This window comes from Lathyrus oleraceus, chromosome 4 (assembly GCF_024323335.1).
Source record: "Lathyrus oleraceus cultivar Zhongwan6 chromosome 4, CAAS_Psat_ZW6_1.0, whole genome shotgun sequence".
In the NCBI taxonomy this organism is placed as follows: Eukaryota; Viridiplantae; Streptophyta; class Magnoliopsida; order Fabales; family Fabaceae; genus Lathyrus; species Lathyrus oleraceus.
In genome coordinates this window covers 134,863,627-134,935,715 of record NC_066582.1, presented here as the reverse complement: position 1 = coordinate 134,935,715, position 72,089 = coordinate 134,863,627, and the positions used below count along the sequence as shown (strand labels likewise).

Sequence of the window (72,089 nt, the reverse complement as noted above, 5' to 3'; positions counted from 1 at the left end):
TACCCTCGACGCAATAACCGCCGACTTCGACAAAATCGAACAACTTTTCTCTGACCCCAAGGTGTTCGACTATTTCTCCAGCCCAATAGTCGAAGATTCCACCAAACGCCAACTTATAGGAGAGTTCGCCACTACCTCAGGCTTCCAACCACACACACACAACTTCCTTAACGTCTTGATCGACTCGAAGAGGATCGATATGATCATCGACATTATTAAGGAGTTTGAATTTGTTTACAATACTTTAACTGATACAGAGCTTGTGGTTGTGACTTCGGTTGTGAAGTTGGAGTCACATCATTTGGCTCAGATTGCAAAACAGGTTCAGAAGCTTACTGGGGCTAAGAAAGTGAGGACTAAAACTCTTCTTGATCCAAGTTTGGTGGCTGGTTTTACTGTCAGGTATGGGAACACTGGCTCTAAGTTTATTGATATGAGTGTTAAGAGGAAACTCGAGGAAATTGCTGCTCAAATTGATTTGGGTGATATCCAACTTGCTGTATAAGCATTCTTCGTGCTTCCTTTCAATTTGGTTTACTCAAATTGTAATTTTTTTTTGGATTATAAGTATATTTATGTATCTATGTATGAATCCTCAAGTGTGTACAACCTTCTTACAATAATCATATTAATATTGAGTCCCTGCTTCTTATATTTTAGTTTACTTAGTAATCTACCTTCATTTTGGAGAGTTAAGGATTCAAATCCTAGCTCAAAGATATCATATGTCTCAAAATTCTTTTAGCTAGAGTTCTAAACAGAAAACTATCTAGGGGAATGGACATTTTTTCTTTTGAGATGGTAGGAGGAGCCATTCTAAAATTTGAACAATATTTTAGCATTTTAGTCACTTAAGTTAAAGAATTGTGTTAATTTAGTAGCTTTTCAGAATTTAACACTAAGGTTTTAGAAATTATGGTATGACCATGGTTGGATAAACATTTTATTTCTATTGCAATAGAAATAAGCTGATCCAAACGGTTCTCATTTGATATATGCATTAAGATTATATTCAATGTGCTATGTATGCAGTAGGTCTTTATTTAGTTTTAATAGATGTAATAAAATTAAATTTAATGTTTGGTTTACTTAAAATCGAACAGAGCATTGCAAAATGGTGTGAGATCATTTTCCTTCAATTTCATCACTTACCACCATACCCAAATGATGAAATTAAATCTGAGATTTTGAAGAAGAGAGAAAAAGTAATTGAAAGATTTAAGGAAGTGAGAGAAGAAAGTAATTGAAAGGATTTATGGAAGTGAGAAGAATGTAATTGCATTGAACTATAGGAGTTGCTTGTATACAAGGTAGTTGTTACTTGTTATGTAATCAACTAAAAGTAAAATAAACCATCTCTAACTAACTACTATTATCATAATAACTTTTACTAGGATAATTTGAATTAAACTCAACATCCCTTCTTAATTGAAATTATCAAAAGTTATGACTCCAAATTTCCTTTTCAACTTTATAAATTACAATTTTTTGATGGCTTTAATTGAGTACACTAGCCACTTGTTCTTCTTGTAACAACTTGCTGAATTTTTCTTATTTTTATGCAAAAATTTCTTATGTTTTAATTTTACCAGACACAAATGATTGATTACTACGTAAATATGAATGTAAAGTGCAAAAGATTAAATGCATAAAGATAAATGACACTAATTTCCCTTATCAACCACAAGTATATTTAGTCTTTCTACTCCTTAAAGGATTTTTCATTATGTTTAGATCCTTGCATAAGTTTTCACCAAGACCTCTTTACAACATTTTATAACATAAACAAACACTAAATCCTATAGTGAATTATGAATTTCCCTGACTCAAAGAACATTTTTCACAATCACTAAACACTACGAAGATTCTCACAAAAAATAGAAAAATTAGAAGGTACATAACTTTCTATTTACAAAACCTTTCACTAACACATTAACTTTTGTTGAGAAATGAAGAATGTAGAAGGCTTATTGAATGTCAAATCCAACATTGAAATTATAGACTTTATCACCCTTCAAAGTATATCATTTAATGTTAGAATGTATTTTGGTTTAAGATTTTTTTTTTCTGGTTTATGAAAGTTCACATAGTTTCAAACCATTTGAAAAATGAAGAACACTTTGAAAGTGATATTTGATTCTTATTGATTTGATTTTGAAAGTTGGTAATTTGTTTTCTAGTGTATGATGCTTTATATACACTTCTAAAAACCTCTGTGAATATATGCATAAGTTTGAAATAGTTCCATAAAGCTTTGCCATTCAAAACAATGATTCTATTTGATCAAAAAACACCTTGGTTCAAGTGATATTCGAATACCTCTTTACAACGTTCCAATTTTTCAAAAAATTGACATTGGTATTCGAATACCACTTTCTGGTAGCCGAATACCACTTTCTTGGCAGCAATAAAATCGACTTTTTACATTTGAAAACAACTTTTTAAGGTAAGACTTATATGGGTTTTTACGCGTTAACTTTGAAAATATTTTAGGTTAAGTTTGAGTGATATTTTTTGAGCTTTTAAGGGATATATAAGATGAATGGTGATATATCAAAAATAAAGACAATTTAAACTTTGTTCAATGATGATCTTTGCCACTTTGTCAGATTGATTGTTATCTTCATCTTTATCGACCATTGTCTTCATCTTTTTCTTCTTTGTTGATCATTGTTGTCTTTCTTTTTTTCTTCTTCTTTTGTTGATGTAATTGTCTTCCTCAAACTCTAGCCAAGGTCAACAATAGGCTATTCTTCACACTTGTGTTGGAAATTACATCACTTCAAGCTTTTCCTTGGTGCTTTGGTCCCTAAGAAAGTGGAACCTAGTTTTTATATACCTGCTCTTCCCATGTGCAATGAAAGTTTTGGCTAGGTTGATTGTTGAGTTGTTGTCTATTAGCAACTTGATTGAATTTTCTAACTTGATCATTAAGTCATTCAACAAGGGTTGGATACAATTGGCTTGATATGGTGCAACAACACCTCCAATATATTCAACTTCGCAACTAGAATATTTTAATTCATCAAATAATTAATTCATGTCAATAGATTGATCAAATGAATCAATCGATTGAATGAGAATTTCTGATTTTTGAAAAATTCCAACTTCTTCAAAGGACCAATCGATTGGTTCCTGAAAAATTTCACTTCTTCTCCACAGAAACTTCATCCAATCGATTGTACCCAAGGACCAATCGATTGGTTCTTCAAGCTTCTTCAAAAATTCATCTTTTAACCACTCCTTTTTCCAATTTCAACCACGCCAAGGACCATGGCATATGTGCTCCTAGGAATTTGAAGATGTAGACTGTTGTACTTCTTCTGTCAACCTTGTCATCACACTAATCAACATCAGAGAAACCAATTATTCTTTCTAAAAAAATAATTTGGTTAATCCCCTTGAAGTCGGTCAAGTGGAATCACAATAGTTAAGGGGCTTTGGTGTTTTTAGGGGATGTAAGGAAGGGCATCCATTGTTGGATTGTCAAGGTCTTTTCATGCCCCTCATGTTTTTGTTATTCATCGTCCTCTTTTTGTTTGGTCTTAAAGACCTATTTATATTGCAAGCCTTGCCCCCATGGGTACTGAAGATGCATGGTTTTAATAGGTTTTAGTAACCATTAATAATTTGTAACAAATTCAATTATTAACCATTCTGTAATAGATTCAGCCATTGATTGTTCTAGGGATATCATAACGGCTCCGACTTAGACGGTTCTTTTAGAGCCCGATAAATTGAGTCTGGAATATGCACGAAACTCGTTGCCCGATGTTATAAAAATCCTGGGGTGTACATAAGCCTCCAAAGCACGAGGTCTGTAAGGGTAAAGTGTTTTGAGTTTATCCCATATTACGTAAACTTGTCATAATCATATCTTAATAGAGTAAAATTACATTTAAGTTTGTGGTCTTAAGGATGGATCAATTCCTGACTTATATTGGGAATATTTACGATTTTGATGAAGGAGTCAGGTAAGCTTGGTGGATTCGCGATGTAGAACAATCAGAGAGCCCAGGTGGGATCTCAACCCGTTTGAAGTCATAAAACCTGGTAAATTCTAGACATATAGAAGTTGGAGAGCCTGTCACACCCAAAAATGTACCATCCCTTTTCCTACATTTTGCTTTGTTGCATTTGCATACATGGAATCATATCAAGCATCATCATAACATTAACATGACCATTGCATTTGGTCATTGATTTTCAAGCATGACCACATTCTTTGATTTGATCTTAACATTAGGATTTTCGTTTTGTTTTGCTTATCAACTAAACAAAGCATCATAAGATATGACACTTGTTTGTTCCTTTGTTCATGTAGGTTATCATGTCTCAATTCAAGGCAAAACAATGGTCATTTTGGTCATGAAAGATGCAAGTATTTGTCCATTGATTCAAGGGTGGTTTATGTGTTTATTTCCATGCCATTTCATCCAATCATCAAGCCAGCCTCAAGATCATTCAAGCCCTAATCAGTTTCTCTTGAAGAGATTCTTATTCCATCTTCATTTGGTTTGTGATGCAAGAAAACTTCAAGTTTGCACAAGTTGGCACAAGTTTGGTTGACCTAATTTGCAATTATGGCTCACGTTTGGTCCAAACCCTATAACTTCTTCAATGTTCAACCAATTAACAAGCTTCTTTGAGCCAAATGTTCCTAAGGAGTTCCTCTACAAATATGTTTCAAGGCTCAAGCATGAATTCAACCTCTAATTTTGAAAGGGGATAAGTTTCTAAATTAGGCCAAAACCTTGTCATGACCCCCACTTGGCCGCCATGCCATTTTCAGCTCAAGTATCTTTTTGATCTTATTCCTTTTGCATTTTGTTAAGCTTATGTCAAATATCACTTGGCCCAAGTTTGGCTCAAAATTCACGAGGGAATCAAAAGTTATGGTGTCATGAACTTGGGACCCCAAGATGCCCAAAATGTGCCAAGACTGCTTGACCAAATGGCTGACCTAAAAAGCATGTCACAACCTTAACTTTCAACACTTGTCATTTTCACCTTAGGACTCCTTTTGAGTTGGTTATTTTTGCATTGAATTCATGGCATTGAAGTGAACAAAAGGCATAAAGAAAATCACAAAACACATTAGTGGATTCCATTTGGCCTAGCTTCAAACATGACATGTTGAACTCTGTTTTACCCGATGCCCAAATTTTGCAATTACAGGCCATTTGTCATTTTGGGACCACTTTCACATGTAAAACTTATTCGTGACATCAAAACACATACAAAAAAGTTAAAAATGACCAGGTTTCATCATTAATTCACACTTTGCTCACCTATTTTCACACGAGCACCATTTGGCAATTTTCAACCCTCGCTCACACGATTTGAGATTTGTTTGGCATGTGTGAGTTTCACATTTCATTTACTATAAATAGAGGGTCATTTTTCCTTGATTGACAAGCTTGAATAGCCAAAAAAACCTTGCCTCACTTGAACCCAAAATTGCTCCCAAACTAGTTTGTGGTTCCTTCGATTCAAGCTCTTTCAACCTCAAATCTTTGCCCAAAAAGCTTCATCGACATCCTCTGAAGCTAACTGCATCATCACTTTTCCTTAAAACCTCTTGCATCGTGCTCCCCATTTATGCCATTGTTGACCTTCAAAACTTCAACTGGAAAGGTAGCTACGAGTTAAATCTTTGAGCAAACAAGTTACCACTTTCTTCGTGTTATTCCACTGATCAAAAGCCCTGTTCTACCTTTAATTTATCTTTCGTATTAGTCATTTAATTTTACTTTAAACACTTAGGATACTGCGTGTTCTTGAGCAAAATTCTCCCTACTTAGAGCCAATCAATTGCTATGATACATGTAGACATAATGAGGATATGTTACGAAGCTAACTCCATGCTTGGATGTTGTTAAAAACATGAGTTCATGTGATCTACAAAATTTAACCAAGGTTGAAGACGAAGTCTGGTTCGCGAGCCTTGGCGCCAAACATTTGAATCTAGCCAATCAGAACCCGACACACGTTTTTTTTTGAATTTAGTAGCCATTGGCGCCTTAATTTTATTTTATTTTATTTATTTTCTTTCCCATTTAATTTCTCTCTCATTTTTAAATATTTTTTATCCAAATATTTTTACATAAAGTCTCTAAAAATATTTTGCATCACATACATTTTTTCCATACTTTTTAAAATCATTTTTGCATATATTAATATTTTTATTTCATTTTCTTTTTAATTTCCTTTTACAATTTATTTTTCAATCATTTTAAAACCGTGTTGCATCCAACTTTAGAGATATATTCATCTGTAATATTTATGACTTTGTATAATTTTCTTGGCCATTTATCCATTGTTTTGCTTATGGTTTGGGATTTTTCTCTTAATTTTCCTTTTTACTCAAGTTTAAATCATTTTATTTCATTTTAATTGATTTTTAATTCAAATTTGTCATGTCTTTGACTTTGCTTGAGCTTTTGACTTGGTTGATCAATGCTTATACATTTTAAGTCATCCATAGACGGTCTCTTAGGTTGATTCAATCTTCTCTAATTCAATATATTGATAGATGATCATCTGATCACATTCTTGACACTTTGAGTTATGATAGGTTATCCCTAAGCTGTGCCATATGTTTGAGTCCCTTGACTTGCTTGATAGTGGATCCTAAGTCAAACACTTGAGCTTATTTTCGTTTTGCCTTGTGGTATATTCTTTCTTCTTTGAGTTTTAAACATTGTGCTTCATGCCTTGAGAGTTTGATTTTGTATCAACACTCTAACATGACTGCCATATAGATTACTTGCCTTATGATCACTAACTTACTACACCTAACCTCTTAACATTTACTTTATGCAATTTACTATTTTGCCTTTACTTTATGCACTTTACATCCTTGCAACTTACCTTATGTCATTTACTCTTGTGCCTTTACTTTATGCAATTTACCTTTATATCTCATTCATCATTTCACTTCATACCTTATTCATCTTGTCTTATTCATCTTATGCTTCTTATCTTGTGTTTGGTTTGCTTGACAATCTCAATGAATCAAAACATGATAAAATGGATAGACTTGATCCTTAAGACCTATGCTTGACTTTAGACTTTTGGACTTTGGACTTTTGGACTTTGGACTTAGAACTCAAACCTATTCTTGATCTGGAATGACCTTGGCCTTTTGACATTGTCCTACTGTTAAAATGTTGAACTTATGATCTTGTCATCTTGTTTATGGTTCATTGCCTTGTGCCTCTGCTTATCACATTCATCTATCTAGGATAGCACACACTTGCACCCACATGGCTTTCTCTTGGGCCACCTCACAATGAGACCTAAGGCTTAGTACACTCTTGCACCCACATGACTTTCTCTTCGGATGCCTAACAATGAGACTCTATACTAGTCTTTGTATGATCATGCATTGTGTATGTTTATCCATATCTTTCCCATTGATTTAGATTGATCAAATTTCATTTGATCAACTAGATCCTTTGACTCTATACACATTCCCCATTATCTTTGTCAAGTGACCATAAGTCCCTCGGTCACTTGATAGGACTTGTCTCTACTACTTTGGAGCTTCAATGACTCAACGAGTAGAAGACCTCAAACACCATTCAAGGCATCAACCATCTGCCTCATCCCCACATAGCATCCCTGAGAACCTGTTTCAATAACTTGTTAGACATTGACAAGGATTGCATGCCATGAGCCTTGAGAAATAGATAATGGGGTGAGAGGGAGCATTCATATCCTCATTCTGAATATTTTGGGTACAGGACAAATGACCTAGTTGCTCAGAGTATCCACCTCTATTCATAGACTTTAGTGCAATTCAAGTCAATTCACTATCGAGTCTGCAATTAGCCACATGACCCTTCTTTCCAACTCCTTTTGGTTTGAACACCATTGCAACTTTCCTCTTTGTCCAAGGAACCGCCATCTGATTCTGTAGCGGTAAATTCATGACCATTAAGCCATGGATAAACTTAACGTCAATAAAACCAGAGTCGCCACCGCGCTTTTATTGTTTCCAAAGGAAAAGGGAAAAGTACGAACAAAACCCAAAGATAAGAAGTTTTCAAATCAAAACTAATAAAATGTCAGAGATTACAGGTAAGGGGGTTGGTTACACAGAGGGAAGGTGTTAGAGCCCAAAGTGTCCTAGGTACTCCTAGGGAGCCCTTTTTTATGTGTGTATGTGTTTTTGGTATAAAAGATGTTTGAGAAAAATAGAGTGTGGAGATGAGAAAAGAATTCATTGATTATATTTTTGTGTTTGACAAGACCTTCGGACTTGTGCCTACGTACCAATATAAAAATGAGGGATCAAAACCTCGTAGTTCGTGGTATCAATTTCAAAGTGAGTGAATTTCTTGTAACAAAAATTTAAGTTTAAAAGAGGTACAAAAGGCCTAACAGAGTTTGAATGAGTGTTAGTTCTTTTTGTCTTTTGAAATTTTAAGTAAAGTATGGTTAAGTTCATTTACAAGTTTGAATTAAGAAAAGAAGTTTAAAAATGCAATGACATAAGGCCAAAGTTTCTAATTTGCAAAAAAAGTCTAAGTTTAGAAATCACAAGCAAAGAAGATTTTAAAAGAGGAGAGAGATTTGAAATTTAAGAAATGAGAGGAGATGAAAAGACTAGTCCTAAGCAAAAATTTAAAAATTAATAGTTGAAAAGATCTGACCAGTGGGATGCAATCCAATAGACAAGAGTGTCATATAGAAACCCACTTTTCCTTTGGACTTTGGAATCGAGCAATATCATTACACAAATAGCAAGATGAAGAGCAAAACATCAAATAAAGATAGCCACATCCAAGCTACCAACTTCATAGTCTTCTTCATAATCTTCCATGTATCAGATGACATACTCCTTGAATGGCTCAGAATAAGGCATTAGACACAGGTTCAAAGTAACATTTGCATCAAGACCATGTAGCAGATGAACTCAAGTGGATCCCAATACTTACATCAGATGAAAGCTCAAACTTGGTTTCAGAAAAGTTGGCATTGGCCAAGTCCTTTTGCATAGGGAATGTTGCCTAATTCTAAGTCCAAGTCTCAGATAAAATTCAACAGTCCACACAAACATTTTTTAGGATTTTTGTTGTTATCAGGTATTTTAGGGTCCTAAGACCACAAACACAAACAAGATACACAAACAAATATATACATTCACAATATATGGCTCAAATGAGCAAAGGGAAAATGACATAAACATAAACATAAACAAGTTAAATGATATGTAAATGGCAAAATGATAAATGACTTGAATTCTAAATGACATAAAGTAAATGACTTAAAATTAAAAGCAAATAGAATAAAGGTTAGTCAAATGTTAGTTGATTAGATGTTAGTATTGTTTTTGCTTTTCAATTGATTAAGTCATTCTTTGGAGAACACTCAACCCTCTATTCACAAGCATGGATCCTTGAACCAAGACATCTTCCAAAGGAAGGAAAAAAGGCCAAGTTTCCACACAATACCATGAAATGGGGGAGACTTACAATCCCACTTACTAGAATGCTTTTCCTTTTGGGTCAAAATTTAACGCTATGTTAAACAATCGTAATTGGACTTATGTAGAAGTCACAACTATCTGAGGCCAGGAAATAGAAATTTTAGTGTTAATGTATGTTAGAGATATGGTATAATGAACCACACTCCTAAAATATACAACACTTAAAAAGAAAATGACAAAAGGATGGACCTAATCTCATCCATACTTGTATTGATTTATGAACCAACTAGCCTTAGGATATAGAGATATCATTGGTCAATGTAATGTATGAGATAAAATGGGATTGAAGATGAAGAGGGAGGGTGTCATACCCCAAAATTTGCCCATTAATATTTCAAGACATTTTGCAAGGCATTCCGACTCATATATAACACTGATCTTGAAGAAACAAAGGCCCAGCTCACGGATGGTCCAATCCAGAAAATGGCCCAAACTGGCCTGTTCGCTACGCGCTCGCCTAGCGAAGCTGACAGACAACAAAAATTTCGGGCTTCATTCTGAGCCCAAAAAAAAAAAAAAAAAAAAAAAAAAAACGAGAAACGAAAAAAAAAAAAAAAAAGAGAATTTTTTTTTAATTAATTAATTAATTAATTAATTAATTAATTAATTAATTAAAATAAATAAATAAATAAAATATAACAAATTATTTTGGACTTGGGTCTCCCTCATTCCAAGCCCATTACCCACGAAATTAGTCTATAAATACTGAAGTTTCAGTAGGGGAGTTACACTTGGAGTTACACTGGGAGATTCACTGAAAAAAAAGAGGAGGAGAACAGAGAAGAACGAATAGAAGTTTTGGCATAGGAACCCTGCCTACCCGGAGAATTCAGAGTAAAGAAACCCTGAAGGCAGCCCATCTGCACCGAAGCCATCGCCGTCCAATTCCCGCTGCCTAACTTATTCCGATACTACAAGTGGTCAATCCCTTCAACCTTGAATTGGCAAACAGGTTTGCGTATCTCTATTGTTTATACTTTCAATTGGCCATATCTACATATATAATGCATCATGATTAAATGTTGATATATAATTTGCTTTCGTATGGGAATTTAAATATGCCTGAATACCCTGAATGTTTGATCATGTTATTCCTGTGATAAAATGCCATAAAATTCAAAGTTCCTAACGTGGGGCTGTTTTCAAATTCAAAATCCGTGGCCGCTCGCTAGCACCTCGCTAGGCGAGCCTGGGGCGAGTATTCGCCTGGCCTTCGCTAGACGAGGCAGAGGCGAACGAGACAGTAGCTGACTTTTCTATTCTGTTTTTTTTATGTTTTATCATAGCCATGCATTATTCATCCTATCCTATTTATTGTTGTGATATTTCTCCGGTGTAATCTTCGATTGCACCCTGATTTGGTGTTCTGACATGTTTCTTTTTTTTGAGTTTTGTAAAGGTTCACATATCCCAGGAAAAGGTTATTGGCTAGGTATTCCACTTTATTTGTGGGATACCCTTGTGGAGTTTCACCCTAAATTAATTTTTAATGTATTAATTTCTAATGTATTAATTTTTTTTAATATATTATTTTTAATAATTTTAATGTGGAGTTTCATCCTAATTATATAATTAATTGTAAAACTTTGCCTTTGAATAAGTGATCTTGGACCTTTCTTTGTTGCCTTACGATTACGATATTACGGTCATGTCCCGCGAACGTGGGGATACCCTTAGCAAAGACCCTTCGGTTAAATCATCATAAAATAAATTATAGTCCCTCGGATGTTGCCTTCGAATATACAACTTTGTCCCTCGATGACCCTCCGATGTTGCCTACGGTTAAAAGATGATAGTCCCTTCGAATGCTAAGGTATCCTCGTAACTGTTGCCTCCAATGACCAATCGATGACCCTACGATGACCCTTTTACATCCAAAGGATAAAACTACTTATTTCTCAATAATAAGGACAGTTTTACCCTCATAAGGATAGGAAATACTCATAAAGACCTTGGGTCGGTATAACTCTTAATTGCTGGCTCACAACCTAAAACATTTTTTCACACCTCACACCTTTCAAAATACCTTCAGAAAATCACCACTTGGTATACATTCATACTAGAATCATTACCGAGTTATATTTTTCTAAACAATTTTCAAAACTAAACGAGATAATCACTTTGTATACATTCATACAAGAATCATTACAAAGTTAAATTCTCTTTCAAAACAATTTTTCTAAACAATTCACAAACACTTTTTTTAGACAAAAATAATATAAGTGATCGAGCAATTAAGAGCCCATGGATAACCATGGATACAAAGGGTGCTAACACCTTCCCTTTGTATAATGTACCTCCCGAACCCAAAATCTAAATTAAGGTTTTTCCTGTTCTTTTCCACCTTTCCTTATTGGATAAAAGAAAAGTCGGTGGCGACTCTTGCTAACCGCGACATTGCGATTAAAACCACAAAAAAGTCCAGTTCACCGTATGACAGAACTGGCGACTCTGCTGGGGACCTTAAAAAGAGAGGTTACCTTAAAAACAAGATCACTTATTCAATTTGTCTGATTTATTTTTAAGGGATTGCTTGGGTATGTTATGCTTGAGTGAAAGATCCTACACCCGGATCTAGTGTACCTTAGGTAAGTAGCAAGAGATCATCGCGACTGTCCGGCGTATACTGGAATGGTCAAAATGATGGCTACGGTTAATGTGGCACTTTGGATGTCCTGATGTTCCTCATGTTAGTTGAGGAAATATTTGGCATTCGCGTGGTGTCATAAAAGCATTAACCAGACCTTTAGAACCTTAATTGACTCATCCTGGCCATTAGAAAGTAGTGAGATAACTGGCTTCGGTTCCGACTGGAGTTGGTTGAGACTCGATACTACACTCTTTGAGATTGGACTTTAGGGAAGCTTCAGTCAACCACTTGGTGTTGCACTGAAGTGGACTTAAGGAAAGGTCAATGATTTGAGATCCTTCTAGAACCCGGTTACTATTCTAAGACAGGTTGAACCAACCAAACTTCAGTGGGGAGGGTATTTACCTATGGAACTCACGCAAGCCTTAAAACCTAGGAATGATTGTTGTGTGACTTGCTTGTGCTTGTTATTTATCTAACAACATAACATCATAACATCATAACATCATGGCATTGTACTAACCATTTCAAGGATTTAGGGATTTAACTCTGCTAAAAAAAACAAAAACAAAAGCAAAAACAAAAGAGAAAAGAAAAAAAAAGCTCTTTTTGTTAGTTTATGCAAAGTTAAATCCCGAAAGTCCTTGAAAACATTTCATACATTGCATTGCATCGCATAACAGGTATTCTAAAGGATCAGTGTTCTCACGATTTTCCTATCAAACAGATTCCAGCAGATTCAAACAGATTGAACAATGGCTCTCGAACAAACTGTCAAAGATCTCCAGGCCCAGAATGCTCAATTCCAGGAAATGATGCTGAGCTTATCTAAGGGGCAGGAAGAACTGAAAGCTCTTTTGATGGAGAAGAAGAAGGACCAGAAACCTGTGGGTTACATCAACCCGGGGAGAAGGCTTAAGGGACAGGTTACAGGAGTCAAGATTAGAATTCCGAAGGATTCAGAAGAAGAGACCGAGAATGATTCGGAAGATGAGAATCCTAATCTCGTCAATTCTGAGGACGACGATGAAGATTATGAACATGAACAGTACTCTCCGAAGGATGATAAGTACAAGTTGCTGGAAGAACGTATGCTAGCTATGGAGGGGCAGAAAGTGCCCGGTCTGGATTTCGAAAACTTGGGTCTGGTCTCTGATGTGGTCATTCCCCGCAAATTCAAGGTTCCCATTTTCACTAAGTATGATGGTGCCTCTTGTCCTCAGATGCATCTAAGGGCTTATGTGAGAAAGATTCAGCCGCACACTACTGATAAGAAACTGTGGATCCATTTCTTCCAAGAGAGTCTGTCTGGCACACAGTTAGAGTGGTATTATCAGCTTGAGAGCTCTAACATCCGCACATGGACTGATTTAGCAACAGCTTTCTACAAGCACTACCAGTACAATTCTGAGTTAGCGCCTACTCGGCTACAGCTACAAAATATGACTATGGGCTCTAAAGAAAGTTTCAAAGAATATGCTCAAAAGTGGAGAGATTTGGCTGGCAGAGTCAAACCCCCTATGACTGATCGAGAGTCAGTGGACATGTTCATGGGTACACTGACTGGCCCATTCTACAGCCATCTACTGGGAAGTTCCTCGTCAGGTTTCACTGAACTTATCTTGACAGGTGAACGGGTTGAAAGCGGCATTCGAAGTGGAAAGATACAGGCAGCTACTTCTGCAAGCACCAAAAAGTCCTATCAGGGAAAGAATGAATCAAATGCTGTGTACAGTGAGAGGAAGCATAACAAGAAGAATCGTGACCATACTGTTGGGGCAGTTACAATTGCCGCACCGCCATCTCAGAACTTCCAACACAGACAAGACAGGTCGAGAAGACAGTTTACCAAGATCAATATGACTTTAACCCAAGCACTGCAGAGTATGTTAAAGGCCAATTTGATTACCCTCAGAGGCCCTCCTGCAAATCCCAACACTACTTCTCCTCGTTATAATCCCAACGCCAGGTGTGCCTATCACTCCGATAGCCCCGGGCATGATACGAATGATTGCTGGTTGTTGAAGAACAAGATTCAGGATATGATCGACGCTGGAGAAATTGAATTTGATCCTCCGGCGACCCCCAATGTCATCACAGCACCTATGCCTAATCATGACCAGAATGTTAATGTTGTGGACGACAATTCTCACGTTACTGACGTTGCTGATTTAGCATCTCCTCTCCTGATCGTTAAGAAGAATTTATTGCAAGCTGGTTTATTTCCAGGTTGTGCTGAAGATTGCGATCTCTGTGTACTCCGACCCAATGATTGTTTGAAGTTGAAGAACGGCATTCAACGGCTGATGGATGATCGTACAATTCTATTTGAAAGGGTTCCTAAGGTGGACAACTCTATTGAAGAGGTATCTGTGATTGCTAGGTCCAAAGCTCCAGTGAAGATTACCGCTACTAGAGTGCCTGTGAAGATTACCGCTGAGCCCAAAGGGCTCCCCTGATTATTACCGCACCTGGCCCCGTGCCATATTCCTCCAGCAAAGCTATTCCGTGGAACTATGGAGGCGACGTTTACATCCATGGCATAAAGCAAGTTGGTAGTTCTGCTAATCCTAATGATATTGTGGGGACTAGTAAAGTTACTCGAAGTGGAAGGATCTACTCCCCAGAAATCTCACCTCCCGCTCCCGAAATTCGAGGAAAAAGACCAGTCAATCCTCCTCAGTCAGAGACATCGGTCGAAGTTACTTCTGAAGATGTTGCTAAACAGGAAATGGAAGAGATGCTGAAAATCATCCGTAAGAGCGATTTTGATGTAGTGGAACAATTGGGGCATACTCCGTCTAAAATCTCAATGTTGTCCTTGTTATTATCCTCTGAATCCCATGCCAATGCATTGATGAAATTCTTGAAGACCGCTCATGTGCCTCAAGAAACATCCGTCGATCAATTCGAACATTATGTTGCTAATTTGACTGTTGACAATGGCCTAGGCTTTTCCGATGCTGACCTGACGCCAGCAGGAAAGAATCACAATAAAGCTCTGCATATCTCCATCGAGTGTGAGGGGATCACCCTGGCTCACGTGTTGATCGACAACGGCTCTTCCTTGAATGTGCTCCCGAAAGCTGTACTCGATAAATTTGACTACAAAGGCATTGAACTGAAACCTAGTGATGTTGTGGTGCGTGCTTACGATGGTGCGAAGAGTGTTGTCTATGGTGAAGTGGTTCTCCCTATCAAGATAGGACCTCAAGTCTTCAACACTACCTTTCACGTGATGGACATTCGTCCCGCCTACTCCTGCTTGTTGGGGCGCCCTTGGATCCATGGGGCAGGTGCGGTAGCTTCGTCGCTTCATCAAAAGCTGAAGTATCCAATAGCAGGCATGGTTGTCACTGTATGTGGAGAAGAAGAGTATATTGTCAGTAGTGTGCAAGCCTTCAAATACGTCGAGATGGATGGTGAATTCTTTGAGACTCCTTCTCAGTCATTTGAAGTGGTTCCTCCACCCAGTCCTGTCCTTAAGCCAACTCCCCTTGTGCCCAAGGTTGTTCGTGCTCCCCCTGTCATGATCTCTCTGAAAGATGCTCAAGCCGCGATTGAAAATGGTGATCGTGCTGGTTGGGGTCAACTGATCAATGTACCGTACAAGTCTGATAAAGCTGGCCTGGGGTTTAACTCTGGAAAGATAGTCAAAAATCAGATTAATGCTATGGAAGATGCTGATAGTGATTGCGACTTGGATAGCTGGATTTTCCCAACAATTGGTGACGGACTCAACAATTGGAAGACTGAAGACATTATCCCGATTTCCTTTAGTCAGGAGTAATTGTTATTGTTTATTCTAGAATTGCAAATTTTAATTTTCTTTTACAATCAAACTTCTTAAAGCATTGTGTCTATGCCCGAGGCACAATAGCTAATTTGTTAAGGGTTTTGTCATTTTCATAAGCATATTTATATTCAATAAATCAATGGACGTTTTGCATTCAAATATTGCGCTCTTTGTCTTTCCTATTATCTTTCAAACGAGCTATGTTTTCTTACACACACGCACGTAACGAATTGCAGATCCCTATCCACTCTGGATCCTGTTGATAATAGTTCTACTACTGTTCATTATGACTTTGAAAATCCGATCTACCGAGCCGAAGATGGAAGTGAGGAAGATTGTGAAGTACCTGAAGAACTTGCCAGAATGTTACTACAAGAAGAAAGGACTATACAGCCGCATGAGGAGTCAGTTGAGACTGTAAATCTGGGTACCGAGGTGGACAAGAGAGAAGTCAAAATAGGAGCAGGCTTGGAAATCAGTGTCAAAAGAAGATTGATTCAAATGCTACATGACTATGTGGAGATTTTTGCTTGGTCTTACGAAGACATGCCAGGGCTGGATACCGATATAGTAGTGCATCGTTTGCCGACGAAGGAAGATTGTCGTCCTGTTAAGCAAAAGGTTCGTCGCATGCGTCCTGAAATGTCCGAGAAAATCAAGGCCGAAGTCATGAAACAATTCGATGCTGGTTTTCTGGCGGTTACTTCTTATCCTCAATGGGTTGCTAATGTGGTACCAGTGCCAAAGAAGGATGGTAAGGTGCGAATGTGTGTGGATTACAGAGATTTGAATAGAGCGAGTCCCAAGGATGATTTCCCACTGCCACACATTGATGTTCTGGTAGACAACACCGCTCAACACAAGGTATTCTCCTTCATGGATGGATTCTCGGGTTATAACCAGATCAAAATGGCACCTGAGGACATGGAGAAGACTACGTTTGTGACGCAATGGGGCACCTTCTGTTATAAAGTAATGCCGTTTGGTTTAAAGAACGCAGGAGCAACGTACCAGCGTGCTATGGTGGTTTTGTTCCATGACATGATCCATCATGAAATAGAAGTATATGTGGACGATATGATAGCCAGGTCTCATACTGAAGAAGAACATCTCGATCATTTATACAAACTGTTTGAGAGGCTGAAGAAATATAAGTTGAGATTGAACCCGAACAAATGCACCTTTGGAGTAAGATCTGGTAAACTCTTGGGCTTTATTGTCAGTGGTAAAGGTATTGAGGTCGACCCAGCCAAGGTGAGAGCTATTCAAGAGATGCCAGTTCCCCGTACGGATAAAGAAGTCAGAGGTTTCTTGGGACGTTTGAATTACATTGCCCGATTTATTTCCCATTTGACCGCTACTTGCAAACCCATCTTCAAGTTACTGAGAAAAAATCAAGAGATGATATGGAATGATGAATGTCAAGAAGCTTTCGACAAAATCAAGAAGTACCTCCAAGAACCTCCAATTCTGGTGCCACCAGTTGAGGGAAGACCTCTAATCATGTATTTAACCGTTTTAGAAAACTCAATGGGGTGCGTGTTGGGACAACATGACGAGTCCGGTCGAAAAGAGTATGCCATATACTACCTTAGCAAAAAGTTTACCGACTGTGAAACAAGATACTCACTGCTCGAGAAAACTTGCTGTGCTTTGGCCTGGGCTGCTCGCCGACTAAGACAGTATATGTTGAATCACACCACTTTGTTGATTTCTAAGATGGATCCTATCAAATACATATTTGAGAAACCCGCCCTCTCCGGAAGAATAGCAAGATGGCAGATGATTTTAACAGAGTATGATATCCAGTATACCACCCAAAAAGCAATCAAAGGAAGCGTGCTAGCTGATCATTTGGCTCATCAGGCCGTGAATGATTATCAGTCTATGAATTTTGAGTTCCCAGATGAGGATGTCATGCTTGTTACTGATTATGAAGAACCTGGACCGAATGAAGGACCCGAAGTGGGATCCCGATGGACTATGGTTTTTGATGGATCGTCTAACGCATTGGGCAACGGTATTGGCGTCGTGATCATTTCCCCCAAGGGTGGCCATACGCCTTTCACCGCTAGACTATGTTTTGAGTGTACCAACAATATGGCTGAGTATGAAGCATGTATTTTGGGACTCAGAGCTGCTATAGACCTGAGAATCAAGTTTTTGAGGGTGTATGGAGACTCAGCCTTAGTAATCAGTCAGGTCAAAGGAGAATGGGACACTAAACATCCGAACCTCATCCCCTATCGAGAGCAGGTGTTGACATTAATCCCATACTTTGAAGAGATCACATTCGAACATATTCCCCGAGAGGAGAACCAGTTGGCAGACGCATTGGCTACCATGTCATCTATGTTCAGAGTCAGATGGGACAATGAAGCTCCCCGGATTACCATTGAACGACTAGACGAACCAGCATATTGTTATGAACTTAACGCTGATGAAGTAGAAGAGAAGCCTTGGTTCCACGAGATAAAAAGATATTTAGAAGCTCAGGAATACCCTGAAGGGACATCCATCAATGACAGGAAATTTCTGAGGAAGTTCTCCGCTAAATTCTTTTTGAGTAATGGAATATTGTACAAACGTAACCATGATTCGACTTTGCTTCGCTGTGTGGATAGAAAGGAATCAGAGAAGATTATGGAAGACATGCACGACGGTATCTTTGGGACTCATTCTAGTGGACATACAATGGCCAAGAAGATTCTGAGGTCAGGGTATTATTGGTCTACCATGGAAACTGATTGCCACCATCACTCCAGAACTTGTCATAAGTGCCAGATCTATGCGGATAAAGTACATGTGCCTCCTGCTCCATTAAACGTGTTGACCGCGCCGTGGCCCTTTGCAATGTGGGGCATTGATATGATTGGCGAAATTAAACCTACCGCCTCTAATGGACATCGTTTCATCCTTGTTGCTATTGATTACTTCACAAAGTGGGTGGAGGCAGCCTCATTTGCTTCTGTTACTAAGAATGTGGTGGCACGATTCATCAAGAACAGCCTCATCTGCCGATACGGCGTCCCTGAGAGAATTATCACTGACAATGGCACTAATTTGAACAACAAGATGATTACTGAACTCTGCACGCAGTTCAAAATAAAACACCATAACTCTTCTCCGTACCGGCCAAAGATGAACGGCGCTGTAGAAGCGGCTAATAAGAATATTAAGAAGATTATACAAAAGATGACGGTAACATACAAAGACTGGCATGAGATGTTACCATTTGCTCTTCATGGTTATCGTACTTCCGTGCGAACTTCGACTAGGGCAACTCCTTTCTCTTTAGTCTACGGAATGGAAGCCGTTTTACCAGTGGAAGTTCAGATTCCCTCTCTAAGGATCATGAAAGAGGCGGGCTTAGACGAGGACGAATGGATTCAGACTCGACTCGATCAGATAAATTTGATGGATGAGAAGAGACTTGCGGCTGTATGTCACGGACAGATATATCAGAAGCGCATGACCAGGGCATTCAACAAAAAGGTCAAGAGACAAGTGTATCAAATTGGCGACTTGGTAATCAAACGCATCATCCTACCACAAACTGACCCCAGAGGCAAATGGACTCCCACATACGAAGGGCCATTTGTAGTTAAGAAGGTATTCTCAGGTGGAGCCATGATACTCGCTACAATGGATGGTGAAGACTTCCCACATCCCGTGAACGTGGACATAGTTAAAAAATACTACGTATAAAAGAGACCCGCTAGATCGACGTATCTAGGCAAAAGTAAGGGCATCCCGGCGAACCAAAAGGGTTCGGGCAAAAATTAGGGATATATAAAAAAAAATGTACACCCGGCAAGTCGAAAACCTGAAAAGGCGGCTTGGGCAAAAAAGGGTATCCTGGTGGACTGAAAACCTGAAAAGGCGGTCCAGGCAAAAATTAGGGATTAAAGCGTATGACTATGTCCCGTTCTTAGTCAACTTCATCCAAGTTCAAGGGACTGAACAAGCCAATCACTTCCATCCGACAGCAGGGATGAGATGCTTGAAGACATAATGACAGTAGTAGACTTAAAATCAATAGGACTTCTTCCACATAGCTTTCTCTTTGTTTTCGACAATTTCCTCTTACTAGGATTTCTGTCTCCTTGTACACAAATTGCCTGTTTATAGGCCTTCTTTCAAAATCAATACAACCTTCTTTCAAAAGATGCTTTTGTTTTTTCTTTTTCTGTTTTGTTTGCGTAAACGTCCATTGATTTAATTTGAATTAATATATGCATTTGAATATGACCAATGTTTACCAAAATACATGCATAGAATAGCAATAGCAATTACTACAAGACTTCAGGATCGAGGATAAGGTCTAACTATGCTTCCAATGAATCCGCTACCAATTCTCTTCCCCAGCAAGCCTATTTTTCCCAGAAGAAATTGGCAGTATTCCCCGGCACAGCCAGCTATTCCCCAACAGAGGTCGGCATCGCCAGACAGGCTGATCATCTCATCCATCTCCAGCCCGACTCTGCTGAATATTTCCACCATCAGACAGAAATCAAGCATCCCCAGCCGAGAAAGGGTCATCGACACAAATGTCTCAAATCAGTAGATGGGGATTTATTTTCCCCAGTAGAGTCCCCAAGCAGAACTTCTCATACGCATAGCTCATTCATTACATCCTTTCACAGCATACGCATGCATACAACATTCACATTTATTTTAGCATAACACGAAACATCTCATGCATCATGACATAGCATGAAGCTAACTTTTCTTTGCAGGTTATTTATCCTCCTGATATAGTCAAAATAAAAGGTTCATTCAGACAGACACCTTTATCAATCACATTCAAGATTCAGATACATATTTCAAATACAGTTCATGGGAACATTCATTCTGACAACACTTCGATATCCTCCTAATGATGGCATCTTTAAGCCCATCCCAGACATTTATTGCAAGTACAACATATACAGGTTATCAGATACAGCCTAACGTACGGTTCATTCTGATTCAGCCCAACATATGACTTCTTCAGCAACTCCAATGCGGTCTAACGTACGACCCATTTGGACCTTCAAATCCTCAGATGCTGCCTAGCGTACGGTACATTCAGGGGTGTAGTCTAGCGTACGACTACTTTCTTTTTCAGATACAGCCTAACGGACGGCTCAGTCTACAACTCGGATACGATCTAACGTACGATCCATTCTGAACTTCAACAACCCCAACGCGGTCTAACGTACGACCCGTTTGGATCTTACAACCCTCAGATGCTACATAACGTACGGTACATTTCTGAAGTGTAGTCTGGCGTACGACTACCGCTTTCGTCATCAGATTCAGCCTAACGTACGGCTCATTCTACAACTCAGATACGATCTAGCGTATGGTCCATTCTGATCCTTTATCCCCAACAGCATATGACACACTCCGACTCCCCAGCGAAGTCGGCAGCCTAATGGATGACTCATTATACGGTCTAACGTACGACCCAGTGTGGCACCCATGTCTTCAAATTGGCCTAATATACGGCGCGATCTGAAGCTTTCGTCATCAAACCTCCCGGATGGCATCTTTAAGCCCATCTCCATCAAGACCAACTGTCGATTCTCAAGTGCAAATTTTTGGGGCATTCTAGTGTTCAATAATCTTCCACCTCCAGACCACGAATGGCGTATACACCATTCTAACTCTCTCGGTCCAAGAATATTGAACAGGGGCAGCTGTCATACCCCAAAATTTGCCCATTAATATTTCAAGACATTTTGCAAGGCATTCCGACTCATATATAACACTGATCTTGAAGAAACAAAGGCCCAACTCACGAATGGCCCAATCCAGAAAATGGCCCAAACTGGCCTGTTCGCTACGCGCTCGCCTAGCGAAGCTGACAGACAACAAAAATTTCGGGCTTCATTCTGAGCCCAAAAAAAAAAAAAAAAAAAAAACGAGAAACGAAAAAAAAAAAAAAAAAGAGAATTTTTTTTTAATTAATTAATTAATTAAATAATTAAAATAAATAAATAAATAAAATATAACAAATTATTTTGGACTTGGGTCTCCCTCATTCCAAGCCCATTACCCACGAAATTAGTCTATAAATACTGAAGTTTCAGTAGGGGAGTTACACTGGGAGATTCACTGAAAAAAAAAGAGGAGGAGAACAGAGAAGAACGAATAGAAGTTTTGGCATAGGAACCCTGCCTACCCGGAGAATTCAGAGTAAAGAAACCCTGAAGGCAACCCATCTGCACCGAAGCCATCGCCGTCCAATTCCCGCTGCCTAACTTATTCTGATACTACAAGTGGTCAATCCCTTCAACCTTGAATTGGCAAACAGGTTTGCGTATCTCTATTGTTTATACTTTCAATTGGCCATATCTACATATATAATGCATCATGATTAAATGTTGATATATAATTTGCTTTCGTATGGGAATTTAAATATGCCTGAATACCCTGAATGTTTGATCATGTTATTCCTGTGATAAAATGCCATAAAATTCAAAGTTCCTAACGTGGGGCTGTTTTCAAATTCAAAATCCGTGGCCGCTCGCTAGCACCTCGCTAGGCGAGCCTGGGGCGAGTATTCGCCTGGCCTTCGCTAGGCGAGGCAGAGGCGAACGAGACAGTAGCTGACTTTTCTATTCTGTTTTTTTATGTTTTATCATAGCCATGCATTATTCATCCTATCCTATTTATTGTTGTGATATTTCTCCGGTGTAATCTTCGATTGCACCCTGATTTGGTGTTCTGACATGTTTCTTTTTTTTGAGTTTTGTAAAGGTTCACATATCCCAGGAAAAGGTTATTGGCTAGGTATTCCACTTTATTTGTGGGATACCCTTGTGGAGTTTCACCCTAAATTAATTTTTAATGTATTAATTTCTAATGTATTAATTTTTTTTAATATATTATTTTTAATAATTTTAATGTGGAGTTTCATCCTAATTATATAATTAATTGTAAAACTTTGCCTTTGAATAAGTGATCTTGGACCTCTCTTTGTTGCCTTACGATTACGATATTACGGTCATGTCCCGCGAACGTGGGGATACACTTAGCAAAGACCCTTCGGTTAAATCATCATAAAATAAATTATAGTCCCTCGGATGTTGCCTTCGAATATACAACTTTGTCCCTCGATGACCCTCCGATGTTGCCTACGGTTAAAAGATGATAGTCCCTTCGAATGCTAAGGTATCCTCGTAACTGTTGCCTCCAATGACCAATCGATGACCCTACGATGACCCTTTTACATCCAAAGGATAAAACTACTTATTTCTCAATAATAAGGACAGTTTTACCCTCATAAGGATAGGAAATACTCATAAAGACCTTGGGTCGGTATAACTCTTAATTGCTGGCTCACAACCTAAAACATTTTTTCACACCTCACACCTTTCAAAATACCTTCAGAAAATCACCACTTGGTATACATTCATACTAGAATCATTACCGAGTTATATTTTTCTAAACAATTTTCAAAACTAAACGAGATAATCACTTTGTATACATTCATACAAGAATCATTACAAAGTTAAATTCTCTTTTCAAAACAATTTTTCTAAACAATTCACAAACACTTTTTTTAGACAAAAATAATATAAGTGATCGAGCAATTAAGAGCCCATGGATAACCATGGATACAAAGGGTGCTAACACCTTCCCTTTGTATAATGTACCTCCCGAACCCAAAATCTAAATTAAGGTTTTTCCTGTTCTTTTCCACCTTTCCTTATTGGATAAAAGAAAAGTCGGTGGCGACTCTTGCTAACCGCAACATTGCGATTAAAACCACAAAAAAGTCCAGTTCACCGTATGACAGAGGGGAAATGAGATAAACACAATTTGGTCATGGGAGAAATTTTATCAAATTAAAATCATTCATTCATTTTGGAAGATGAAATGTACATTTCATCAATCCCCTAAATCCAATGATTTTAATCTAACAAAAGTCAAATCAACCTTGACCAAGGCCCAAACACAATAGTCAAACTTCACAAGTCAATAAAAATAGCTCAACACAATTTATTCACAATTAAACAATTAAAAATCAATTAAAAATGCATTGAATTAAATTATGTTTGATCAAGAACCTAAAATCTTTTCAAAACACCAAATAAATGGCCAAGAGATTTATCCTAGGTCAATGAAGGTCAAAGGACCTTGGACAAAAAATTTCATAATTTTTGGAAAGTCAAAAGTATTTTTAAACAGTTAAAAATATGCACAAAAACAATTAAATCATGAAAAATATCAATATTGATCCAAAAAATAATATTAATTCAGAAAATGGAAGAGGAAAATATTTGATTGTTTTTGGTGAAAGTCCCATATTTTTTGGATCAATAATGAAATTAATATGAATTAATGAAAATAAAGCAATTAAAATAAAAAATCAGAAATTCAAAAATACGTGGACCATCTGATCTCCCTCATTAATTGAGGTGGTAGATCAAATGGTCCAAAACGCGCGTTCCATGTGGTCTTCAGTCAAATGTTCCACACACATGGTAATCACAATGGACACGTGAGATTAGATCCTGGGACTCAGATCAGATGGCTCTGGACAAGCCAACACACCACCGGAGCCCTAGCTCCGGTCATCTTCTCCGGTGAGGGTTACCAGACTGGACCAACCAAAACATAAAGAAAAATGGAAAGTGAGTACACTATTTTGAAGGAAAAATGCTCAAGAGCTCGAATTTGGCCTTAATTTTATCCAATTCCAAGTATAAAAAAAGATACAGGGATTTGAATTTTGAGGATCATGAACTGAGTTGCTTCGATTTGATCTCAAAGCAACTCAATCTTGTTGCCTACATTGGTAGGACTTCAGACAACCAAAAATCAATAAGAATATTGAAGAGTTGAGTGAGAATTGAAGAGATGAAAATTCTGAAAATTCACCTTCAATAGAGCTTCAGATTGACACGATCTTGCTCTCAATTATGCTTAGCCTTGCTTCAGATGCTTGATGGAATGAAAATGGATCAAGGAAAGGGATGGACTCTTGGAGTTTCAATCTCAAAACAATTGGAGATTTGAAACTTGTTTTTCAAAGAAAATCTTCATGCTTATCCTTTAATGGTGAGGGTTAGGGATTGCTGAATCAAAGCTTGGACATGCGGTCCTTATTTATGAGCAAGAGAGGTCTTATTTATAGGCCATGAGATTGATAATTGCACACTTCCATTTTTGGCAAAAGTTTGAAAATCTCTCTTACATTCTTGCATGGGCGTGTGATAGGCCCATCAAGTGATGCACTTAGGTCCAAAATTAAGTCTAAGCCATGTTGAAATCATGTTGTCAAGCCATGCATTTGTGTATGAAAAGTGGAACTTGAAATCATCCAAATGGTCCTTCAACTTTAACCCATACACAAGTGCCTCATACTTTGTCCAAATGAAATGATTTCAGACTTTTTGGAAGGGTTAGATCAAGAGGAACAACATTTATGTTTAACACTTTTTCATTTGAAGCTTGGATCATGATGAATTTTGAGGTGTAAGTTTGGAAAATCAAACATATCAAAAAAAATTCTAAGTACCAAGCCATATGTTCACTTCTTCCACCTTGAATAACTTTTTCTATGGACCTCAAATGAGAAAGGTTCCTTCATAAAATTTGTATATCTTTCAAATACATTCAATTTAGTCACAAATTGTACCTCATTTGGATTTTGAATGAAGAATTTATGCATTTTAGAAGTTGAGGAAAATCACTTGTTCAATGGTATTTGCCCAAAATGACCTATAATATTTCCTCTTGGAACATGCATTTGCAAGTTGAATTTGAACTTCCTCCAAACATAAAAGTTGAAGTAGACATCTTGAATTTGATCATTAAATTTTAATGGATTTCATCTTATAAAAATTGATCAAGTTATGGTTTTGGGAAGTTGACCTCCAAACTAGGGTTTAGGCAAAATGACCTATAATCTTTCACCATAAACAATGTCTTTCCAAGAAAAACTAGCTCTTTACCTCAACATGAAAGTTGTTTGGAATGTAATTTAGAGTAACGTTTCTCTTGGAATCATTTTCATATGACAAAAATTGTAGGAGATAGGGTCTAGGGAACCCCAGTTTTGACCAGTTGACTTTCTCTCATCAACCACCATGAACCAACTTGCTAGCTTGATATTATCTTGACTTTTGGTACTCATAGAGGATCATATATGCATAATATGATGCAATGTGAAGTATCCCTTGAAATATTTGATCAATTGGTGGAGAAACTTGTTGAAGAAGTCACATAAGATACCAAAATGCATTAGGGTTTCCAAGGCAAACAAACTCCAAACTCTTAATGATCTCTTGATCAAAATATCATGTGAAGATCATGGGGATCCATATATGATACTTAGGGACAATGTGGATCTTCTTGATTAAGCTCATTGCATTGAGGGTCTTAAACCCTAGATATGAGCTTGATAGAACATAGGTGAGCATACCCACTACCTACAAAAGAGTTAAATTATACATTGACATATTTTTGGTATTTTGGTTAGTAAATGATAAAAACAAAGTATGATACAATCAAATTGTGCTTGGTGATCTCTCCCAATGAAAACCCAATGAATGAGGGGTAAGGAGGATGCCAAGGTGTGATCCCAATGTCAATGCATATGATGAGATGACATGAGGGATCTTAGGGTCAAAATTAGGGTCTTACAGCTGCCCTTATTTAAGGACGTTCTAGCTGAGGAGATGAAGGTTAAAATCTTCGCATCGACTTAGTAGAATGGACTTAAATAACAACATATAGAAACAAATTTTGGTCCCTAAGAGACCTTATGATGCATATGAATGTTAAAAATATCTCTGTGGGGAAAATGTTGCCACAAAGGAAAAGAATCCGGAGAGACCGAAAGTCCGCAGGAGTATATTGCATTCCGTATGGAAAACTCACTGGGGAGACAAAGACTCTTGAGGGGTAAAAGGCTGTTCGTAGGCCAGACTACGACTTAAGACTGCTGGGGGACATAAGGGATTCGATGAAAATAAATCAATGGAAAGACTTTAAGGAGAAGAGCGATCCAAAACGCAGCGGAATTTAAAAATTCTTCTTTAGTGATCCTTACAAATGGGCATGACCAGTGATAAAATCGTTACCTCTTGTGGCGATTGAAACCTTTGATGCAGATCTACGGAGCGATCACGAACATTGAATGGTGACAACGCCTCTACTCAGTCCACACGAACGAATTCCTTCAATCTCAGTGCTAGCTGCTACGAATGAAGGCTTTGAGTGAGAGAGAGAGAGAGAAACGAAGCGATCATGACCAGTGATAGAATCGTTACCTCTTGTGGCGATTGAAACCTTTGATGCAGATCTACGGAGCGATCACAAACATTGAATGGTGACAACGCCTCTACTCAGTCCACACGAACGGATTCCTTCAATCTCAGTGCTAGCTGCTACGAATGAAGGCTTTGAGTGAGAGAGAGAAACGAAATTACAACTGCACAAATGGATATGCACAAGAGTTCTATTTATATAACCACTTGTGTGGGTTGCAAGCTAAAAATCTCACTTAAGTGTATGTGACCCATATCTTATAATATGCCAAAATCACTTAAGCGTATGATACCTTACCATATTTCGTATTCTACTTAAGTACATGTACCTTACGATGTTCTACAATTCACTTAAGTGCATCGTACCTTACGGTGTTCCTTAGTTACTCTATCTCTCATCAATCCATCATGTTGTGTGTGACTATGTAGGTTTTCGCGACATTGGCAATTATATTAAATCACGTATTTAACATAATAAATAGTGAGCGGTATCTAGCAACATGATGCTTGTCGTGACTATGTATAAAATATGGTTTATCAGGTACTTGACTGCAAGTGCATAGTCCAGTCGTTTTAGTTTTAAAAGATATCGATCCCACTGGGACCTATGGTCAAACTAGTGTTCCTAACGTCACTATGTTTAGTTAAGGGAATGATTAATAGAAGTTCGGGTGCAGAATGTTAAATCTAGGAGAAATTTAGTTTTAAGAAAGAATTGATGGAAGGAATCAGTATGCAACACATTAATCGTCAGGGATTCGATAAGTCACCGGTGAATAGTTTAAATGCCAAATATCTTTCAGTAGAAAATATTTATTTAAAAGACTTTATCTCACACTCTCGTGATTGTTGATTCGGCCTATAGTTTTAAGTCAGAATGTACGCTCTCGCTGTCCCATTTGAAGTTAAAATTACTTTTTGAAAATAAATAAGTTTTAATTGCTTTTAAAGTGCTCTCGCTGTTTTTAAACTCAATGCCTAATTTTTACTATCCAGCTCGAGCCTCACGCTCTTGCGATTGTTGGTTCTCACCTTAGTTAATTTCCCACTCTCGTGGCAAAATCGCATTAAATAGCTTCTCACTTTTGTGACAAAGTTAATTAAATTTAAATTAAAAATTTCAGCCTAAAAGATTGTTTGAGAAAAAGAGTTTTCACCGATTATTATTAAATCCCATCTAATTAAATTTCTACATACCGATACCGGTAATTTAGCCGGACATGTTAAATAGAGAAAACACAGAGCATAAACAGATTACCATTGCAACCAACATAATTATAATAATAACTGGGCAATAATAATAATAATTGAATAAAAACCTGGCAATTGGATTAACAGAGTACGTCGAATCTTGGAGTACTTGAGCAGTCCTCCACAAGTCGGTAGGATTCTGCTTCTTCAACACAATTGCTTACTAAATTAAATAAAGTGTAGTAGTTCCCCAGTGTAGAAAACTACTACTATGGCTAACTGGAAAACGGGAAGGAAAAGGGAAAACGGGAATTCTAAAAAGAATGGTAAATGAACTAAGGCAACAGAAACAAAGTTGCTGAAAAGAAAAATAACTAAAAGCTAGAATACTGTAAAAAAAATCAATTGCAGAGCGTAAGTGTAAGCGTCCCCAAATTTTCCAACTTATGTCCTTTATATATTGCTTTGGTAGGTCTTGGTAGTTGAGAAAATTAAGGAAGACTGGTTGAATGAGGAGTCCACGGGGGAGCCATTCTGTTGGAGAGAATTTAGGCACGTTTGGGTGCCTCTGATTGACTGTTTCAAAGCGTAAAATCTGGCCGTGTGACGCTCGTCATGGGCCTGTGACGGTCGTCACAGGCTGGGCCGTGCCGGTCGTCATGCAGCTTGTGACGGTCGTCATATCAGCAAATTCTGCATTCTGGTTTTCTGCTTTTTTTTTGTGCTTTCTCATCTGTTTCTTCTTCTTTTTCTTCCTTTTCTACATTTTTCTCATTAATGCTTGGAGATTTAAATACCTACAAAAACAACTCGAATACTTGCGAAATAATCAGAATATTAATTAAAGTGGTATGATGTTTGAGTGTAAATCAAGGCAAATATCTGATGTATTTTCGTGTTATCAAACTCCCCTAAACTTGAATCTTTGCTTGTCCTCAAGCAAATAAAATTTTGAAAACAAAGTTAAACGCGAATACATTACCCATTCGTACGTGGTTGTTAGGTGGATTGTTAAGGTGGCCGATATTCAAGTAAAACACTAAAGATACAGTGATGACACGGGCATTAAGCATTAGCATAGATCTTTCCTTTGCACAAGCCAGTTCGAATCATGCTATTATAGCTCAATCTAGTGTCTCTCGTTCCTATTTCACCCGGTTTCATTCTAGCGCAATCACATTAAGCCCTTTGCCTCCGTACACACTTAGTGAAGTAGCCGGTTAGTGACTTTGATCCTTTTCTTAGCACGGGGTCTGGTACACTAGTGTGGTACCCCTTTATATATCCCCTTTTTGAAGGTTGTGGGGGATCGAATCGTAGTTCGCCCTACCGAGTCCAGTACCAGGTACCTCTGAACCAACCAGCTGGGGTTTCTGTTCCTTCTTTTTGTATATCTTTGCAACCTTTTGTATGGTTCGTTTATCAATTTCTTGATAGCAAAAGTATGAAGGAATTTCTTGATTTGTAGGCATCAAACACTTATATTCATCGGCTCTTCACATGGTTTGCGCTTGAGACGGTGCTGACTGCTAGTATAAACTACTAGGGGTTAATCTAGAATGGAGACTTAAGGTATCAGTATAATGGTTATTCAAACTGATCTCGTAGAAGTGGGGGATCTAAGGTGTCGGGACAGTATCAATCTTGTTAGATCTTTCTCAGTTTTCCTAGCAAAACCTCTGTAAGACAACCTATATACTTGTAGGATATGCATTTAATCTTAAGGAAATTTTTTGTTATGCCAAATTATGTATAAATGATTGATAAGGACAAAAAAAAATTGTATTGGCTGAAAATACTAACAATAGAAACAAGTAGAGGAGTGATAAGGATCTCCTCCCATATTTAATCAATGCATTGTCCTCAATGCGACAGTATACAGAATAAAAAGAAAGAAACAAAAGTCACTACTCGTCGTTTCGCTGTTGGCTTCTGCGTGCTCTGGCTCTTGCTCTTGCACGCTCACCTCTCCCTCGCTGGGTAGGATCCAATCCCACATGCTGAGTGTACTCCTAGATGGCATCTACGCGATAAGTCAGGGCACTCATCTGGTCTAAAATCTCCGCCATCCCCTGATCATGCCAGTTTGCATAATCGTGCTGATCCCGCTGTATTTGCTGGATCGCTTGCATCATTTCCGTCTGGCGTTCTTCCATCCTCTGGTTGTGTCTCAGCATCTTGACGTAGATGTTTTCCATGGTGGCGGGTCTTCGATCGCCTCTTCGCTGTCCTCGAGAAGATGTCTCTGCAGCGTACTCCTGAGGTGGCTGTGGCATGCCACAATCAAGCTCCTCATCGACTTCATCTGCTCCATTACCAGGATTTCCTTCATTTGCCTCGGGGGCATCTAGATCAAAAATCCAATTCGCCATATTTTTCGGATATGTACGGTTCCTGTTGGGCATGATGATGCTTCGAGCTATCTTGTTTTTGACAACAAGATGGTACTTCCCTTCGTCTCTGGCCTTGATCAGGTGTGAAGCGCGACAGTAGTCGATGTCGAGGAACTCGACTGGAAAGGCTGGTAAGTTGGCTAGCCTATCTCCCAGATTCAGGCCTAATGCTATGGAGGTGATGATTCCCCCAAAACAAAACGCCTGGCTACCTCTCATGCACGCAGCCTGGATGTTGGCTAGTAGGAAAGGAGTGACATTGAACACAATTGGGGTAAACACACAGTGAAGAAGGAAAAGTTCCTTGGAGTTTACCTTATGATTGCTGACTCTTCCAAAAACTGTGTGCCCTAGGAATCAGTGGAAATATCTAATGGCTGGGTTGTGAATGTATGTTGCGTTAAGCGTATCCCAACTCGTGGCATTCATGTTGGTGAGGTTATGCCAAACTTGGAATGCTACCTCTGACCATCCGTCAGGGATACAACAGTGAACTCCTTCTCCATGTCAGAAACCAAGCATTCGCGCTATCTAAGTTTGGTTTAGGGAATACTCGGTGCCGAACATTCTAAATGTGGCGACTCCGGTGAGAAACTGAGTTGCACCAGGGGGTGTAATATAGGAGTAGGAATTCAGGAATTCTAGGGTCAGCGCTTCGTAGGTTGGTTGCGGTGTGGTACACAGTTGCGTCAAGCTGGAGTTTGTCAGCATCCACTCCACGCCATCCAACAGCCCTAGCTCCGTCAGGCATTCATTATCAAAATACCTCGTAGCTTGAACTGAGCGTTGGTAGAACTTGAGGTAGTTGTCTCTTTGGTATTCGCCGACTTCTCCATTTCTGAATACGACGGTTGAGAGGTCGGGAGTAGCTCTTTCTTGACGGGCCATTGGTGAGATTTATGGAACTTTTGGTGTTGGTGGGTGAGAAGGATATTGCGAGTTACACGCTTCTCGCTTAAAAGATGTGAAGAATTGAATAATGTAGAGAAGAATGGTATGAGTAGGATGATTGATGAGGAAGAAGAGAGGAAAAACGCCTGCATTTATAGGCGTGCTCTCTGGATTCCGTGACGGTCGTCACAGGGGTGTGATGGTCGTCACACGCAACGGGTGCGTAACGGTCGTCTGCAACAGTCAGATGTTCGTACGGTCATTTGCATGCCGTGTGACGATCGTGGTAGATCCGTGACGGTCGTCACGTCTGTGAGATGGGCGTCACATTATATGTGACGGTCGTCACACGCTGGTTTGCAATGTTTTCTTCAATTTTTCAATAAATGTTGCAGCAGTTTAATACAGTATGATAACAGTATAATATGATAACAGAGCAATTGAATTTTTAAAAGCATAAATAAATAAATAGATATAGAAGAATAAATAAATAAATAAATAAAGAAACATAAATAAATGAATAACAATGTTATTAAATTAATAGATTAAATGTAATATAATAACGAAAAAAAGAGCAATAAACAAAAGCAATAAAATAAATGTGCTCCCTCCCCACATAAAACATAGCAGTGTCCCCATTGCTTAGTGCGAGTAGGAGAAATCAGTGGTCAGTAGAATTAGCCACGGTTCTGTCCCAATGCAGCTACAGCTTGGTTCAGGTGATGAAACTGCTCGACGACTATATCCATCTGGCCTAAGATATCAAAGCGCATGATCTTTATCTCTTCTTTCACAGTTGTGATGTCAGCTTGGAAATCATTCAGACGGGTAAAAAGCATGGCAAGATTATTAGCATATGACGGAGGTTCCGGTTCATCTACGTTATAGTAGTTGGGAGGTGTTTCAGGGTCAGATTCTTCAACATGGATAGGGTCATTGATATACTCATATTTAGGCGGTGTCTCGGGAGGTGAAGGTGGATCAATTGGATGTTCATCTAAGTCATAAAGCCAGATATTACGGTTGTGAACACTCGTTCTCTCATGGTTAGGCAAGGTAAATAGTCGGACCACTTCGTTATTGATTAGATAATCAAAAGTATCCGGCCCAAGGTTTCCTATGATTCTACGGTTAAAGCAAAATTCGATATCCATGGGTCGGATGTTTCCAAATGGTACATGCTCGTAAAGTGGGCGTCAAAGTTCGATGGCGTCTGCTATCATGGTTACTAGGCCACCTATTATTATTGGGGTACGATTGTTCTTAGCAAGGTGAACGAATCTCTCCATCATGAATGTCACGACATTGACATGTCGACCTTGATCGACACATAGCAAGATGAAAAGTTCATCGTGGGACACTATGGTGATGTTCTCTTCCTTACCAAATAGGGTGTGGGCTAGTATTTTATGGAAGTAGCGAATAGCAGGGTTATGGATCATTTGTGAGTGCATCTCATTCGGGTTAGGGTTTGAGTCTCCACTTAAGCTACCCCAAAAGTCATCTAGGTCGATGTCATCGATTAGTTCCTCCTGGCGGGTAGTAAAAACGAAAGGGCCACTAGGAAATCCTAGGAGGTCAGCAAGGTCTCTACGGTTATAGGTGAAGTCCATGCTAAACAGCCTAAAGGATATAAACCCTTTGTTAAGTTCGTAACCATGCTCTGGGTTGTAAACTAGGGAGCTAAGGAATTCTAAGGTTAGTTCACGGTAAGTGACAAACCGTCTCTTAATAGCTGCATTCTCCCACCCTAGCTGGTTAAACATAAATAGGGTGCTATCTCGGATACCTAACTTATCCATGGTAGGTCCATCATAATAAATCGATAATGCCATATCCTTCCGAGCTAGATAATCATACCGCCTTCTCTGAACTCTGCCTCTGAAAACTGTATCTACTTGTTGCATGATGAAAGTAAGTAACTAACTAGTTAGTAATTTTCCTGTTTATCAGTATCCAATATTTCTAAGTTAGTAACTAGAACCAACAAGAATGACTGCATAGAATCAAGAAGAGGGGAGCAAAAATAAAGAAGAAAATCAAAGAAGGAAAATAGTTTGTAACAAAGATAACAAATAAAAAGGGGTGGGTTGTCTCCCACTAAGCACTTTGTTTAATGTCGTAAGTTCGACAGTAGCGTCGCGATGTACTAGGTTTGGGGTTGAGCAGGCAGCTCTATGAGTCTGAGACTGTTTGAATAGTCTCTATTTTCAATATTATGATAATTTTTTAATCGCTGCCCGTTTACTATAAAAGGTTCACTATTCCGACCTTTGATTTCTATCGCACCGCTTTTGAGGACTTTGGTGATTTCGAAAGGGCCGGACCACCTAGATTTAAGTTTTCCTGGAAAAAGTTTAAGTCTTGAATTGAATAGTAGCACTATGTCACTGACATTAAACTCCTTCCTAGATATACGCCTGTCGTGCCATCTTTTGGTTCGCTCTTTGTATATTCTGGAATTCTCATAAGCGTCCATTCTCAGTTCTTCCAATTCGTGAATGTCCAGAATTTGTTTCTCGCATGCGGAAGTATATTTTATATTTAGGGTCTTAATTGTCCAATATGCTTTGTGTTCTAATTCCACAGGGAGATGACATGATTTACCATAGACTAGTTTAAAGGGTGTGGTTCCTATTGGGGTTTTGTAAGCTGTCCTATAGGCCCATAGAGCTTCGTTTAGTTTAGTTGACCAGTCTTTTCTGGATATTCCTACAGTCTTTTCTAGAATTTGTTTGATTTCTCGATTCGAGACTTCGACTTGCCCGCTAGTTTGTGGGTGATAAGGTGTTGCTACACGGTGTCGAACTCTATACTTTAGAAGAAGTTTTCCAAAGATATTTGATATGAAGTGGGAGCCACCGTCACTAACGACTAGTTTTGGCACACCGAATCTAGGAAAGATGATGTTCTTGAACAACTTAATCACTACTCGTGTGTCATTTGTCGGAGAAGCTACAACCTCGATCCATTTTGAAACATAGTCGACCGCAACGAGTATGTAATTATTACCAAAAGAAGCTGGGAATGGTCCCATGAAGTCAATCCCCCATACATCGAAGACTTCTACTTCTAAGATTCCTGTTTGTGGCATTTCATCGCGTCTTGAGATGTTGCCAGTGCGTTGGCAGCGGTCGCATCTTATAACCGCGTTATGGACATCTTTCCATAGAGTGGGCCAAAAGAGGCCCGATTGTTGGATCTTAGTGCAGGTCTTTGAGGTACTTGCATGCCCTCCATAGGGAGCGGAATGGCAATGAGAGATTATATCATCTATTTCATCCTCAGGAACACATCGACGGAAAATACCGTCGGTACCTCTTTTGAAAAGCAGAGGTTCATCCCAGTAGTATTGTTTTAGATCATGAAATAATTTCTTCTTTTGTTGGTAAGATAGGTCCGGTGGAAGTACTCCAACAGCTAGGTAGTTGACAAAATCAGCATACCATGGCAGAGTTGCATTCACATGTATTTCTTCCACGGATTCTTCTATTTTTTTGTATCGTTTAATGTTAGTTCATACATATCGCTTTCCATTTGGGCTATGAGTCGTTCGTAAGGGAAATCATCATTAATTGGAATTTGTTCAAGTTTATCCCCTTCGATTCGTGATAAGTGGTCCGCTACTACGTTTTCAGTACCTTTCTTATCTTTTATCTCTAAGTCAAATTCTTGTAAGAGCAGGATCCATCTTAAAAGTCTTGGTTTGGCATCCTTCTTACTTAGCAGATATCTAATAGCGGTGTGGTCGGTATAGATGATAATTTTCGCCCCTACCAGGTAGGAACGGAATTTGTCCAAAGCGAACACGACGGCTAGAAGTTCTTTCTCAGTGGTGGCGTAGTTCATTTGGGCTGGATCTAGTGTTCTACTTGCATAGTAAATGGCATGAAGCTTCTTATCCTTTCTTTGTCCTAGTACTGCGCCTACTGCGTAATCACTCGCATCACACATGATTTCGAAAGGTAATCTCCAGTCAGGTGGTTGCATTATGGGTGCGGTGATTAAAGATGTTTTCAATTGGTTGAACGCTGTTAAACATTTTTCATCAAATATAAAATCAGCATCTTTCATTAATAAACCCGTAAGTGGCTTGGTAATTTTCGAGAAATCTTGGATAAAACGTCGGTAGAAATCGACGTGTTCTAAAAAGCTTCGTATTTCTCGAACGGTTTTTGGAGGTTGAAGGTTCTCTATGATTTCGATCTTAGCTTTGTCTACTTCAATTCCTCTATCAGATACCACGTGACCTAACACGATTCCTTGTTGAACCATGAAATGGCATTTCTCCCAGTTTAAAACGAGGTTTACTTTCATGCATCTTTCGAGTACCATTTTAAGGTTTGATAGACATCCTTCAAAACTCTGCCCACAAACAGAAAACTCGTCCATAAAGACTTTCATGACGTCGTCTATAAAATCAGCGAAGATTGCCATCATGCATCTTTGAAATGTTGCGGGAGCGTTGCATAATCCAAATGGCATTCGTCGGTAAGCGAATGTACCATAAGGGCATGTGAAGGTAGTCTTTTCTTGGTCGTCAGGATGGATCGGAATTTGAAAGAATCCTGAATAACTGTCTAGATAGCAGAAGTGAGAATGCTCAGCCAATCGTTCAAGCATTTGGTCGATGAAGGGTAGAGGGAAATGATCTTTCCGAGTGGCTTTGTTTAGTTTTCTATAGTCGATGCACATTCTACTTCCGGTAACAACTCTTTGTGCTATAGATTCGCCCTTCTCGTTCTTAACGACTGTAACACCCCATTTTTTGGGTACTACATGAACGGGGCTAACCCATTGACTATCAGAGATCGGGTATATGATTCCATCATATAGTAGCTTCTTTACTTCATCCTTGGCTACCGTACTTAGTATTGGGTTGATCCTTCTCTGGTGTTCTCTAGAGGTTTTACAATCTTCCTCCAGCATAATGCGATGCATACAGATAGAAGGACTTATTCCTTTTAGATCGGCGATGTTATATCCTAACGCAGTTGGATATTTTCTTAAGACATCTAGTAACTTTTCAGCTTCCATCTGTCCCAAGTCAACGTTGACTATTACTGGTCTTTTCAATTCAGTGTCTAGGAATTCGTATCTTAGGTTCTTTGGTAGTGCTTTTAATTCCAACTCAGGTTTCTTTGGGCATGGCATGTGGTTGGGTGTAAGTGCTAAGCATTCGCTTAGACTTTCATTTTGGTATGGTTCATGCCAATTATCGTCTTCAAAGATTGGAGGGATTTGGATTTTCATTATATCAGAGTATGTGGTTTCTTGCATCTCCATCTCTCTCACGCATTCGTCTATGACATCAAGTAGATAATAGGTGTCGTCTATAGCTGGCGCTTGTAAGAATTGGGTCAAGATGAATTCAACCTTTTCCTCTCCAACTTCGAATGTTAGCTTACCTCTCTTTACGTCTATTATGGCTCCGGCGGTAGCCAAGAATGGCCTTCCTAGTATGATAGGTGTACTGACATCTTCTTTGATGTCCATGATTATGAATTCTGTAGGAATGTAAAATTGTCCTACACGTACGGGGACATTCTCTAGTATACCGACATGATATTTGATCGAGCGGTCAGCTAATTGAACAGACATCTTGGTTGGTCTTAGTTCTCCCATACTGAGCCTTTTACAGATGGTTAAGGGCATTACACTAATGCTGGATCCTAGATCGCATAGAGCTTTGTCTATGACGAATTTTCCAATGACACAGGGTATGGAAAAACTATCTGGGTCTTTTAGTTTGGGAGGCATGTTATTCTGGATTATTGCGCTACACTCGACAGTAAGTGTAACTGTTTCGTTATCCTCAATCTTTTTCTTATTGGATAGGATCTCCTTAAGAAGTTTGGAATAGGAGGGCATTTGTGTGATGGCTTCTGTAAAGGGTATTGTAATGTTTAGTTGCTTCAGAAGTTCAACAAATTTCCTAAATTGACTCGTAGTTTTAGAACTTGCAAGTCTTTGAGGATACAAAATGGGTGGTTTATAAGGAGGCGGAGGCACATAAGGTTTTCCTTTCTCTTATGCCTCTCGGGTATTATCTTCTATTTCCTTTGGTTCATTCACCTGCTCAGTTGAGGTTTTGTCTGGTTTTTGGTACATGGCAGGGTTTTGGAGTCTTGGATCTACGGGTCCGTCTATTTCTTTTCCACTCCTCAGTACAACGGCATTTTCATGTCCTTTTGGATTAGGTTGCGGATGTCTAGGAAATGTTCCAGCAGGAGCGGCTGTAGATGCTTGTTGTTGAGCCACTTGTGAAATCTGTGTTTCAAGCATTTTATTGTGGGTGGCTAAGGAGTCTACTTTGCTCACTAGTTGTTTAAGTTGCTCGCTAGTATGTATGTTTTGGTTCAAGAAGTCTTTGTTTGTTTGAGCTTGGGTAGCTATGAAACTTTCCATCATTAATTCAAGGTTCGACTTCCTAGGCATGTTAGGAGCATTATTAGCTGGCTTTTGATATCCAGGCGGAACAACTGGTGCTTGGCCAGGTGCATACAGGGCGTTGTTATTCTTATACGAAAAATTAGGATGGTTTTTCCAGCCTGGGTTGTAGGTATTTGAATAGGGATTTCCTTGTGCGTAGTTTACTTGATCGGTTGGGACTCCTGCTAATATTTGACATTCTTGTGCAGTGTGTCCAGGGTTTCCACATAACTCACAGTTTGGAGTTACAGCAGCCACGGTGGCTGCGGGTGGTATAGTCAAGTTGTCTAATTTTTGAACAAGGGCATCTACCTTGGCATGAACATGGTCAAGACTAATGATTTCGTACATTCCACTCTTTGTTTGGGACTTTTCTGCTGGAGTCCTTTCACCTCCCCATTGGCAATGGTTTTGGGCCATGTATTCAATGAGTTGATAGGCTTCGTTGTATGGCTTGTCCATAAGTTCACCGCCCGCGGCAGCTTCTACTGTCAGTCTTGTGTTATACAGAAGCCCATTGTAAAATGTGTGAATGATCACCCAATCTTCGAGACCGTGATGTGGACATATCCTCATCATGTCCTTGTATCTCTCCCACGCTTCGTCGAGAGATTCTACATCTTTTTGTCGGAATCCGTTGATTTGAGCTCTCAGCATAGCAGTTTTTCTCGGCGGAAAATATCGGGATAAGAAAACATTCTTCAATTCTTCCCATGTTGTAAAGGAGTTGGAGGGCAAGGATTGCAACCAAGCCCAAGCTCTGTCTCTTAGTGAGAAAGGAAAGAGGCGCAGTCTTATCGCATCTTGAGATACACCATTCACCTTTACAGTGTCTGCGTACTGCACAAACTTGGTAAGGTGTTCATTAGGATCATCCGTAGGATTTCCAGAAAATTGATGTTGTTGGACGACTGATAATAATGAGGGCTTCAGCTTGAAATCGTTTCGATTGATAGCGGGGGCAGCAATGCTGTTGTGAGGTTCTTGTTGGGATGGGGTAGCGTATAATTTAAGAGGACGATTCTGTGGTCCTTCTTCAGCCACGATTGGTTTTTCTTCTGGTTTAGTAGGAGAGAAGATATCGGGAATATCATACTTTTGTTGATATTCTTGTATTCGGCGTCTTACGTATAAGAAACGCTCTAATTCTTGGACTGGTGGTGCTAAGTTATCGCCTTGTGAGCGAGTACTTGGCATACAATCAGGGAAATAAGGGAGAGTAAATTAGTTTTTATTTTTACCTTAGTCTATACCGTGCAACGAAAGAATCGCACTATTTGACTAAAACAGGTCCCCGACAACGGCGCCAAAAACTTGATGCTTGTTGTGACTATATATAAAATATAGTCTATCGGGTACTTGACTGCAAGTGCACAGTCCAATCGTTTTAGTTTTAAAAGATATTGATCCCACAGGGACCTATGGTCAAACTAGTGTTACTAACGTCACTATGTTTAGCTAAGGGAATGATTAATAGAAGTTCGGGTGCAGAATGTTAAATCTAGGAGAAATTTAGTTTTAAGAAAGAATTGATGGAAGGAATCAGTATGCAACGCATTAATCTTCAGGGATTCGATAAGTCACCGGTGAATAATTTAAATGCCAAATATCTTTCAGTAGAAAATATTTATTTAAAAGACTTTATCTCACACTCTCGTGATTGTTGATTCGGCCTATAGTTTTAAGTCAGAATGTACGCTCTCGCTGTCCCATTTGAAGTTAAAATTACTTTTTGAAAATAAATAAGTTCTAATTGCTTTTAAAGTGCTCTCGCTGTTTTTAAACTCAATGCCTAATTTTTACTATCCAGCTCGAGCCTCACGCTCTCGCGATTGTTGGTTCTCACCTTATTTAATTTCCCACTCTCGTGGCAAAATCGTATTAAATAGCTTCTCACTTTTGTGACAAAGTTAATTAAATTTAAATTAAAAACTTCAGCCTAAAAGTTTGCTTGAGAAAAAGAGTTTTCACCGATTATTATTAAATCCCATCTAATTAAATTGCTACATACCGATACCAGTAATTTAGCCGGACATGTTAAATAGAGCAAACACAGAGCATAAACAGATTACCATTGTAACCAACATAATTATAATAATAACTGGGCAATAATAATAATTGAATAAAAACCTGGCAACTGGATTAACAAAGTACGACGAATCTTGGAGTACTTGAGCAGTCCTCCACAAGTCGGTAGGATTCTGCTTCTTCAATACAATTGTTTACTAAACTAAATAAAGTGTAGTAGTTCCCTAGTGTAGGAAACTGCTACTATGGCTAACTGGAAAACAGGAAGGAAAAGGGAAAACGAGAATTCTAAAAAGAATGGTAAATGAACTAAGGCAACAGAAATAAAGTTGCTGAAAAGAAAAATAACTAAAAGCTAGAATGCTGTAAAAAAATCAATTGCAGAGCGTAAGTGTAAGCGTCCCCAATTTTTCCAACTTATGTCCTTTATATATTGCTTTGGTAGGTCTTGGTAGTTGAGAAAATTAAGGAAGACTGGTTGAATGAGGAGTCCACGGGGGAGCCATTCTGTTGGAGTGAATTTAGGCACGTTTGGGTGCCTCTGATTGACTGTTTCAAAGCGTAAAATCTGGCTGTGTGACGCTCGTCATGGGCCTGTGACGGTCGTCACAGGCTGGGCCGTGCCGGTCGTCATGCAGCTTGTGACAGTCGTCACATCAGCAAATTCTGCATTCTGGTTTTCTGCTTTTTTTCTGTGCTTTTTCATTTGTTTCTTCTTCTTTTTCTTCCTTTTTTACATTTTTCTCATTAATTATTGGAGATTTAAATACCTGCAAAAACAACTCAAATACTTGCGAAATAATCAGAATATTAATTAAAGTGGTATGATTTTTGAGTGTAAATCAAGGCAAATATCTGATGTATTTTTGCGTTATCACAACACATCACTGCTACCCAAGACACGAAAATGTCATGTGATCTAACAAATCCTTTTTTGTGATAATACTTATGTGTACAATTACCCTTTTGCCCTTATGTCTATATTGAACACAAGGCATAGATCGTGTCATCCTTGACCACTTCATATTGGGCCCGTAGACATTTATTCTGCTATACAGGATATGCAAATTCCATCTAGGTCGCTCATGTCCCTCAGCATGCTTCGTGGAGTACCCATCAACTGTCTTTATGGTCATCCAGTTATGGATAACGTTTGATCAGCAATAAGGCACTCGACTCTACATCTAGGGTCCATAGTGGTTTCAGGTTGAAGGGTGGTATACACCATTATCACCATGAGAATAACTTATGACACTTTGCATAACATTATATATAGTATTCTCATAGCGGGTCAATCCAGTATAAATATTACTCTTAATATTCATACCTATGTTTAAGACTTGATAACTCCTTATCCATGATCCATGAGATGTGATCATCAGTCTATATACATAATAATCTTAATGCTGTAATGTTATCCCATTTCACAATAACGCTCGACTACGGATACTTTAAGAATAGTGTCCTTATGTTTAATGGGATCTCATTATTAAGTCACACTTGATACATTAAACAGACTAGCTATTCTAGGGACTTTATTAAACAAACATAATAAAGAAAAAGCCTTTTATTATTAATAAATAATCTGATACAAGTACCTAAAGTATTGGCCTCTAGGGCTTACACCAACAATCTCCCACTAGCACTAGAGCCAATCAGGCATACCCCTAATGTCCATAGATCTAGTATGGCCATCATGCTTCTGCTGCGCAATAGGCTTTGTCAGTGGGTCAGCAATATTGTCAAGTGTAGGTACTCTGCATATTTCACATCTCCTCTATCTATTATCTCTCGAATGAGGTGGTAACACCTAAGTATGTATTTGGATCGTTGGTGCGATCTAGGCTCCTTAGCTTGTGCGATAGCACCATTGTTATCACAATAGAGATCAATGGGATCCATAATGCTAGGAACTATGCCAAGTTCACTAATGAACTTTTTGATCCAAACAAATTCCTTTGCTACACTTGAGGCAATAATATACTCGACCTCGGTTGTAGAATCAACAACCGTGTCTTGCTTTGAACTTTTCCAGCTCACAGCGCCACTGTTTAAGCAAAACATATAACCAGATTGCGATCTAAAGTCATCCTTATATGTCTGGAAGCTAGCATCGGTGTATCCAATTATAAAGCTCTTCTTGACCTCCATATATCAAGAATGAGTCCTTAGTCCTTCTCAAATACTTAAGGATATTCTTGACAGCTACCCAATGAGCATCACCGGGATCATATTGGTACCTACTCGTTGCACTTAAAGCATACGAGACATCTGGTCGAGTACATAACATGGCATACATGTTAGATCCTATTGCAGATGGATATGGAGTCTTATTCATGCGATCCCTTTCTTCCTTAGTTGAAGGGGATTGTTTTTTTGATAGACATAAGCCATGTTGCATAGGTATGAATCCTTTCTTGGAATCATGCATTTTAAAGCATCTCAATACTTTGTCTATGTATGTACTCTGACTTAGGCCAAGCAGTTTTTGTGATCTATCTCTATAGATCCTGATTCCTAATATATAGGCTGCTTCACCTAGGTCCTTCATAGAAAAACATTTCCCCAACCAAGATTTTACTTATTGTAGGGTATGGACATCGTTTCCAATAAGTAATATGTCATCTACATATAATACCAGGAAAACGACCATGCTCACGCTAACCTTCTTGTAGACACAAGGCTCATCTTTGTTCTTGATGAATCCATATTATTTTACTGTTTCATCAAAATGAAGATTCCATCTTCTGGAAGCTTGCTTCAATCCATAGATTGATCTTTGTAACTTACATATCTTTCGGGCTTCTTATGGTATGTCAAATCCTTCAGGCTGTGTCATGTACACATCCTCAAGAAGATTCCCATTAAGGAAAACAATTTTGACATCCATCTGCCATATTTCATAATCATGATATGTAGCGATATCAAGTAAAATCCAAACAGATTTAAGCATTGCAACTGGTGAAAAGGTTTCATCATAGTCAACCCCATGAATTTGTTTATATCCTTTTACAACCAGTCTTGCCTTATAGGTATGTACCTTACCATCAATGTTGGTCTTCTTTTTGAAGACCCACTTGCATCCTATAGGGTTAACTCCTACAGGAGGCTCTACCAAGGTCCAAACTTGGTTTGTGTACATGGAATCCATTTCAGATTTCATGGCTTCTAGCCACTTCTCAGACTCGGGACCAGTTATGGCCTCTTGGTAGGTCACAGGCTCATCTTGATCCATGTGTAGTACATCACCTTGATCAATTATGAGATATCCATATCTCTCAGGTAGGTGAGGTATCCTGCTTGACCTACGTTGGTCTTGTTCTACTTGAGCAAGTTGCTCTTCCATAACTACTTGTGTTTCCTGCTCTAATTCCTCCATAGGTGTATCGATTCTTTGTGATTCTTGAATTTCTTCAAGCTCTACTTTCCTCTCATTTATTCCTTTGGAAATAAAATCCTTTTCTAGGAAAACTCCAGTTCGAACGACAAACACTTTGCCCTCGGAAGGATTATAGAAGTAATACCCTCTTGTTTCTTTAGGATACCCCACAAATAAGCATTTGTCAGATTTGGGCTCAAGCTTAGTTGAAATTTGTCGTTTCACATAAACTTCGCAACCCCAAATCTTCATGTAAGACATATGTGGTTTCTTACCACTCCATATCTCATATGGTGTCTTCTCAACCTTTTTGGATGGAACACGGTTAAGTGTGTAAGCTGCTGTCAATAGTGCATGTCCCCAAAAGAAGTTTGGAAGATCGGCGTGACTCATCATGGATCAGACCATGTCTAACAAGGTTCGATTTCTTCTCTTAGATACACCTTTCCATTGGGGTGTTCCAGGAGGAGTAAGTTGGGATAGGATCCCACACTCTTTCAGATGGTCATCAAAATCTAGGCTTAAATACTCACCACCTCGATCTGATCGAAGAGTTTTAATATTCTTACCTAGTTGGTTTTGTACTTCATTCTTGAATTCCTTTAACTTTTCAAAGGACTATAATCTATGTTTCATTAAATACACATAACCATATCTACTGAAATCATCAGTAAATGTGATGAAGTACTGAAAACCTCCTCTGGCTAGTATGTTCAGTGGTCCACATACATCAGTATGTATGAGGGCCAAAAGATCATTAGCTCTTTCATCTTTTCTTGTGAATGAAGACTTTGTCATCTTTCCAATTAAACAAGATCTGCATGTCTCATATGATTCATAATCAAAAGAGTCCAAGAGTCCATCTTTATGGAGTTTGGAAATGCGTTTCTCATTTATGTGGCCTAATCGACAATGCCAAAGGTAAGTTGGATTTGACTCATTAGGTTTCATCCTTTTAGTAATAATGTTATAAATAGGCATTTCAAGATCAAGGACATATAGTCCATTATTCATTTGTGCAGTAGCATAAAATATATCATTCAAATAAATGGAGCAATAATTATTATTTATTATAAATGAAAAACCAAACTTGTCTAAACAAGAAACGAAAATAATATTCTTGCTAATTGCAGGTACATAATAACAGTTCTCTAACTGAATTATTAAACTACTAGGTAAAGTCAATACATAAGTTCCTACGGCTAAAGCAGCAACCTTTGCTCCATTGCCAACTCGTAGGTCAACTTCACCTTTTGCCAAATCTCTACTCCTTTTTAGCCCCCGCACATTGGTACAAATATGAGAACCGCATTCAGTATCTAATACCCATGATGCAGAAGTAGATAAATTAATTTCAATAACAAAAATACCTGAAGTTGAAGTCTCTACTCCACTCTTCTTATCTTCCAGGTACTTTGGGCAGTTTCTCTTCCAGTGTCCGGTCTTACCGCAATGGAAGTAGGTGCCTTCCTTTGCTATGCCTCCACTAGGCTTCAAAGCAGGAGCAGTGGGTTTGGGTTTGGCAACTTCCTTGCCTTTCCCTTTATCACCCTGCTTGGTGGGTCTTTTATTCTATCTCTTTCCATTTCCGTTCATCAGAATGGACTTCCCTTTTGACTTCAGATTCTGCTCAGCAGTTCTTAACATGGCTAGCAGTTCAGGAAGAGATTTGTCCATATCATTCATATTGAAATTAAGGACAAATTGACTGAATCTATCTGAAAACGATTGCAAGATCAAATCAATCGCAAGTTCCTTTCCGAGGGGAAAACCCAACCTCTCAAGGTTCTCCACATACCCAATCATCTTGAGCACATGGGGACCTACAGGGGCTCCCTCAGCTAACTTTCCTTGAAAAAGGGCTTTTGAAACTTCAAACCTTTCATGCCTTGCATGCTCTTGATAGAGCATCTTCAGGTGTTCGATCATATCGAACGCTACCATGTTCTCATGTCGCTATCATGTTTGAGGACAATCCTCAGATTTCGGTGCCAATCCAGAAAATTTGTCCCAGACAATTTTTCCTTATCAAGGATTGATCGTAAAATGTTGTTAGAGGTGTTTGTTGTCATGGTAATCTACATGAAAATAATGAAAATATAAGTATCAATAACATATTTTATTAGGCCTTTAATTAAATATGCTCCCACTATTTTACTCAAAACAAATGACCCTCACCATTTGATTCGGAATATCTCGTTGGAAGATTTTCTAGTGGGTCGAGATCCACACTTCACTTTGTTTTAAGTCCGCGTAAGCGGATTACACAAAACTAGGTTATTTAGGTAGGAACTCCTTCCAATTGTATCTAATACAACTCTCGAATATTTTAGTTGGGTGAATAACTCCTTATTCCAATCCATCATATGGATCATTTCCAACGATTGCTTCTAAACATATATAATCTTATTATAATTTGTTTAATTAAGTTTGACCCATTGTTTTAGCAATTGGATATTACAACTATCCCATCGCACCTTACTAATATAGAACATACACCTCGCGTAGGCGAAACCTACATTATTCGATACTAGTCTTGATGAGTGCTAAAACTTGTAAAGCATAAACTTAATATTTAATTTGAGGGAATTTGCAATTATTCTGATCTCACCGGCTTATTTATCATATAAATCGTCTCTCACATGCATCAACATACATTCACATGCATCAACATACATAATAAAATAGTTATGGCCCCTAGCGCAATTGTTCTCCCAAGCCAATGAGAGAACCTAAGCTAACCTAATAACAATCTAAGCTTCTCCAAGCAAGATATTCAAGGTTGTCCTCCTTTGATATTGTATTCTTCTCTTTCTTCATAACATTACATTACATAAAAGAAACTCGTTTTACATACGAGGGAGTGAGATGAGAAAAGAAGTTACATTAAGAGATTAAGAGAGAGGCACGACACGCAGGTCATATTTTAAAATCCCAAAACAAAATAAAGGAAAACTAAGGTAATAACCGATCACCACAAGACAATAATAATAAACACATTATTATTATTAATTTAAATTATGTTAATTAATTAAAACCAAATTAAATTTTGGCGACCAATCACACTACGCAGAGTTAGTCGGGGGTTCCGCTGCCCGGTCAGATAAAATTTTAAAGCACAACACTCGATACTTTAAAGCACAACTCATTTGACCGCTCAGACAAAATTTTAATGAACAATTCATTTGAAATCAACGTCATTTTTCACATAAACACTTGATACTTTAAAGCACAACTCTTGCCCAGTCACAACCCTAATCGCATAACTCTTTGACAACACAACCATTGTCCCGTCATGAACCCTAATGCACCAATTTCAGACCGTCAAACACACCTCGATTGTTAATTTAGTATAATTGATCAACATGTCATTGCTTCACCATACTAATGTCGGATCAAGAAGCAAATGACCGTTGATCGCTCAAAGGAAAACAACCATTAAGTGTTTGAATGAACGAAACAGAAACAATATATCATATATACCGTATTTTGCATAAGGATTACTTATATCATATATATAACTTGATCGATCTCAATTGCATAACCTATGGACGATCGATGTATCACTACTTCACCATACTAACGTCGGATTCCGAAGCATAGTCAACATCAATCATCCAAATCATACACACATGATGCCAAATTTAATTACTTGTTTATTCTTTGATTCATTCTATCTTTTAATCGTATTAATAAAAAAAATATAGAGAATAAACAACTATCAGATGCATGGTTTCGTAAGTGGCTCTGATACCACTGAAGGAGAAGAGCGATCCAAAATGCAGCGGAATTTAAAAATTCTCCTTTAGTGATCCTTACAAATGAGCATGATCAGTGATAGAATCATTACCTCTTATGGCGATTGAAACCTTTGATACAGATCTATGGAGCGATCACGAACGTTGAATGGTGACAACGCCTCTACTCAGTCCATACGAACGGATTCCTTCGATCTCAGTGCTAATTGCTACAAATGAAGGCTTTGAGTGAGAGAGAGAGAGAGAAACGAAATTACAACTGCATAAATGTATCTGCACAAGGGTTCTATTTATAGAAACACTTGTGTGGGCTGCAAGCTAAAAAACCCATTTAAGTGTATGTGGCCCATATCTTATAATATGCCAAAATCACTTAAGCGCATGGTAGCTTACCATATTTCGTATTCTACTTAAGTACAATGTACCTTACGATGTTCTACAATTCACTTAAGTGCACCGTACCTTACGGTGTTCCTTAGCTATTCTATCTCTCATCAATCTGTCCTTTTGTGTGTGACCCTGTAGGTTTTCACGGTATTGGCAATTATATTAAATCACGTATTTTACATAATAAACAGTGAGCGGTATCTAGCAACACAACACTGCTACCGAAGACACGAAAATGTCATGTGATTTGACAAATCCTTTTTTGTGATAATACTTATGTGTACAATTACCCTTTTTCCCTTATGTCTATATTGAACACAAGGCATAGACCATGTCATCCTTGCCCAGTTCAATATTGGGCCCGTAGACATTTATCCTGTTACGCAGGATGGGCAAATTCCATCTACATCACTCATGTCCCCCAGCATGCTTCGTTGAGTACCCATCAATTGTCTTTATGGTCATCCAGTTATGGACAATGTTTGATCAACAATAAGGCACTCGACTCTACATCTAGGGTCCATAGTGGTTTCAGGTCGAAGGATGGTATACACCATTATCACCACGAGAATAACTTATGATACTTTGCATAACATTCTATATAGTATTCTCATAGCGGGTCAATCGAGTATAAATATTACTCTTAATATTCATACCTATGTTTAAGACTTGATAACTCCTTATCCATGATCTATGATATGTGATCATCAGTCTATATACATAATAGTCTTAATGCTCTAATGTTATCCCATTTCACAATAAAGCTCGACTACAGATACTTTAAGAAGAGTCCTTATGTTTAATGGGATCTCATGATTAAGTCACACTTGATACATTAAACGGACTAACTATTCTAGGGACTTTACTAAACAAACATAATAAAGAAAAAGCCTTTTATTATTAATAAATAATTCTATACAAGTACCAAAAGTATTGGCCTCTAGGGCTTACACCAACAAGACTCGACCGGGGGATAAAAGGAAAATCTGCAGAGGAAACAGGTAGATCAGAACAAATCCGAAATACTCGAACCAAGCAGGGAGCGAAGATCTCACTGGGAAATACACACTCAAACTCAACTAGGGAAGAAATGATCTTCAACACAGGAGTAACAGAAGTATATTTTCCACTACCAGTTACTGGGTAAGGATATAACATAATCTGTCAGAGAGGACATCCGTCACCGGTTAGGGTAAACATATCAAGGATGACTCGCTGAGGAAAGAACCAAATCAAATAGGATTTACAACTACCAGTTACTGGGCAGAAGACCACAAAGAAAGAGAATATCCTTCACTGATTAAAGTGAACATATCAAGGATAGGCTCTAAGGGGAAGCAGGATTTATAACTACCGATTACTGGGTAGAAAACTGCAAAGAAGAGGAAATCCGTCATCGGTTAGGATGAACATATCAAGGATTAACCTTCTAGGGAACAAAATAGGGATTACAACTACCTTTTTACTGGGTAGAATACCACAACGAGAATATTCGTCATCAGTCAAGATGAACATATCAAGGATAAACTCAGAAGGGAAAGAGTATCCGTCATCGGTTAAGATGAACATATCAAGGATAAACTTCCTGGGAGACGTGAAATCGAATCCGCTGGGGAGAAAAAGGTTACTTTTGTCGGGTATTGGGGCAGAAGTGAAATACTTGCAAATTGAGAAGAATATTACCAGTTACTGGGTAATAGACTCTCAGGGGACCAAAAGCATCTATCTAGGTAAGATCTAGAAAGAAATGGTCAATCAAAGACTCAACCCAATGAGGATATAACTCAGGGGGAATGATTCCATCCAGATAATCAACTGGGGAGGAAGCTAAAATAATGATCATCCACGAGGAAATAACTCAGTGGGGAATGAGAAAGGTTAAATTCTTTCTGCTTAAGAGGCTGACACTCTACAATTGAAAGATGACAGGCATACCGAATCTGCGTGGGGGGAAAGGATACCATCATAGCAGAGGATCAGAGAAACAATGAATCAGAAAGTGCATTATTAATGCAATGATGAAATCTATGAATGTATATGTATATATGTGATGATTATGCTGACAAAACAATCACAAAGGATACAAATGTCACTGATCTGAATCATCAATACAACACTCAGCCAATCTTAATAGGAGGGAATCAACTGGGGAGAAAAAGTTGCAAAGGAATAGACAAGGATCATCTACCTCAAAGGCTCAACCCTGGCTGGGGAAAAGGAAAAGGTTTACCGAAAATCTACAATATCAACTCTGCGGGGAATTTTAGGTCAACACCATATCAAATGGGAGACAACCTTGTAGAGGATCGAAAATAATGCTCAAGAATCAAGGCTAACAGGGGTCAGGGATAACTCCGCTGGTGACTTGACGGGAAACAAAATTTGCTGAATCTATGCAACCTGCTGCTATAACGCGCCTACAACTCGAGGGAGGCAATTACAAACTCAGTTGGGGAAACCAACAAAACTCGGTTGGAGAGGCTGAAATGCTGTTGGGGAAGAAACAAAGATCGCACCAACTGCTTGGGGATAAAACCAATAATGCTTCACATTTTAGGGCTTACCTGTTCTCAGACCGCTGTGGATATTCCTGAAATCGATTGCTCTTTAAAAAGTAATTGCTTTTATTATTTAAGAAAACATGTTTTTTATTTTAAAAATTTGATTTCAAAATGATCACAATAAAATTTAATTCTATTTAGCTGAATAAATAAGAGTAGAAACAATTGGATAAAAAGCTCAACTTTATTTAATAGGATGGTAGTCTGTAAATGACAAGACTCCATAGATCTTTACAAAAGTTGAAAAATGGTAATTTACATGGAAAAAGGCTACATCGAATACATTGATCACTAATCCTTCTACCAATTTTGATATCCATTGTGCTCTTGGCTTTGGTTGAAGCTGAATCAGAACCAAACATTATGCTCAAGAAAGTCTTCAAGATTGGAGATCAACAACTTGCAGTTACTTGCCATAATCCCTAATTTTTTCATAAATTGCCCCGAGGTGGGGTATTCAATTTATCGAGATAATTCTTCTGTTTTATATCTCTAACTTTTTCCTGGACCGCCCTTTCGGGTTTTCAATCCACCGAGACACTCATTTTTGCCTAAGTCTCCCTTTCGGGTTTTCAATCCACCGAGACACTCATTTTTGCCTAAGCCTCCCTTTTGGGTTTTCAACTTAGCGAGCTGTCTTTTTTTTAGGTGAAGTATTTCTTGACTGCATCGGCGTTCACAGGACGCGTGAACACTTCACCATCCATAGTTGTAAGAATCCAAGCACCGCCTGTAAAGGCTCTCTTAACAACATATGAGCCTTCATAATTAGGAGTCCATTTACCCCTAGAATTTGGTTTGAAAGATAAGATCTTCTTGAGCACAAGGTCACCTTTCTGAATACACGAGGTCTGACCTTCTTATCAAAAGCTTTCTACATTCTCTGCTGATATAACTGACCATGGCACATGGCAGTCAGCCTCTTCTCTTCAATCAAATTCATCTGGTCATACCTAGTCTGACACCATTCAACTTCAACCAACTTAGCTTCCATCAGCACACGCAATGATGGGATCTCAACCTCTACCGGGAGCACAACTTCCATGCCATAAGCAAGTGAGAAAGGGGTTGCCCCTGTTGAAGTGCAGATGGATGTACGATACCCACACAAAGAAAATGGGAGCATCTCATGCCAATCCTTGTATGTCACAACTATTTTCTGGATGATCTTCTTGATGTTCTTATTTGCAGCTTCAATAACCCCATTCATCTTGGGTCTGTAGGGAGAAGAATTATAATGTGCAATTTTGAAGTCTTTGTAAAGAGCTTAAACCACATTGTTATTCAAGTTTGATCCATTATCAGTAATGATCCTACTTGGCACATCATACCGGCATATAGTCTGATTCTTGATAAACCTCACAATAACTTGCTTGGTTACATTCGCCTACGATGTCGCTTCAACCCACTTTATGAACTAGTGAATAGCCACCAGAATGAAACAATGTCCGTTTGAAGCTTTAGGCTCAATCATGCAAATCATATGAATTCCCCACATGGAGAAAGGCCATGGGAATGAAATGACATTCAATAGTGCCGGAGGAACATGAATCTTATATGTACATATTTGACACTTGTGGCATTTCTTCACAAACTTGCAATAGTCAGATTCCATTGTCACCCAATAGTAACCTGCTCTTAACATCTTCTTTGCCATAGCATATCCATTGGAGTGAGTACCAAAGGAACCTTCATGTACTTCAGTCATTAATAAGTCTGCTTCGTGTCTATCCACGCATATGAGTAGAACCATATCGAAGTTTCTCTTATAAATCACATCATCATTCAGGTAGAAGTTGCCAGCTAATCTCCTCAAAGTCTTCTTATCCTTCAGGGATGCCCCAGACGGGGAAATCTCACTTTGGAGAAAACATTTGATGTCAAAATACCATGGCTTCTCATCTTTGATCTCCTCAACAACAAACACATGCCCTGGCCTATCAAGATGCATCACAGTCAAATTAGGAACTTCATTCCAAAAGTTCACTACAATCATTGAAGCCAATGTTGCGAGAGCATATGCCATCCGATTTTCATCTCGAGGGATATGATGAAATTCAACCTTCGTAAAGAAAGTTGAAATCCTCCTCGCATAGTCTTTATATGGTATCAAACCGGGTTGATTCGTCACCCACTCACCTTTGATCTGATTCACGACCAAAGCTGAATCTCAATAGACATCCAAATACTTGATTCTGAGATCAATGGCCTCTTCAAGCCCCATAATGCAAGCTTCATACTCAACCATATTATTCGTATACTTGAAAGCCAATCTAGCTATAAACAGAAAATGAGTGCCTTGAGGAGTAATAATCATTGCCCCAATGCCATTACCATACTTATTAATAGCTCCATCAAATACCATGCCCCACCGGGAACCAGGCTCCGGCCTTCTTCAAGCAATGGTTCATCACAATCTTTCATTTTCAAGTACAAGATCTCTTCATCAGGGAAGTCATACTGCACTGACTGGTAATCTTCAATTGGTTGGTGAGCCAAATGGTCAGCCAAAACACTACCTTTAATAGCTTTTTGAGATCGGTATTCAATATCATACTCAGATAACAACATCTGCCAATGGGCAATCCTCCTGGTTAAAGCAGGCTTCTCAAATATGTACTTGATTGGATCCATTTTGGATATCAACCAAGTAGTATGATTCAACATATATTAACGTAGACGCTTAGCATCCCAAGCCAATGCACAACAAGTCTTTTCTAGCATAGAATACCGAGTCTCACAGTCGGTGAATTTCTTACTCAGTTAGTAAATAGCGTATTCTTTCTTTCCAGTTTCGTCTTGCTGACTAAGAACACAACCCATACTTTCATCAAGCACAATCAAATACATGATCAACGGTCTTCCTTCAATAGGCGGAGACAAAATCGGAGGCGTAAGCAGATACACTTTGATACTGTCAAAAGCTTTCTAGCAGTCTTCGATCCAATCACAAGACTGATCTTTTCGAAGAAGCTTGAATATAGGCGCACACGTGGCAGTCATGTGCAAAATGAATCTTGAGATATAATTCAAACGGCCGAGAAAACCTCTGACTTGCTTCTCAGTTTTGGGCGCATGCATCTCTTGTATTGCTTTGACCTTGGCAGGATCAACTTCAATACCCTTCTCGCTGACAATAAAGCCCAACAACTTACCAGAACGAACACCAAAAGTACATTTATTGGGATTCAAGCGGAGTTTGTACTTCCTCAAACGTTGGAATAACTTCAACAAATGCTCAACATGCTCTTCTTCATCACGTGATTTAGCAATCATATTATTAACATAGACTTCGATCTCTTTATTAATCATATCATGAAAAGAGTGGTCATTGCTCTCTGGTAAGTTTCACCATCATTCTTTAAACCGAAATGCATCACTCTGTAACAGAATGTTCCCCGGGGTGTAATGAATGTGGTCTTCTCCATATCCTTGGGTGCCATTTTAATCTGATTATAACCGAAAAATCCATCCATAAATGAAAAGACTTTGAATTTAGTTGTATTATCTACCAATATATCAATGTGTGGCAGAGGAAAATCATCTTTCGGACTAGCTTTGTTCAAATCTCTATAACCAACGCACATACGGACTTTTCCATCCTTCTTAGGAACAGGCACAATATTGGCCACCCACTGCGGATACTCAGGAGTAACAAGGAAACCAACATCAATCTGCTTTTGTACTTCTTCTTTGATATTTACTGCCATATCAGGATGAGTCCTCCTCAACTTCTGCTTGACTGGCGGGCATTCTGGCTTCAAAGGCAATATATGCTCCACAATCTCAGAATCCAAACCAGGCATGTCTTGATAGGACCAGACAAACACATCTGAATACTCTCGAAGAAGATCAACCAAACCCTTCTTAACCTCTGGACACAATTGAGACCCAATCTTGACTTCCTTCACATCGTCTTCGGAACCCAAGTTGACTAACTCAATCAACTCTTCGAACGACTGAATGGCTTTTTCCTCGTGCTCAAGCAGACGAGACAATTCATCAGACACTTCTTCATCACTTTCTTCCTCAGCCTCAAACACAAGGAATTCAAAGTTTGGAGAAGGAGTCAGATCATTGTATTCAATGGGTTTAGAAACCAACCTGCATAATGATTTGATATTTTGATTTTATATAAGTGATTTGTGACCAAATATTATGCAGATGGACAATTGTATTTATTTATTTATGTTTTTTGTGATTACCATTTTCAGAAAAGCAAAAAGTAAAAATAAAAACATCATAGATGTGGATGAATAGACTTGCATTTTATTAATGATCAAATTGAAAGATGCCTAACAATGTTCACTTATCCCTTAGGCATAGGAGAAGGATTTTCAAAAATAATAAAACAATTACTTAGAGCGATGAACAATAACAGGAACATCGACAGCGATCCAATTGTTGCAAACTTTTCCATGCGCCACAAAATTGGTGCAATCTTCATCTTCATCATCCTTGATTATAGCAGTTGAGTGTTGTTCATTACCATGGATGAACCCTCCGCTACAGAATCTGTTGGTGTAAGCCCTAGAGGCCAATACTTTTGGTACTTGTATCGAATTATTTATTAATAATAAAAGGCATTTTCTTTATTATGGTTGATTAATAAAGTCCCTAGAATAGATAGTCCGTTTAATGTATTAAGTGTGACTTAATCATGAGAACACATTAAACATAAGGGCACTATTCTTAAAGTATCCGTAGTCGAGCTTTAATGTGAAGTGGGATAACATTAAAGCATTAAGACTATTGTGTTTGTAGACTGATGATCACATCTCATGGATCATGGATAAAGAGTTATCAAGTCTTAAACATAGGTATGAATATTAGGAGTAATATTTATACCGGATTGACCCGCTATGAGAATACTATATAGAAAGTTATGCAAAGTGTCATAAGTTATTCTCATGGTGATAATAGTGTATACCACTCTTCGACCTGAAACCACTATGGATCCTAGATGTAGAGTCGAGTGCTTTATTGCTGATCCAACGTTGTCCGTAACTGGATAACCATAAAGACAGTTGATGGGTACTCCACGAAGCATGCTGAGGGACATGAGTGTCCTAGATGGAATTTGCCAATCCTGCATAACAAGATAAATGTCTATGGGCCCAATATTGAACTGGACAAGGGTGACACGGTCTATACCTTGTGTTCAATATAGACATAAGGGCAAAGGGGTAATTATACACATAATTATTATCACAGGAGGTTTTGTCAGATCACATGACATTTTCGTGACTTGGGTAGCAGTGATGTGTTGCTAGATACCGCTCACTGTTTATTATGTTAAATGTGTGATTTAATATAATTGCCAACGTCGCGAAAACCTATAGGGTCACACACAAATGACGGATTGATGAGAGATAGAATAATTAAGGAACATCGTAAGGTACGGTGTACTTAAGAAGAATACGAAATATGGTAAAGTACCAAATACTTAAGTGATTTTGGCATATTATGAGATATGAGCCAAAATGCACTTAAGTGGGCTTTTTGGCTAGAAGCCCACACAAGTGGTTCTATAAATAGAGCTCTTGTGTAGAAGCTTTGTATGGGAATACAACACAACTGAAGAGTTGGAATTTCGTATCTCTCTTTCTCTCACTCAAAGCCTTCATTCACAAACAGCTAGCACTGCGATTGAAGGAATCCGTTCGTGTGGACTGAGTAGAGACGTTGTCATCGTTCAACGTTCGTGATCGCCCCGTGGATATGTATCAAAGGTTTTGATCATTATCAGAGATCTGCACCAAAGGTTTGAATCGCCACAAGAGGTAACGATTCTATCACTGATCATGCCCATTCGTAAGGATCACTAAATGGAGAAATTTTTAAATTCCGCTGCGCCTTGGATGGCAATTCTCCAACAGAATCTAGGTTGCACATATTCAACTTTAACTACAGACGACCCTTGCTGAAAACCCAAACTAGACCGATTCTTGTTCTCGACGACCTCTACCATCCGGCCCCACTGATCAAAATTACCTTCTTCAACAATCTTCTGAGCGTCTTTAAAAGAGGACATAGGCGCGCCATCTTTCTTTTCTTCAGCAATAGATAGGGCTTGGAATGGAGTTCCAATATCATTCTCAGCTTCCACATATGAGAAAAACGATAGATGACTCACTAATAGCGCTTTCTCCCCGCCCACAATGACGAGCTTACCATTCTTCACAAATTTCAATTTCTGATGCAGAGTGGACGACATAACTCCTGCCTCATGTATCCATGGCCTTCCTAACAAGTAGCTATAGGCCGGATGGATATCCATTACCTGGAAAGTAATTTGGAAATCACTTGGACCTATCTTCACTGGAAGGTCCACCTCACCAATAACAGTCTTGCGAGAACCATCAAAAGCTTTGACAATCACGCCACTGTATCTCATCGGAGCTACTTGGTAGGATAATCTTGACAGAGTTGACTTAGGGAGTACATTCAACGAAGAGCCGATATCAACCAATACATTAGACAACGCATCCTCCTTGCAGTTCATCGATATATGCAGTGCCAGATTGTGATTCTTACCCTCCTCGGGGAGTTCTTCATCACAAAAGCTCAGATTATTGCAGGAAGTGATGTTAGCCACAATATGGTCAAATTGATCCATAGTTACATCATGCTCAACATAGGCTTGCTCCAATACCTTTTGCAATGCTTCTCTGTGCGCTTCAGAATTCATAAGTAGAGACAACACTGAAATCTTAGAAGGAGTTTGGAGCAGCTGCTCCACCATATTGAATTCACTCTTCTTTATCAAACGAAGCACCTCATCATCATCAATAGGCTTTAGCTTGCTGGATTCACCAGACTGACACCCAGGAGCACTAACTGGATTTGCTGCAGGTACTTCCACCTTCTTACCAACATCCTCTACATCCTTTGGGAAAACAGGACCAAACACACAATCGCTACGGGTCACCTTCACAATATCAACAATGTTCACAACATAATTAGTCGTAGGCAACGGGACCTCTTGACCATTCTCCACCATAACAGCGTTATACTGGTATGGAACAACTCTATTGGATGCATACGGGACGGGGCCCGCTAACCGTATTACCAACAATGATACCGATCTGTTAATACTATTACTGTTGCTGCTATCAAACTGAATTACTACCCGCTCCGGGATTTTTAACACTGACACTATAACATTGATGTCATCTATGTCCCTCGATTATTGAATCTAGATTACATTCTCATCCATCAACCTATCGATATCTCTCTTGTCAATTGAACACCCACGGGGGTTCACACTGCAGATTGCACAACTGTCATGGTCGTGCTCATAATCACTAATCGTACACAGGGTCTTGTGCATTTCCACCAAGGATTGACGAATACGTCGTACATCAAACACTCAGAAACTTCCCGGACATCCATCTACCATATTAACAGAGGAATTACCATGAGCAGGAAATGGGTTAGCTTTAACATTCGGCGCACGGTCCTTAAAGAACACCATCCCACTCTTTACTAGCTTCTGAACCTCGTACTTCAACGGGAAACAATTCTCGATATCATAGTCAGGAGCCCCTTGATGAAAGGCACATCAAAGTTCTGGAATTTGTGGCAAATTTCTTGGTTGGAGTAGGTTCTTGAGAACCAAAGATGGATATAACTCAACATATGACATAGGAATGGGGTCGAAAGAGACCTTTTTCCTCTCAAAGTTCTATTGTTGTTGTTGTTGATTATTGGTGTTGTTATTGTAGTTGTTTGTTCTTTGTTGCGGTTGTTATTGACGTTGCTGTTGTTGAATTGTAATAGATTGATTGTTGGAAAATACTGGAATAATGGACGAAACTTGATGATGATGTTGACGCGGTTGCGGACTTCTTTTGACATGAGGCCTCCTCTGCCTCCCTGCTGACACTTCATTGGTTTCTCCTTCCTTCTTCCTAGCGAAACTGTTACCATACTTCTTGCTTGAAGATACCTCTTCCTTAGACAAACGTCCTTCACAGACACCCTCTTCTAATCTCATCCCCATATTTACCATTTCGGTAAAGTCACTGGGGGCACTAGCAATCATTCGTTTGTAATGAAACGAACTTAGGGTCTTGAGGAAAATCTTTGTCATCTCTTTTTCTTCCAACAGAGGGTTGATCTGAGCAGCGAACTCTCTCCACCTCTGGGTGTATTCTTTAAATGTCTCTTTGTCCTTCTGAGACATCGACCTCAGCTGGTCTCTATCAGGCACCATGTCCATGTTGTACTTATACTACTTCACAAAGGCTTCACCCAAATCATTGAACGTGCGGACACTTGCACTATCTAATCCCATATACCACCTCAGAGCGGCACCAGTCAGACTGTCTTGGAAGTAGTGAATCAATAACTGATCATTATCAGTTTGCGTTGACATTTTCCTGGCATACATGACGAGATGGCTAATTGGACAGATATTTCCCTTATACTTTTCAAAGTAAGGGACTTTGAACTTCATCGGGATCTTGACATTCGACACTAAGCAAAGTTCAGCAACACTCTTACCAGACAGGTCCTTTCCCCTCAAAGTCTTCAATTCCTTTCTTAGCTCAAGGAACTGATCTTTCATCTCATTCATCTTCTCATAAAGATACGGACCCTCAGACGGCTCAAAATGGTAGATGGTGTCCTTAACACGAGGCAAAGTGTGAACAATTAGAGGCGACACAGACATGACCGAGCTAGATGCTGGCATGGAAGTAAAAGTAGGCGCAAAACCTTCGGGCACAAAGTTTGACAGCATTCCCCACGGGAATCCGGAAGGCATAGTAGGAGCAAACTGAGTGGCAAGCACAGTTGAGGTAGCAACCTCTAAGATGACAGTCCTATGTGGAGGAGGAGTTGTAGGCATTGGAGAAGATTGACTCTGAGCAGCTAGAACAGACTCCATCACGGCAGTCAAGCGGACAATCTCGTCCTTCAAATCTTGGTTCTCTTGTTCCAAATGTTCCATGATTCTCAGATGATTGGCACGAGTATTGTATCGATGAGTTAGCTTGGCTGAAGCACATAAGAATAACCAATAAGACATTTGGCGGAATAAAAACCTGCTATGCAAATGATGCATGCAATGCAATGCTTTGATTGTTTTTATTTTAGAGGAACATACTATTTTATTTGCAAATATATAATAATAACAATTGTAACAATTTGATTGACCATAAAAATTTCTTTTATTTATATAATTTGGAAGGATTACACTGAGTACAATTTCAGAAACCAAAATACGAGTACAAGAGAAAAGGAGACTAATCATCCTAAGGATCCCCTAACAACAGTGTCAGATGATCTGGATGCAGGCGCGTACTTCCTTCGGATGCGTCGGATCTCGGACTCAAAAGAAGTCATCATTTGAGCCTTCTAGAGGACAAGCTGATCAACAATCTTCTTCTAGGCACCAGAAGGCTGAGGCATACTAGAGGAAGACATACCCTCTGGCTCTCTCTGTCTCTTCACTGCTCAATCTTCAAGAAGTTCAATATGCGCATCTTTTTCCTTAGACTCAAGCTGTAACTCCTCATGCTTTCGGCTCAAAGCATAGAACCGCTCTTCCCACATATTCTTCTCTTGCTTCATCTTGGCGAATGCGTCTTCCAACTCATCTACATCTTGGTTAGGGAGAGTTGATGGCTCAACCACAACCATAGACATAGGTCTCTCACGAGCATAAGGCATCTTCAATTCCAAAGCTCTCTTCTTCACTCAAAGAGTGTAAGCTTCCAAAGCTACACAGTTATGCGAACCAAGCTCAGATCTTCCTTTCCTATGCATATTATGCCAAACGTGAATCATCTTTTGCTTCAAAAGTTGGGTATATTTACCCTCTTGATAGAAAAGACCTTCTAACTGAGTGTTATTAGGTTTGTCTCTCAAGGGGAACCCAAGTTGACGATGAGCCAAAGCAGGGTTGTAGTTAATTCCTCCTTGTGTACCAATAAAAGACACATTAGAGAATTCACCACAACTATCAATAATATCCAAGCTACCCAATGAAGAATCATACCAAACTATATCATCATTAGTGAGAGACATAAGTCTCTGAGACCACCGTAGACATTGTTTGTTCTCCACAAAAGCAGGCGTCTGAGGCAAGTACGAAATAAACCACTTGTACAGAAAAGGAACACAACACACAATAGCCCCACCACCTTTAGAATTACTCAAATGCAAAGAGAAATACACATCGCCCAACAGAGTAGGTACAAGATTCCCAATCAAGAAAATTCTAATGGCGTTAACATCAGCAAAACCGTCAATGTTAGGGAACAAAGCCAAACCATAGATGAGCAACACAAAGATAGCTTCAAAAGCATCCACACTACCGGCTTGAGAAAAAGCAGTAGCTTTCTCTATAAGGAACTCAGAAGTCAACCCAAACATTCCTCCTTTCTTCACCCAATGAGCCTCAATCTCAGACTTCTTCAAATGAAGAGCTTTAACTATGATATGAGGTATGGGAATCTCTTCCAATCCACTAAAAGGCACTTTGTTAGAAACAGATCTTCCCAAGAGATGGGCATACTCCTCTAACGTAGGCATAAGCTGATAATCGGGAAAGGTGAAGCAACAGTAGAGAGGGTCATAAAACTGAACCAACACACTCAAGAGTCCTTCGACCACATCAGTAGATAACATAGATAACAACTTCCCACGACGTTGCTTGAAGTCCAAGGGATCTAATACAAAAGATGATAACTTCCTTAGCTCTTTCAAATTGGGACATCTGAAACTGTACTTCTTGGTGTTCCTTCGTCCATAATCCATGGTCTAAAAATATTTTCAAATAAAACCTCAGTTCCTTGAAGTTATTTTTCGTGTGATGAATGTTATGATGCACATGAATGCATGAATGCAATAATCATAAATAAGGGATCACACACAAGGCAAACAAATAGAGGTCAAGGGATGAATCAAGTCATTGTCAAGATCAATCATCCATTTTGATGGATTATGGTTTTCACCTATCAACACCCAAATTCCATTGATATTGACAAGACTTGATTGGATCAACCAAGAATCAAGGGTTTGTTGTGAGTCACGAGCATGGAGTCAGGTTAAGAACCATCCCAAGGGAGTGTACTAAGGGTAAAACCTATAGATCATGTTCTAAAAAGTTCCCAGAGTCCTAATTCCATCTATCGGATATTACAGGTTAGGATGACTAACTCATCAACCCATAATATCCTTAATAGAAACTCGTCTGAGTGTAGTATCGCGTAATAACTGTTATCAAGTCTACACTTGAACAGTCTCCGCACTACGTCCTAAATAGGCCAAGATGGGTTAAATGTTCTACGGTCCTCAGCTTCTCGGACCCCAAATCAAAGAAAGTAATGCCTAACCACAAATAACTTGTGTGACATCAATAGGTCCAAAAGGGTCTCCATTGAGTAGATGGGTCTCAAGCAAACTTGTTAAGGACTACTCCACACAAGTCAAACATGACTATACCATCCTCCTATCTTAATTGCACTCAAGTTCGGGTTAGAACTTATCTCACCACTCAGAGATCACCAAGCACAACAAGCAGATTATATCACACAAACAAGTATTCAAACATCAAATATACAATTATATACACATAAAAAATTAGGCTAAACCCACTGAGGACTACTCCCCAGCAGAGTCGCCACTTAATTTCTGTAGCGGTAAATTCATGAACATTAAGCTATGGATAAATTTAACATCAATAAAACTAGAGTCGCCACCGCGCTTTTATTGTTTCCAAAGGAAAAGGGAAAAGTACGAACGAAACCCAAAGATAAGAAGTTTTCAAATCAAAACTAATAAAATGTCAGAGATTACAGGTAAGGGGGTTGGTTACAAAGAGGGAAGGTGTTGGCACCCAAAGTGTCTTAGGTACTCCTAGGGAGCCATTTTTTATGTGTGTATGTGTTTTTGGTATAAAAGATATTTGAGAAAAATAAAGTGTGGGGATGAGAAAAGAATTCATTGATTATATTTTTGTGTTTGACAAGACCTTCGGACTTGTGCCTACATACCAACATAAAAATGAGGGATCAAAACCTCGTAGTTCGTGGTATTAATTTCAAAGTGAGTGAATTACTTTTAAAAAAAATTTAAGTTTAAAAGAGGCACAAAAGGCCTAAAAGAGTTTGAATGGGTGTTAGTTCTTTTTGCCTTTTGAAATTTTAAGTCAAGTATGGTTAAGTTCATTTACAAGTTTGAATTAAGAAAAGAAGTTTAAAAATGCAATGGCATAAGGCCAAAGTTTCTAATTTGGAAAAAAAAGTCTAAGTTTAGAAATCACAAGCAAAGAATATTTTGAGAGAGGAGAGAGATTTGAAATTTAAGAAATGAGAGGAGATGAAAAGACTAGTCCTAAGCAAAAATTTAAAAGTTAAGAGTTGAAAAGATCTGACCAGTGGGATACAATCCAATAGACAAGAGTATCATATAGAAACCCACTTTTCCTTTGGACTTTGGAATCGAGCAATATCATTACACAAATAGCAAGATGAAGAGCAAGGCATCAAATAAAGATAACCACATCCAAGCTACCAACTTCATAGTCTTCTTCATAATATTCCATGTATCAAATGACATACTCCTTAAATGGCTCAGAATAAGGCATTAGACACAGGTTCAAAGTAACATTTGCATCAAGACCATGTAGCAGATGAACTCAAGTGGATCCCAATACTTGCATTAGATGAAAGCTCAAACTTGGTTTCAAAAAAGTTGGCATTGGCCAAGTCCTTTTGCATAGGGAATGTTGCCTAATTCTAAGTCCAAGTCTCAGATCAAATTCAACAGTCCACACAAACGTTTTTTTTAGGGTTTTTGTTGTTATCAGGTATTTTAGGGTCCTAAGACCACAAACACAAACAAGATACACAAACAAATATATACATTCACAATATATGGCTCAAATGAGCAAAGGGAAAATGGCATAAACATAAACAAGTTAAATGATATGTAAATAGAAAAATGATAAATGACTTGAATTCTAAATGACATAAAGCAAATGACTTGAAATTAAAAGCAAATAGAATAAAGGTTAGTCAAATGTTAGTTGATTAGATGTTAGTATTGTTTTTGCTTTTCAATTGATTAAGTCATTCTTTGGAGAACATTCAACCCTCTATTCACAAGCATGGATCCTTGAACCAAGACATCTTCCAAAGGAAGGAAAAAAGGCCAAGTTTCTACACAATACCATGAAAGGGGGGAGACTTACAATCCCACTTACTAGAATGTTGTGCCTTTTGGGTCAAAATTTAGCGCTTTGTTAAGCAATCGTAATTGGACTTATGTAGAAGTCACAACTATCTGAGGCCGGGCAATAATTTTTTTAATGTTAATGCATGTTAGAGATATGGTATAATGAACCACACCTAAAACATACCACACTTAAAAAGAAAATGACAAAAGGGTGGACCTAATCTCATCCATACTTGTATTGGTTTATGAACCAACTATCCTTAAGATATAGAGATATCATTGGTCAATAGAATGGATGGGATAGAATGGGATTAAAGATGAAGAGGAAGGGGAAATGAGATAAACATAAATTGGTCATGGGAGGAATTTTATCAAATTAAAATCATTCATTCATTTTGGGAGATGAAATGTACATTTCATCAATCCCCTAAATCCGATGATTTTAATCCAACAAAAGTCAAATCAACCTTGACCAAGGTCCAAACACAATAGTCAAACTTCACAAGTCAATAAAAATAGCTCAACACAATTTATTCACAATTAAACAATTAAAAATCAATTAAAAATGCATTGAATTAAATTATGTTTGATCAAAAACCTAAAATCTCTTCAAAACACCAAATAAATGGCCAAAATATTTATCCTAGGTCAATCAAGGTCAAAAGACCTTGGACAAAAAATTTCATAATTTTTGGAAAGTCAAAAGTATTTTTTAACAATTAAAAATATGCACAAAAACAATTAAATCATGAAAAATATCAATATTGATCCAAAAAATAATTTTAATTCAGAAAATGGAAGAGGAAAATATTTGATTTTTTTTTTGGTGAAAGTCCCATATTTTTTGGATCAATAATGAAATTAATATGAATTAATGAAAATAAAGCAATTAAAATAAAAAAATAAAAAATTCAAAAATACGTGGACCATCTGATCTCCCTAATTAATTGAGGTGGCAGATCAAATGGTCCAAAATGCGCGTTCCATGTGGTCTTCAGTCAAATGTTCCACACGCGTGGTAATCACAATGGACGCGTGAGATTAAATCCTGGGACTTAGATCAGATGGCTCTGGATAAGCCATCACACCACCAGAGCCCTAGCTCCGGTCATCTTCTCCGGTGAGGGTCACCGGACTGGTCCAATCAAAACTCAAAGAAAAATGGAAATGAGTACACTATTTTGAAGGAAAAATGCTCAAGAGCTCGAATCTGGCCTCAATTTTGTCCAATTCCAAGTATATAAAAAGATACAGGTGTAGCACCTCAAATTTGCACCTATCATTGTACATACATTTTCATATTAGGTCATAGCATATCATGGTCCATTGCATAGCATTGCATTGCCTCTTTTGCCTCAAGTGCAAGCCAATCAAGGAATTAGGTTAAACTGGTCAGGAGATCAGTCAGTCAAGCAAGCAAGCACAAATTCCATTGAGCCAAGGCCTCAGGGTTGGTCCAACATGTTCACATGACTTAGGGATCCATTTGAGGTGTTTAAGCCAAGGGTTGGATGTTCAGAAGCCATCAGTTCATGCACAGTCAGTCAGAAACCCTAAAAGTCAACTGTTGGTCAACTGTCCATTTAATCAGTGATTTGATGAGGGAAATTGGTTTGATAGGTCTCATTCATGTCCATATAGGCCTCATATATCATGTCAAACACCATCATGGAAGAATTTGAAGCCAGATCAGAAATTTCCAAAAATGGAAACTGGACCTGTAACTGAAACTTACCAAAAATGGAAAGTCTTGATCCTCAAACTTACATCATGATACAAGCTTCAAATGAATTTTTGCCCAACATGAAAGTTGAAGATCTTGTTCTCCCATTTCCAAGAAGTCCAAGAACACTCAATTCCCATGTATGGTTGGCAAGTTATGATCAAATCATTTTCAAAAATTCTTGAACTTCAAAAGGCCATATCTCTCAAACCATTTGGCCAATTTGGGTGGGGTTTTTTCCTACAAGTCACATTTGATCCCCTCTTTCCAAAAATGTAACTTTCATGTACCAAAACCTTATGGATCAAAATGGCATTTTTTGACTTATATGAATTGATTTCAAGTGTGGTACAAAAGTGATTTTTTGAGATAGCCATTTCTAATCAATTTGGCCATTCAAACATGTTTAGAAATCATATTTTGGTCATGTTACAAGTCATTTTTATGCAGTACATATGGCCATTCCCTAACTTGCTTGAAATTTGGACAAAAGTGCATTTCCCACCAAATCCATCCCACCATTTCATGAACCATGCCTTGTACTATGAAAACAGAAAATTGGAAGATCATTTTCTGTCAATTAAAACCTCATTTGCAGCCTAAAAACCAACAGAAAAAAGGCCATGCCCTAGTTGCTTGAAAATTGGCAAAAGTACACTTTCACCCATACTTCCATGGACCATGCTTGGTACTCAAAGATAGCAGGTTATCATCAATTTTCTGTCAAGGACAAACCCTAATAGCAGCCACAAGCCACATCCAACAGCAGACCAACCATTGTTCTCTCATTTTCTCAAAAATTTCACTTTTGGCCATTTCTAAAAAATCTGTCAAAGAACTTCCAAAAGAACAAAAGCCTGGCCTTGCTTAATACTACATCCAAGCATCATTTTGAAACTAATGGCAGCCATCTAACACAGAAAAAACAACAGAACTGATTCATCCTAAAAAACCTCATTCACCTTGCTTTTGGCATTTTTCAAAAACCAGTCCAAAACTTCCAAAGAGACAAAACCTTGCCTGGCTTGGTACAATATGTTCTCATCATTTTCTGTCAAATAAGAACACTACTAGCTGCAGCAAGAAACCTTGATTCACTCATTCTAAAAAACCTCACCTTTGTGCATTTCTAAAAACCAGTAAAAGAAACTCCAAAGAACTGGACCTGGAGATTGTTGGTACATCATCCAAACACCTTTCTAAACTCATGGCAATCATCATTTTCCACCTGTAGCAGCATCTAGCAGCACTGGTTTTTGCACAGCATCATCCATGACAGTCCAAATTTTGAGCCATTGCAAGGGTCACTGAACCAAGCCACCTTCATCAACCATCATGTGGAGGACCATAGCTCATCTGTTTCAACCTCTCATGGCTTAATCATCACTGCATCTCAACCGTGCTTCAGATTAAGTGAGTTTTCGACCTCAACCTTTTCCAAAATCATGTGATACATCTTATAGATCTTTTCACCATGAACACGTTGAGCTTTGAATCAATGCAAATGGTCAAATATTTTGAAAGTTATGCTGTTTGGAAGTTTGATGACGAAATGAGTTTTTAGTCGATTCTTTTTGTTCAGCTTGATTTAATGAAAATAGGGTTTGGAATGTTGATGTACATTGTTTGCTGGTTTGAATGATGTATTCATTGCCAAAATCTGGAAAGTTTGTTCTTCATGATCATGAGCATGGCACTGTAGCAAAACCCTAGTTCCCCATTTTCCAGATTTTTCATGTTTCACGTTGCATGCTGTTGTGTTAAGCCTGGCCAATGAAAACATTCCAATTTCTTGCCCAAAACGACTGTGCTTCAGTAAGTGGCTCAAATATTTACAAAACTGCCACTCGGACCCCATGTGACACATTGAATCATGTTATTTTTCCATTTTTATTTCATTTGTGATCTTCATCTTACAAAAATCATAGAGCTCTCAATTTTAATTCAAAAATCATGGGGTTTTTTGCATCATCTCCATCATGATCCCTAGTTTTTTATCATTATCTTTCCAGATTTTTTGGTTGAGTAATTCTTAATTGGTATGAGGGTTTGTGACATGTATGCACATTTTGTACATCTTGCCAAAACATTTGTGAAATGATGATACTTTATCCAATGGCTCCCAAATTTTTTGTGCTTAAACTAGACACACTCATGGTGATTTTGGTGTAGAGTTTGTGAATTTATCATTTCTGGTTTGTGAGATATGATTTTTTGAATTAGGGTGTGACAATTTGTGTCACACCATTGATGTCCAACTTGCTGATTTTTGTATCCATGCTTCTTGACCTCCAATTGATCTGATTTTTTTGCATGAACCTACTCTTGTATGTCTAGTTTACATGTGAATTTTCTTGGAATTATTTGTGGCATTTCCTAATTGTTTGAGATTTTCTCCCATGCTTGGTCATATGTTGACTTTTTGTGACACTTGTTCCCATTTCATTTGTGAAATTCTCATACTTTATTGGATGGACATGAAATTTTACATGAGATAACTAGACATCCTCATCTTTGCCATGGTTTTGACCCCATTCATTTATCATACACCATCTCTGATTTATGATTTTTCTAAGTTGATGCATGTTTGGTTGACTTCATTGAGCATGTTCAAAATTGCTTTGACTTTCTGATTTTCATTGACTGCCTTCCACTTGTCCAAATGAGATGAAATTTGACATGCTTACTTTGCTGTGGGTTGTGATTGATCATGATTTATTTGATGATTTTTGGAAATGTTTGAGATTGGTTTTGATGCAAGTCTTGCTGTTGACTTCTATGAGCTTCTAAATGCCATGCTTTGACCTAATTTGTTCATGAAATGATGATAGTGATTGATATGAGTGTGAACCCAATTGGGTTTGTTTCTTGAATGTTTGAACTTGATTTTGATTGGGCATTGCTTGCTGTTTTGACTTTTTCATTCTCCTTTGACCCTAGGCTTGTCCTAGTGGTCCTGTTACTCACTTTTGAGCTTGTGTTTTCAGGTTGACCAACAAATGACCAATGAGACCAATTCTTTTTGATTGAGCTTGCTTGAATATCATTGTCTAACTTGATTGTTTTGTAGGTGGCTTGGCTCACATGCCTTAAGCCTTGTGCCTTGCACATTCATTTGCTTCTGATTAACTGTTAATGTCTGTTTCCTTCTGCTTTATTTTGAAGTTGCATACTAACATCTGCTTGACTGTTTCAGGTGCATTTAGTTGCTTAGTTCCTTGTGAACTTTTGCTTTGCTTTGCTTGTATAAGCAATTTGCATTGAGGTATAACTTCCTAACTTCATGTAGTCTGGAAGACCTGGTCTGTTACTTGGCCAGGCAACTGTCTGAAGTCCTCCTTAAGAGGCAATGTTTGTGGATGTTTAATTTTGTCCTTGCATAGAGTCAAAGACCTCCTAAGTGAAGAGGCAATTGGCAGAACCCAAGGGATAAGCAACCTATCCCCTGCTATTCAGTGTGTCATCTGCTTTGCTCACACCACTGTGTTGATGCATTGCAGATACAAACCCAAGATCTTGTACAATTGTACAGTTGAGTCAGTTTTAAGTGTGTAGAAGGGTTCCCACATTCTGAACCCACACATTCTTGTCTTGAGCTCTCCCAGGCCAGGGATAAGAGCTGTGAAGTCTCATCTTCACTCACCTTTCATCTGCTTCACCTTAGCCCCTCAATGGCAAGGTTAAGAGCACATTCACCCAGTTCCAGAGGTTTGTTTGTTGAGGTTGATATGACCCCTCGACTAAAACCTAACCCTTGTTTGAGCCACTTGCTTGTGTATGGTGTGTGCTATTTGTGCTTGTATGTTTGTTTGACTTGCTTCCTGTGCAAGTTAGGGTTAGTTTAGACTTGCTTCCTGTGCAAGTTAGGTTTTGCTTGGCTTGCTTCCTGTGCAAGTTAAGTGTGTGTGTGGCTTGCTTCCTGTGCAAGTCATGATTAGGATAGTCTGGCTCCCTGTGCCAGTTAGCTAGAAACCTTAACTTAGGGATGATTTGCATGACAACATCTAGGCTCGAGTCGTAGTCTCCCTAGTTGTGTCTCCCTCTGTTATCTGGTTAGGCTAGTCCTTTATCCCTCCGTAGGGGAACTACATCGCCCTGATCTTCATACCAGATGAAGTATGTAGGCAGGAGATTGAGCTGATCTCTCCGGGCGCCCGTGTCTTTGTTTTGTCTTGTTGTGTGCTTGGAAGCTGATGTAAGTCCATCGAGTGGCATTTGGGTTCCAGTGTGGGTTTGTTGGTTCGGATGCTGATGTAAGTCCAGTGATTGGCATTCAGGCTCCACGCTTGCCTTTGCCTGTGTTTGTTTGTGTGTGTGGTAGCCGAGCTACGAATGCTCTGATTCTTCTCTCGTCCGAGAAGATACGTATGCATAGGATGCGATATCCTAGCGAGCATGTGTCGTTTCCCCAGTCCGAACTACTTCGACTCTGATGTCTATGCCTGATAGACTAAGTAGGCCCAGGATACGATATCCTGCCGAGTCAGTTTCAGTCAGTCTCTTTTGTCTCTTTCAGCCAGTGTGTGTGTGTGTGAGCAGTGTTTTAGCAACCATTTCTTTTCTATTGTGCGTGGATCCCGTAGAGTACTACGGATGCGTAGGGGTGCTAATACCTTCCCTTCGCATAACCGACTCCCGAACCCATCCTCTTTGGTCGCGAGACCATGTTCTTTCCTAGGTTTACTTCGAGCGTTTCCTTTCCCTCTTTTGGGATAAATAACGCACGGTGGCGGCTCTGTTGTTCTTGTTTTCCCGCCGGTTTTTCGCGTGATGCGACAGCTGGCGACTCTGCTGGGGAAAAGAAGAGATCAACGGCCATGTGTTATGGTCAGTCATATCAGCAGAGAGTGAAAAAGCCTTTGATAAGAAGGTCAAACCTCGTGTGTTCCAAGGGACCTTGTGCTCAAGAAGGTCTTGTCTTTCGTGCTCGATTCGAGGGGCAAGTGAACCCCCCAAGCTATGAACGTCCGTACGTTGTCAAGAGAGCCTTTTCAGGCGGTGCTCTGACACTTACAACAATGGATGGAGAAGTTCACTCGTCCTGTGAATTCCGAGGCAGTCAAGAAATACTTCGCCTAAACAAAAAAAGCAGAATAGCTCGCTAAGTCGAACACCCCAAAGGGCGACTTAGCCAAAAAAGGAGCGTCTCGGTGGATTGAAAACCCGAAAGGGCGATCCAGGCAAAAGTTAGAGACATTGAAAAAAGAATTTGCATCCCGCTAGATTGAACACCTCACACTGGGGCAATCTAGGCAAAAATTAGGGATTTGGCAAGTAACTGCATCTTGACAAGACTGTGCTCTATATCTGTCATCCGTCAGGGATTCTCGATTCATCATCGACTGAAGCTTTGAATACATCGAAAATTCAGAATGGTAGAGGAAAGGTCATTATGTTCAATGTAGCCCTCTCCAATATATATCACCGATTTCAAACTTGTACAGATCTATGGAGTCTCGCCCTTTGCAGACTACCATTCCATCACATCAATTTGAGCTTTTATCCAATTGTTTGCACTCTTCTTTGTTTCAACTCAACAAATGTTTTGCATGTTTTAATTGATAAAGTATCATTGTTTTCAAAATAAACAAATTTTTCAAAAAAAAATTGTTCTTAAACGAAGTGAACATTCACAATGATGGAAGGATACTTAAGAGACCCACAGTGCTCTCCCAAGGGTGGTATGATTACCAACAGGTAAGACAATTGTTCGTATCTCGAGCATGACTGTACCTTTTCCTGTAGAACCTCTTACGGTTTCTCCTCAGTGAGGTCGCTCAGTGCAGTGTTAGTTGAAGTGGTTCATCTTCATGTTCCCGACAGTACAACATTCTTCCTCCAAGTCCCCGTTAACCCTATTGTGGGGCATCTCCAGTAGAGGATTGTTCGAGCCCTACCGTGGGGCATTCCCAGCAAGGTTGCTGTTGAAATACTTTTGTGGGGCAGTTCCCCAAGCAGAGTGTTTACTGAAGATGTTAGCGTTCGTCTCTCCAGCAGAGCAGTCTTCTCATCTTCCCGCAGGATGGTGTTGTTCCCTGATATCCCAGTCTCCAGTGAATTTTCTTGGATCTCTGGTGTTTTGGCCTTCCCTATGGAAGAAGAGTAGTACCGGTTGGTTGATTCCTGGACCTGCGTGTTGAGCATGTCTGTTTGTCAGCATTCATCATACATTCATCATGCATAATGCATACATGCGTAATCATAGCATTCGGATACTCATGCTGCAGTTGTTGCCGTGTATCTGTTGATGGTTGCCTCCTGCTATTTGTTAATACAGATCTCTACAGTAGATCCTCCTAGCAGATATGGGTGTGTCTAATCTCTCCATGTAGAGTCTACCCCTTAAGCAGAAAGTGTCAATCTTTTCCTGCCATTTCCCCACTGAGATACATCCTCGTGGATGACGGTTGTTTCCGTTCCCTCCCTACACGGGATGGGTTTTCCCTATTGAGTTCTTTCCTCATTAGGATGAGTCCTGTTTCAGTCTGCCTTTTTGGATCGACCCTAAACTGGCTTCCTGTTGGCTATCTCCTGTGTTTCCCTGGGGCATAAATGAATAGTCGCTCACTAACTGGCATTCATTCATCTTATCCTCAGCGAGATTTGTGGGCATCTACCTACAAACCGGTAGTTGTAAGTCCTATCGTCGTGGTTTTCTACCTAGAAGCCGGTAGTTGTAAAATCCCACTTTCACCCCCTAGCAGAGGTAACCTTTGTGGTTCATTCTGTTTGTTGGCCTCTACCTACGAACCGGTAGCTGTAAGTCCTCTCTTTACGGTCTTCTACCCACTACCCGGTAGTTGTAAATCCTTTTTTCTCACTCTGTCTCTCAGTAGATTCGTTTGTTGGCCTCTACCTACGAACTGGTAGTTGTAAGTCCTATCTTTGTGGTTTTCTACCTACTAGTTGGTAGTTGTAAAATCCCACTTTCATCCCCTTGTTGGAGTTAACCCTTTGTGCCCATCTTATCGATGACTGGTTACTTTTCCGTGGTTCTCTGCCTACTAAC

General features: G+C 38.8%; 1 protein-coding gene and 1 non-coding gene across 2 annotated transcripts in view; both read left to right on the top strand.

The window, feature by feature from the left end:
* Positions 1–652, top strand: part of LOC127074069 (ATP synthase delta chain, chloroplastic) — a 1,172-nt gene extending 520 nt beyond the window's left edge. The window contains exon 1 of the mRNA NM_001426836.1: positions 1–652. This exon is cut by the window's left edge and continues 520 nt beyond it. Coding sequence (NP_001413765.1) covers positions 1–505 — 505 coding nt within the window. The 3' untranslated portion in view covers positions 506–652.
* A 37,954-nt stretch (positions 653–38,606) lies between these two features.
* On the top strand, positions 38,607–38,713 carry LOC127077936 (small nucleolar RNA R71). The gene has a single exon (XR_007787695.1). It is a non-coding gene; the product is annotated as a small nucleolar RNA R71 (small nucleolar RNA).
* The last annotated feature ends 33,376 nt before the right edge of the window (positions 38,714–72,089 follow it).